Genomic DNA, 72089 nt, shown 5'->3' on the forward strand with positions numbered 1-72089 from the left:
GCACATTCTGTACTAAGTTCTGCATTCAGGGAATTTTAAAGCAGATGAATTCTTCCATTTGCAATGTAACTATTAAGATATTTATGAAGATTGTGGAATCTTGTTTTTATAGTGAAGATAAACATACACAAAAATGCAATTGATTAGCCCAAAGTAGAAAACATAACACCTGCTTTAACAGCAAACATGTGTACCTGTTTTCCAATTAATGCTTCAAGGAAATCAGGCTCCTAACTTCCTCAGGTTCTCATGTTTACTTGTAATGCTCTTGGTTTCATCGAGTTTTAATAGAGAGAGGATCCATGTGACAAGTTTGTAGAGGAAGGGGACTTGAACAGTAGTATGACCTAGTTGAATCATCTGGCTCTTATATATTCCTGGATTCTTCCTTTTCTTCAAAGTTATTCTTTTCAACTTTATTCAACTGTGTTGTGTTCAAGAATTCTCACTGATGAAAAGTGCCTGATCAGGGGAAGAAAGAAGAGTGACTGTGATCTTAAAAAGTCAAGTCAGATCGAAGTAATTTGAGATTTGGGGGTATGAGAACTAAGCTCTGTAGAATCATGGAATATGACCCAGGTGACTCAAAGCTTTTAAGCTGGTGGGATCCTTAGCACAAAATTTTGAAGAAGACATTAGTGTGTACATATGCCTACAAAGGAGGATTAATGTGAAAAATATAACACAAAGCAGAGTCATAATTGATTATCATTATAATTATTTATTATCCACATTAACTAGTCACCACCAAGAAAATATTAGCAACATGAGAACACCTGGTTGTGATATTTTGTAATATTTTGAAAAATGAAGAAAAAGAGCTACTCCTTTGTAAAATACCTTTACATGCCTATCTCTTTGAGCTGAGTGATAATCACAGACATCCCTGCTGTGGGTTTCTGCTTGGGCACACAAACACACAAGTAGGTTGTAGCATTTTTAATAACCAGTTTCAAACAGGATCTGTGGAAACAGGTTTCATTTTGTAGTTTGCACTGATCATCCAAGAGCTTGCAAATGGTGGGTGTGTAGCAACACGGCTTAGAGTGAGACAGGTAAAGACAGGAGAAAGTTACAAAGTCCTTTACCAGGCCATGGTGATTTTTCCCTCAAGGTGTAACCAGGAGCCTTATCTTATCAGTATAATTTTGATATTGAATTACTGTCGTGATGTGGTGCTGGATGGTAAAGTGGGCCCACTGCCCCCTACAAATTACCTATACTATCCTTGCTTTGGTCTCTTAAACCTCTCTTGTGCTGAAAATTCATGCAACTTAGGAGAGAAACATAAGGAAAACCCTTGAAGTTGTAAAATTCTGGTGGAGGCAGACTTCCACCATGCCTAAGGAAAGAGCTTTTTACTTGACCTCATGGTTAAATACAAATTCTGGTACTGTCTTCTTAAGTACCAATTCTGGTCTTATTCCTAAAAGTCTGAAATCATAGGTACTCTGGCGAAATCAATACACACTTTTTAGTTGAAAATTGGTATAAATACCCATGTTTAATGTTTCATATTCCACTCATTTCACATTTTCCCTTTGAGTAAAAATGAATCCCTCTCCATTTCTTCCTGTTAATGAATTTATTTTAGTATTAAGAATAAGAAAGGTAATGAAGCTCTTCTATTTCCTGCAGAATAATTAAAGATTCATTGGGGAGAGGGAAGCATTGTGGAGCCCATTGACTAGGAGATTCACAAAGAAAATTAAAAAACAGAGTTGAAACCTCAAGTCCAATTAATATTTATATATTTTATGACAAAAAAGAACAATTCCCACTGGGGAAAGCCCTATTTTAGACTATTCATTAGTTTTGCAGAGCTTTTAAGTCCCTGCAGGTACCTAAGACCTTTGGGCCTGAAGTTTCCTCCTCTGAGATGAGAAAATTCACTTCAAATTACACAGTTTAGGTAAGTGGACTGCAGGAGATACATCCTTCTCAGCTATTTCACCAAGGCAAGCCCCAAATGGCATTCTGACATGGGGGCTGTGTGGTTGTACTCTCTGTGCGGGTAGTTTAAGCCCCGTCCTCAGGGATGTGTGCAGGCACCCTCTGCCCCTCACACCCCCCGGCTTTGGTGGCTGCTCAGTGATGCTGATCAGCACCTGGGTAAAGCTCCTGGGCCTCTCCTTGGGTTGCTCTGATGGCAGGACTAACAATGGTGAAGCCCGGAGCAGCTGTGGTGGACTGGGTCCCAGACAGAGGCCTCCTCCCCTCAGCTTTAGGACTGGTCTCTATTTGTACCCTGGTTTCTGCAGATATCGTTCAGCCAAACGTCACACACAGCTCAACAGAGAAAGCAGGAATGCCAGTTCTGCTATATTCTCCTCAGAGACTTGCAGAAACACAGAGGGAAGAAAAGGGGTGGTTAGAATATCACTTAAGTAAACTTCATTTTCCCTCCTTTTGCTTCCACTCATCTATACTGAACCACAAAAAGGATCTTTGAATTGAATTACAAAAACCTCTTTAATGTCCTTTCATTCATCTGGGTCCCAGGATACCAAAACCCTCCTCAGAGGTGAGCTGTGATCTTTGAAGTCTAACTGTTTTTAAATGCAAGTTTATAATGCTACATGCAACTGAAAGGCTGCATTGCAGATTATCTTATTAATTTCACAGTAAATTTGCCTAACTTGTGAGTAGAAAGAATTTTATTCCCTATTTGTTAGTGGTGAAAATCAAGGATCTGAAATCCAAATGGATGTCTTTTCTACCTTAATAATAAAAGTGAGTCCTTTGCAGTCAGTACTTGCATAGACAATTATCTCTCATTCTTGTGACATAATATGTGAAACAGAGGATGACAGTCCATACTTCTGGAAGGATTTTAGCTTTTCTTGAGAATGTATTTCTTGTATTTGTAATGCAGAAGGATGAAAAACAGGTTGGAAGTGTGTTGGCAGAGCTGCTAGTTTTACATAACCAATTTCACTGAATAAGATTTTTAGATTGCTGAGGATGCATAGATGTATGTACAGGTCAGAAAGACAAACAAATTTACAACAGGCATTTAAGTTTTAAAAATTTTCCTCTTTCTAAGATATTAAGGACTTAGCAGACCCAAGATTTTAGCTTGAAATATGTTTTCAGCTCATTCACTCACATCTATGTAGAGTTTTAGAACTCTGAGTCAACTCAAAAGTTCCTTTTGTCAACACGGTGAACAGATGCATGTATAACCAAATTCTGCTGCATCACCTGGGATGATATATCTGAAATCTAGGTCTTGGCATTAAAAGAAAGTAATTCTTGTTTATACAGGCTCAAAAAATGTCTTTATAGCATGACTCACAATCTGCAACTTGATAATGACAAAATATCTCATAATTTATCCACCCTGAAACATTTGCGATTTTTTATTGCATGTTTTCTCATGGATTAAAGAGCTTCTGTGATTAATAGCTGAGCCTTGGTCCATATCGTTTGAGGTCTATTTGCTAAACTGCCAAAATCCAAGCCTAATTTGCAGATTAAAAGTAATCTTGGACTTCTGCTGCCTCAAATGAACATTGATTATGTTGGCGATGTCACGCCGGTGTACAGTGGGTACTGGTAACAAGTCAACACTCACCGGCTGTTGCCATGCAACAGGATCTTAGATAATGGAAATATTTCCTGCTCGCCAGGGGATGCCATTGTGTGGGAACTACCCATGAGGGCTGGCTTTTGATGCCAGTCATTCCAACTGTTTTTCATTCTGGTATTTGAGATGCCACTCATAGGCTGGGCCCTGCTCATTTCTATTTCTGGCTTTTCCATTGACTCAAGGACAAGGAAGTTGGTTAGTTTTTTCTGTTCTTTGTTATCTTAGAGTCATAGAATGGCTTGGGTTGATTATCACTAACATTTTAGCAGATTTGGTATTTAAAACAAGTGAGCAACATTTTACTAAATATATAATTGTCTGGAAATAATAATTCTTGCATACAAAAATAATTCAGAGCATTTTTTTTTTGTTTGTTTGTCCCACCTTTTTCTAAAAAAAGAAGCCAATTTTGTCTAAACTTGTTTTAAAATAAAAAACATTTATCTTCCAAAACAGAATTATTATCAGAGAAATGAGTCTTTCAGGAAGACTATTCCTTTGGGCTTCAATGCCCATTTACTTATATGAACTGTAAATGCTGCAGAAAAAGAAACAGAGAAGCATAAACTTCCATGAAGGTTTAATGCTATTCTTTTCAAGATCACTGGTCAGGAGTTTTGTCTCCTTGTGTCTGTGTGAGTGTAATAGAATTGGAAAGCTCTCAGTTGCATCAAAATAGAAAAGAAGAAATACTACAAATGTGAAGTTTCAGAGGGTAAAAGAGCTATTTTCTTTCACGTATCTTAAATATTTATTTTGAGAGGTAACTTGTGAATGATTTGCTGGTGTGTTCTAAGTGACAGGGGCCTGATTACCACATTCAATATTACAATACTACAACTAGAATAAACTACATATTTTGGTGCTAAAATAATTATTATTTCAGAAATTATAACAGCATCTTCTGTCATCTTCAGCCTGAAGCAGGAACTGTTCCCCCAAGCATAGCTGAGAAATAGCACTATAGATTTAAAAGCTGGTGCCTAGTGGGAAGCCAATTGCCTTGTCATGCCAATGAGAATTAGATTCTTGGTCATCAAAAATCTAGTTGGTTTCTTGTGTCACTTATGTCATCTCTAATACTTTACTGAATTTCTTAATCACTGAAGCAATCTGTTGGAAAGAAATCTATCTGAAGGACTCATATCCACAAGCTAACCTGCAAAAGGACTGAGAAAATTAATTTAAATGCCATTAAGCACTCATGTGATCCTTAGACATTGGCTTTTTATAGTGAGCAATTTGGTGCTTCTGGAGCTGCCAGAAATTTTGCTGAAGGAGGAATAGGACCGCATGATGGAGATGAATCTTTGTATATTCTCAAAGATTAAGTGACAGATGCCCTGGGATTGACAGAGATGGGCTGGGTGGGCTGCCAGGGTCTGAGGCTAAAGTGGGAGAGCCCCAGTCCTGCCAGACCACAGAAGCTGTCTGGCTGGGCATTCATGCTCCTCCCCATGGCACTGTCACCGCAGGGTGGGGTGCTGGCACAGGGATGTTTTCCGTCTGGGCATGAACATATACAGCTCATGCTGAAAATAGAACAGAGCAGAAATTTTTATCAGTGTTTAAGAGAGGACAAAATACTTGTAAAATTGAAGATTTCTCCAGGGAAATGCTATTCAAGGCTACTAATTCAATTTTCATTTTTCCTGAAACGGAATTTCTGCTATCCACTTTAGAAAGCTCTTTGCATTTTTTTTTTTTTTTTTTTTATCATCATTCATGGTTTAATGATTTATCCTCTTCTCTCTTCCATAGTGCAAACCTGTCTAAACTGTGTAGTTATATAGTGAATGAAGAAAAGTAGAGGAAAATTGGAGCTACTGGTACAAACAAATGATGTTGAAATAGCTTGAACAGTTCAATAAACTGAAAATCAAGAATGACAAATTACATAATTGGATTAAAGATAGTTGATGTTCCTATATTTTGAAAACCAAGTTTTGCAGAATTCTCTTTTGTCACGTTTTTTTGGTTTTTAATGGTACAAAGGCAATTTTAAAACACTCACATGGATTAATTGTTTTAAGAAAGAATTGTTTAAGAGTTCAGAAGTTCCACCATGATTAATAAACCTGCTTTGTGCTACACTGATGTAAGAGCTATTCCTTTGAGTATTTCACAGCCAAACACTCAAGTGTCTTCAATTACAGACAATAGCCCCAGGCTCTCTGGCTCCTCCCAGCAGAGGACCTTCACCCTGGAGTTTCAGTGCAGAGATGAGGTCGTGGTTTAAATCAGTCTAATTTGGGAACAGTGTCCTTCTGAATAACACTGGGAACAGAACTGTTTCTGTGGCATTTTGGCACAATTCACTTTTCAGCAGGAGTGCTGGGTGTTGGTGCTGACAGTGGCCTAGGATGCCATGCCTGGGTGAAGAGACAGTCCCTTTCTCAGTGTACATCCCATGCCTGGCACGGAGCAGTGGGCCCACCCTTGTGCTGCTTTGTGGCTGCTGCTGCACACCTGCCCTCTGCCTAACAGCAGCATGGCAGATCTTGGAAGTGCTCATTGCTCCCAGCCTCATGTTTGGGGTGAGGTCTTTGCTCCGGGGTGCTCCATGTTTTGTGTTACTCTCCACAAGGCATGGGTGCTGGCAGCCCATGGTGAGAGCGCTGCGCCACAGCTATTTAACAAAACGCTTCTGTGCATGCCATGAGCATGGTAGCCTTTAAACCCCATGGAGGAGGAGCAGAACTTCTCTGTGCCATTTTAGATAATTGCAGCAATTCAGCAGTTCAAAGTGACTCAACAAATATTCCTGCTGTTCTGTGAAAACCTTAAAAGTACATTTTCACATCCACATGTCTGAGTGGGAAGAAAATGATTTACTTCTGATTCAGTATAATTTACTTGTCACTATGCCTATCTTGCTCATGGAAATAAAACTGGGGTTCAGAATGGAATGCAAGTAGGGGGTTGCTGCAAATGAAACCATTCATTCATCAACAAAAAGTGGAATACGAGATTATTTTGCTAGAATCTTGCAGCACATAAAAATGGATAGTGAAAGAATAAATAGTTCTCTATATGTGCCTTTATCAATGGTGGGTTTTCATTTATCATTGCTTTTTTCCCCCCCTTACAAATAAAACCTATCAAAGAAGAAAAGAAGATTGAATGAGAGAGAATTAGTTTCCATCTGAAAAATGTTTTATCAGTTACAGACTATTCATAGTTATTAGAACACACAATGCAGCAATGAAAGGAAAATTAGCTTGCCTTTCTATCAAGAAAACAAATTTTGCATGAAACAATGGACTTGTGTTTCAGCAAACATTCAGAACTTCACTCTAGCAGTCAAAGGTAACCAGAGAAAATGACAGCTAGTAGCAGATGTAGAAGAGAGGCAACTGGCTAGGAGGAGTTCTGTCTCTGCTCTCTGGGTGTGAGAGATTTGTGTTGGGTTAGTCCGCCACAGGCTTCTCAGCATGCAGTGGTTCAGAGTAACACTTCCCAGAAGGCGTTGTTTGGCGTTTGCAGTGTGGCAGAGACATTTCTGAATTGTGTGACACTGGTCTGAGTCAGCCTTCCCTTGTGCATGTTGATGCACAGATAGGAATTTTGCACATTAACTTCTGTCTACACTGAGTCTGACCATGAACCAGAGATTCAGTTTCTGTCATTACCATTTGAAGTGCTTTTTTTCCAGTTCATGTAGTAAGAGAGACCTGTGTTAAGCCCACCAAAATGGTACCCTGTAGCTCATTGCATGTAGGAACAGTACCCAAGTGGTGTGCAGAAAGGCACTCCTAGCACTAACTTACTCACAGCATCCTTCTGAAGAAACTGTTCCCAGCAGTAGGTTTTGGATTCATGCTGGTACACACTGGTGTGAAAGACTGGGGACCAGAAACTGAGAAAGAAAAGAGCTAATTTGTCTGTCTTGCTGGAAGTCCCCTCTGTCGGTTCACACAGAGAATACTCATGTTTTGGGTTCCATCATTGGCCTTTGATTTTTTTCACCTTGTATGACATTTGAGCAAAGTCTTCTGTTTCCTGTGGTGACCCTAGCTCAAAAACACCAGGTCTCAGTTCTAAATTAAAAGGCTGCAGTCAGGTCTGTGAGCAGCTTCCACTTGTCTGATGGTCAGACTCCAAGACCTGATGCCATAACCTATTGGGAAAAGTGATATCTGTATGGGATCAGAACACGTGCACTGAAACAGTGCTGTATGCCAGGAAATAGTACTATCACCAGGAGTTCCCTGTAGAATAGTTTGTGAGCAATCACTTTAAACTCACTCTCTTTTGGAGACCACAAGGAAATACCCTAACCTGGAAGCAGGCTTTTGTAATGCAGCAGTTCAACAGACCCTCCTAAGCAGGAGCAGGTAATGGGTACAACAGGATCTCAACTGAGACTCACAGCAGAGTCTTTCAGGAAATTGCTAAAGACTTTCCTGCTTATACCAAATGAGAACCTCTTGACTGTGAAGTGGTATAGGCAATGCAGAGACAGCAAGGATATGTGAGCTTGGTTGGAAAGTGGGTAAGTGTGGACACTGTGTGCCCTCTGATGCAAGAGAGACAGGGCCTACAGGCAGTTCAGGTGTGTAGCAGCAATGCATTAAAAAAAGGACAATTTGATGAGAGTTTAGGACAAGGTTTTTAATCTTCTCCCCAACTTCTGTTACTGTAAGGAAAATAAAACATATAGACTTATTTTGTTTTTTCTTAAAAACACCTGAAAGAATGGTGGGTACTTAACCAAAAATAAACAGTACCAGTGTTGTCTCCGATGTATACTTGCAACAAGAGGAGACATTTGGTTCTCTAGATTGGAGTTGCCAACTTCAGCTTCAGGTACTACAGCAGAAAAGAAACCTGTGGGTAATTAATTTATGTGAATGAAATGGTTTTTCTGCTAATGATATTTAGCCAAACTTGCTGAAGAAATAACCCAGTGTGTTACCTCTACCCACTTTTGCAGGGATGCTGTTATAGATGTATTTGTTTCAGTCACTGCTTCAGCTCAATTATTTGCATGAAATGAGCTCTCATTTTTCTCAGTACATTGGAGCTGAACATCTCCATAGCAGTTTCCACTCTGTTTTATATTACCATTGTGCAATGTCCTCTTTATTTGTTTATAGTTGTGTATAATACAATGGCTTTCAGTGAGACTATAAGAGGGAATCTAGAAAACATCATTTATACTTGCTTTTTTCTTCAAAAATATAGTGGCAGAAGTAGAAAAGGAATGCTGACAGCTCAATATCACCTATTATAAAATTGCTTGTATTTTTCCAAAAGCGTATTAATTTCCCACAATTTATGCAGATCATGTGAACTCTACATGACCCTCCATCAGCCTGCAAATGCAGTATACCGTGGAAAAATACTAACTCTGGCTCATTAGCACGGGTTGCTAGATGCCCATTCAGTTTTCAGTATGACATTTCGTTAATGATGCCAGAAACATTTTATATTTTAAATTGTGTGGTTTTCCTAGTACATTTAAAAAGAAATCCTTTATTTTCTGTCAAAGTGCAGCAACTGAAACTGGAAATAATGGTTAGCAACTCTGAAAAATAACTTGTCAAAATGCCCTTGATGTAATTCTTAGGAGTCTTAAACTTATGAATAAATAGATATTTTCAAGAAAATAGAGCTCATGCATATAAATGTGAAGTACAACTGGTTTTCTTTTAGATATTCATTGGTTATTTATTCAGACTTGAAAAAGGTGTCTGTCCCTCAGTTTTCTAGCCCTAGGCTTAGACTGGCACTTGAGAGACACATAGTAGAAACCACAAGTACAAGACAAGGACACATTAGTGCCTTAAAGAATACAGTGTTGTCAGCAAATATTTAGTAATTTCAGCTGTTGGACCAGTTACATAAATCAGACAATATTCCCTTCAGAAAGATTCACTATTGAAAACACACATCCTACATTCTAACAGAAAAATATATCTGAAACCCTGGACATGAAAGTGTAAGAGAAATATAAAATAACTACAAAAGCATATGATCTGCTAGCTTGCCTGAATAATTCCACTATTAGTGCAATGGCAGCTTGTACAGTTTCAGAAATATGGCAGTCCTCTGGTAAGAGCCTCTCTTAGTGCCTCCTATCAATTACTTACCAAATCTGCAGTCTTCTGAAACATCAGTTCCTTAAAATGATGGTGATTTCTGGGCTGATTTCTTACTCTGCAAAAAGATAATGACGGCTCAGGTGCTGATGTTGACCGTGTTACATTGACTTTGAGGGACAAAAAACCCACACAGAGGATTAACTATTTTACAGAATGTTCAGATAAGTAGTTTTGCACAGTAACGGAAAGGCATGTGGGTAAAGGAGAGGTATCATGTATAATGGCCTTTGTATTTAAATGGAGATGTAAATGTGCCTGATAATACACAAAATGATCAAATGTCTTTCTAAGTTTACGGTGGAGTGGTTATGACACATTTTAAAAAGTTTTGTTAAATTAAAAAATCAACTATTTGTAAGAGAAACCTGCTCAGAACATTTCCAGAGAAAAGCAGTGCTCTAGAAAGCACTAGTAAGTGCAAGCTTAAATGCTTTTTTTAAGTGAGCACATTCTGGTGTAGTTTTGGGTGGAGAGGAAAGGAAAGAAGGGCTGTGCTCTCTTATCCCCATGCTACAAGAGTAGAACTACAATGATGAAGTGTGATAGAGCTTCTGGCTTGACCTTCTACATAAATATGATCAGTCAGTGGAAGGTCTTGTGTTTGCAACAGCAGTTTAATAAATATAATCTCATGAAAATGCTCAGAGATAAATCTGAGGTGAATGAATCTCAGCTGCTGACCAGGAACAGGCTTCTCCAGTTGACCCCTAAGATTAAACAAAGACAATTCTCTTACAAAAGAGCTCTTACTGGTCACAGAGCACAAACCACCAGTTAGATTCACAACTTGATATTTGATGACACAAAATTTCACCATGAAGGAACCAGTTAGCATGGGAAGACACTAATGCTTGGTCATGAAAGAAGTGATCTCCCTCTGTTGAATGTTACATGTTTTTAATGTTGAGCTATACTTGGTTTTTTTGATGGACACACTTTTAAGCCAGATCCTACACAAGATTTTGTCAAAAGCTTTTGTCAAAAGCTTTTTCATTTGCATTTCATTAAGAAAATTACTTATTTAAAAAAATACAATGAATCATTACCTACCACAGTTGTTAGTAAGAACTGGAATAGTTAAAATATACAAATCCTGATGTTGCAAAAATTCCTTTCCCCTATTCTTTGTTTTTATTAGTGCAGCATTTTTTAAACCACTCTGAATTTATTGTATAATCATACATTGTGGCAATAAAGCTTTGGTTTGCCCCGTATGTTTGTCTCATTTTAAATTTTAATTGTGTTAGTTTCTAAAATGTTAAGGAAGCATTTAAATAGAGGTGGGGCCCAGATGGATTAATGAGACCTACAGCTGAAATCTTAGCATACTAACATTAAGAGCATCATGACATCTTGGCATTTGGTGAGGAAATTAAAAAAAACCCAACCTCTCACTTGCTGATATGAAATGAAAATGTTATATCTCCTCTTGTGCATCCAACTGCACCAGCAAGTGAAAAGGTGTTAATAAGGAAGAGTATTGAGCAGGGTGATTCTTCTAGCTGAGAAAAACAGGATGTATTTATGCATCATTTCCAAATGGAGTTCTAGACAAAGAGTAGGTAGCAAAAGGACCATATGTTCTAAAAAAAAAAGAACCGTGAGATCTCGCATGGCATAATGACAACTGTGGAAAGGCATATTTATTAGGAAAAAAAGAAAAAGAGTAAATATTCACAGAGAAGAGTGGATTGGTACTGTTCTAAAGCATATAACTCTCCCCAGGCTATTTGTCTTGGTTACTCTCTGCAGCCATATCCCCTTGAAACGCAGTGTCTTTTGTCTCATTTGACTTTCAGACTGTGTTGAACCAAAGTTCATGCAAGAGTCCCTGTTTGGTCACTGAAAACATAGGCAAACCTGATGGAAAAGAGATGGTTTTGGTTTGCAGTACTTCTTCTGAGTAAGTAATTTGAGTGATTCATTCCTAAGCATTATCATTTTTATTCTCAGTGCTGGAGGGGAGGATTGGCATGACAGTGTGCTGTGAATGCAGAGTGATGAATGTAACTTCAGACTGTGTCATTATGTGCATTCCCATCAGAGAGAGAATAAAAACAACTTTCTTGCCTGAATTGTGGAAATAAACCCTCAGGATTTTTACTGATGCAAATGGATACAAAATATAATATTGACCAGCTCTATCAACCTGTGTGAAATGACTTTGCTATCGTATTTCCATCCTTTCTGAAGACTTAGTACTTCTTTGAAAATCTTGGCAAGCAGTGAAATTAAAAATTATAGCAGGCAATGGGCAACACAGAGGGTTGTCTGACTGACTGTAAAGTATTGCTAGGCTAATCTGTACAGGTTTGAATTGCAGTTACTTCTGTTCTCCTGTCTTTGAACATTAATTTAGATGTATGCCTTCTGTTTCTTTTCTTCTCCCTATTTATCACCAACATTAAACTTCCAGGAGGGCAAAGTTTGATGCCTAGCTTAAGGCAGTAAAACAAATACAAAACAAACTGTGCAGTCCCCAGGATTTCAGTGCTTATTTGCTGACAAAACAACAGAACCTAAGTCTAGCTAGTTAGCCAGATAATTCAATTCACAAGAGGATGCAAATCTATTTATACAAAATTATATTTATGACAACAACCTATTTTGGAGACAGAGAAACTTATGGAAGCACGTGTCTTCAGTGCAGCAAAGTCCTAGTCTTTAACTATCCCTCCTGAATCCAAAACAAACAAAATATTACATCTCCCCTCCAAAATAGATTTTACAAAATAGACAGCCTGTTTGTTTACCTGAAGTGCAGGCCAAAAGTCTTTTAATGTACATTAGTGAGAAGGTGGAAGTAATTCTTAATGGGATCCTGACCTAATTAAGAAAATACGAAAATCTTCCCTTGGGTACGTAGATTGTATGTAGGTTAAACATTCATTCTCAATCCCTCATGTCTCTCTCTCCACTGAGAAGAATATGAAATTATACATGGATTTGCATTTTGAAACTGAGCTCACAGAAGAGACAACTCCTTTGACCCTTTACAGGTGAGGAATCCTTACTGAGCTGCTGACTACTCACGATACATCACGCACTATGAAACACATCTGTCTCTTTCATAGGAATACTGCTTCTGCCAGCTGTTAACCTGGCTTTTGATTAGTCAGTGGAACAGAAAAGACTGAAAACGCAGCAAGAGATGAAATTGGCACCTGTGGGACAACAGAATAATAATTTCTGTTCTAATTATACATAATGACTAGGTTGAAGTTCACCCTTTCCTTGCAAGTCTTATTTCTGAAAATATTCCCAATAATGTTTCCTTCCTGCTGTTTTTTCTTCATTTCTTGTGAAACATAAAAATCTTTGTGAAGATATGCTTCATGTTCAGCCTTACCTGTGGGAGCAAAGGAAGGATGCATAGTTCATACCGTTTGCCTTAAATCTTTCAACAAACTGGAACTTCATCCAAATAATCAGATGTTTTCTTCAGTAATTTCTAAATATTCATTGATTATGGATATGATCCTGAAGCTTTGAAGAGTAGAAAGGCTTCCTTCCTGTGTCCAGAGAGTTTTTATTCTGGTTTCCCACAGGGCAGGCACTGATGTTTAAGGCCAGATCAATAATGGGAACATCCTTGAGTCTGATCAGGTAACACTGGATACTACTACCAGTCAGCTCTTACAGCTTCTCAGCAAAACATGTTTATAGAGATGTTTCAATAAAATAAGGTGCTATTGGTAAAAATATTGCAACAAACTTTGGATAACTTGACATTTTTCAGTTGCTCTTTTTCTTGATGCATTATGTTGTATGGTTAGTTTTCAATTTGAATTGTGGACTGAGGAACACATATTTCAGTGGTATTACCAGCTCTTTAATGGAAGTTCTGTGAGGGTATGTTATGTTGACAGCCTGGGGATCAAAAGTCAGTTGTGTTTAGTCTACTCCATGTACTAAATGCTCTTCTTGTAATGCCAGTACATTTTCTAATCTGTGACATCTCTTCTAGCATCAGTACCCACCAAAATACCAAAAGAAAGAGGAAAAAAAACTAGTAAAAACTTCCAGATAGCAAATATATGATGACAGAATTTAATTTTAAGCCAACTTCATATACCATTTCAATGCTTAACTGCACCCTCTAAGGTATGGTCAGGCTGTTCTGAAGTGTTAACAGAAGATAATATTGTAGGTGAGTTATTAATAATGATGCATTTGTATCAATAAGAATTGTTTATAATGGAGAACTAGGCTCCATGTATAACTAGGTTTTCATGTCTAATTTTTAATGGAGTGTCTTTCTTTTGAAATTTCAATGCTTTTTAAGTAATGAAAAAAAAAAAGAATGAAATAATATGGCTGGATATGCCTCAGTGGTGACTCACCAGAGCTTCTGTTCAGTTACATCATGTCCTTCTCTCCTGGGCACAGGATTCCCCTTTGGGACTCCAGCTTCCAAAGCTGAAAGGTTTCTACGTATTTCTACATATTACTCACAGGAAAGCTTATGAGTTGTCATAGGACATGAAGTATGAGATAGAATATGAAGCTTCTGTAATGTAACTCATATGAAGCACCCGAGAATTTTTACAAATAAAAATATTTGTATTTTAGCTGGAGTGTTTCAGGTTTTGAGTCATCATCTAAAAGTTTAGGATTTCAAGACAAATAAAAGAATACTGATCACTCAAATGCAATCACTTCTTTTTATAACACAGCAGCTTTCTGTGCTGCAGGCTGGTAGCTCTGCACAAAAGGAGACTTACTATGACTGACATATCACTTTTTTTTACTACTCTGCTCTTCAGCATTTAATAGGACACAAGGTTGATCTGATTATGTGCCCAAACAGCGCGTACAAGCGTTACTTTCTGTTGTGACTCCCTGTAAAAATTTGAGTGTTACAGAGGATACAAAGTTTCTGTATGGAAGTATGGAGGCTTTCTCTATGGACTAACTTATTTAGCACCTTTTGTTTACTTCTTAATGAGAATGCTTAAAGCAAGAAACATCAGGAAAAATATGTTAATGATTGAGGCCACTTATTCAATATAGGGTCTCTGGATAACTGCTGGTGTTAAAGATGGGATTCATCTGACCCATTTTAGAAGTTTACTTTGATGGGATGAGTTGTGCCCTCCATTTCTTTTTTTACACTGAGCAGAAAAGTACAACTATTTCAGATGTAAGCCTCTGTATTTATCAGTGGAAACCCACTGTTACTGTGGAAGACTAAAGATTTTATTTGACAGGGAATGGAAGAGAATAACCACTCAGGGTCTTTCTCTCACCCTCCTCCTCTCTGGAGAAATAATAATCTGAGGACCAATGTGGGCTGTAGAGACAAAATCTTACAAAAGAAACCAAGGTAAATCACACTGGTCAGATTGTGAAAACAGCTACCACTAATGAGCAGTCACATTAACTATTACATACAACAATGGGAATGTTTCTCTCAGCAATGCTTACAATCTGCCCCTGAGATTTAAAGGCAATGTTGGAGGAAAAAAATTTAAACAAAAACATGGATTGGGAAGGGTGGAAGTAAAAGGAGAGACAAAAAATGGGAGAAGTAATAGAGGAGAAAATCTGAGCAAATGGTAAGTTTCAATGTTGAATTTCATGCTTAAGATCCTGAAAAGGTTATGAAGCTCATCTGAGAGAGGAGATTGATTGAAATTTCATGATTATAACATCATGCAAAATATGATAATTATGTAATTTTTTCCTTTGGAAAAATTTTATTGATCTAAATAAGACTTTTATAAAGACTTTTCTGCATTGTAGCAGAGACTTTCTGATCAAACTGTGTATGTATGGAGACTATTTACTGCTTAACACTTACCTAGAGTACTGAAGAAGTGCCCAGTCTTCTTAATTTGTATTAGGATTTAAACCTCTGCCACCTTCACATGTGCCTTGAAAAGATGATTTGGTTATTCTGGCACAAGATAATCACATGGATAATCACATGGTTTGACTAAGGCAGAAGTATGCAAGAGTTATCGCCAGGAGACTCCTTGGACTAACTCAGCCCTCTGATTATTACCCAGTGCTGGTTCTCCAGGTCAGCAGTGAAAAACTAGGTAAGAGAAGTCCTAGGGCAACCAAAAAGAACTTCAGAGCATTGGGGCAGCCAGTTGAAGGGACAGGAGCACAGATGGTGTTTTTCTTAACTCCTTTGGTAGCAGGAAAGAATGCCAAAAGGAAAAGGAAAGTCCATCTGATAAGCATGTGGCCTAAAGACTGGTGCCATCGGTGGAATACTGGGTTTTTTAATCATGCAATGGTTCATACAGCACCAGGTATGCTGGACAGAGATGGAGTTCACCTGTTTAAAAAAGTGAAAAGAATTCTCGACTGTGAGCTGTCAGGGCTGACTGACAGGGTTTTAAACTAGGTTTGAAGGGGAAAAAGCTAACACCAGCCTTGACAGAGATAAACCTACGGGTGGCATACTGGTGTTGGGAGTGAAATTGACACCCAGGGAAGTGCAGCTACACCCTGCTGACTCTGAGCTGTGCTGGCCATGCTGGAACACACTTGCAGTCTTATGGATATGACCCAAGGACTCCTGAGGTGATATAAGCCAACAGGGAAACACCAGAGAATTATTTAAAAGGAATTAAGGCGCATTCTTCTAGGAAGGTGACCGGTTGACAGCCCATCTGAGGTGCCTGCACACCAATGCATGCAGCATGGGCAACAAATGATCCGCCATTTCTAGCCACCATGTTGCTAGAAAGCTATGACCTTGTTGCCCTTGCTGAAACCTGGTGGGATGAGTCCCATGATTTGAATGTGACTATCAATGAGTACAGGCAGTTCAGAAGTGACAGAAGAGGAAGGACAAGCAGAGGGGTTGCCCTCTACATCAAGAGTGATTGAGTGTGAAAAGTTGTGTCTGAAGAACAGCCCTGGGCAGATTGAAAGCCTGTGGTAAGAACCAGAGACCGAGGTAACAAAGGGAACTTTGTGCTTAGCATCCACTTTGGGCTGCCTGAACAAGAGGAGCCTGTTGATGAAGCCTTCCTGCTCCAGTGACAGGAAGCATTGTGTTCACAGGCCCTTGTCCTGCTGGGTTACTTCAGCTACCCCAACATGTGCTGGAAAATAAGCACAGTGAGCTGTAGACAATCCAGGGGACTCTGGAATGCATGGAGAACAGCTTATTGACCCAGGTAATAGACAGCTCTACTGGAGGGGTGGCATTACTGGACCTGATGGTCATCAGTGCAAGTCAGCTAATTGGGGACATCAAGATTGAAGGCAGCCAGGACTGCAGTGATCATGAACTGGTGGAGTCGGCAGTCCTGAGGGGTATGGGACAGATGAGGTGTAAAGTCAGCCCCCTGAACTTTAGGAAAGCAGACTTCCAGCTTTTCGGGGGAGTCTCCTGGGAAACTGCCTTCAGAGAGTGGAACAGCGCTGGAAAACTTTGAAGGAAATCTTCCATAAAGTGCAAGAGCTGACAAATCCCAGGAGCAAATCGGTCAAGGAAGGCAAGAGACCAGCATGACTGAGTAGGAACCTGCTGGAGAAACTAAAAGGAAAGAAGCAAAAGCACAGGCAGTTGAAGGACAGGCAGATGTCCAGGGAAAAGTATAGACGTGAAGTACAGTTGTGTAGGGATGGGGTCAGAAGGACCAAGGCAAAGGTGGAGCTGAACTTGGCAAAGAACACAAAGAATGTTACAAAGGGCTGGTATGTTAACCAGAAAAGGAAGTTCAAGAAGGAGTAATGGCCCCTGTTAAACAAGGCTGGTAACAAGAATGAGGAGAAGGCTGAGGTACTCAACAATATTTTTGCCTTGGGCTTCAGTGATAGCCTTTCCTCCCACACTTATCAAGTGGATGGACAGTAGGATGGGGACTAGGGGAGCAAAGTCCCTCCCACTGTAAGTAAAGATCAGGTTCATTACCACCTGAGGAGCCTGAATGTACAGAAGTCAATGGGATCTGGTGAGGTGCATCCCAGAGTCCTGAGGGTGATGCAGGTTCCAAGCCACTCTCCATGATATTTGAAAAGTCATGGCAGTCCAGTGAATTCCCAGGTGACTGAAAAAAGAGAAACATTGCGCCCAAGTTTCAAAAGCATAGAAAGGAGAACCTCAGGTACAGTCAACCTGTCAACCTCAGCTCTGTGCCTGGGAAGATCGTGGAACAAATCCTCCTAGAAGTTGTGCACATGGAAGATAGAGAGGTGATTTGGGACAGCCAGCACAGCTTCACCAAGGGCAAGTCCTGCCTGACCAACTCAATGGTCTTCTGTACTGGAGTGACACCATCAGTGGATAAGAGAAGGGCTGTGGGTGCCCTGGACTTCTGTAAAGCCTTTGACATAGTCTTCCACAACATTCTTCTCTATAAATCAGGAAAAGAGGGATTTGATGGGTGGACTGTTAGATGGATAAGAAATTGATTGGATGGTCACATCCAGAGGTCAAGGGCTCAGTGTCGCAATGGACACCAGTGACAAGTGGTGCCCTCAGGGGTCTGTACTGAGACCAGTGTTATTTAATGTCTTCATCAGTGACACAGACAAAGGGATTGAGTGCACCCTCAGCAAATTTGCAGATGACCCCAAGCTGAGTGGTGCTGTTGACACACCTGAAGGATGGGATGTCATCCAGAGGGACATGGAAAAGCTGGAGAAGTGGGCACATGGACTTTTATGAGGTTTAACAAGAGCAAGTGCTGGTGCTGCACGTGGGTCAGGGCAATCCCTGGTATAAATCTAGGCTGGGGAATGAACAGATCAAGCGTGGCCCTGCTGAGAAAGACTTGGGAGTTCTGGTGGATGAAAAACCTACCACAACCCAACCATGGGCATTCACAGCCCAGAAAGCCAAAAATGTCCTGGGCTGCATCCAGAGCAGTGTGTCCAGCAGGGCCAAGGAGGGGATTCTGCCCCTCTGCTCTGCTCTGGTGAGACCCCACCTGCAGTGCTGCATCCAGCTCTGGGGTCCCCAGCACTAGAAGGACATGGACCTATTCCAGTGAATCCAGAGGAAGCTACCAAAATGATTAGAGGGATGGAACATCCTTCCTGTGAGGAAAGGCTGAGAAATTTGGGGTTGTTCAGCCTGGAAAATAAAAGTCTTCAGAGAGACTTAACTGAGGCCTTTCAGGACCTGAAGGGAGCCTACAAGAAAGATGGAGAGGGATGTTTTATAAGATCATGTAGTGACTGAACAAGGGGGAATGGCTTCAAATTCAAAGAGCGGAGGTCAACAAGGCCAGTTTCTCTTTAATATTGTTTCCCTTCATCCTTCCATGGCACTTGAAGAGTCGAAACCATGCAATACACTAAACTGGGTGCAACACTCCTGGAAGGAATACAGAGGTCTCCAGAGTTTGCAACTTGCCATCAGTAATTGCTGTACTCCATCTTCTCTCCATTTCTGGGAAAATACTTTTTAACAATTCATTATAAATTCATCCTATAAGCACTTTAATTGAATGGCTGTTGTGGACCATGGAGTATGAATCTGGTGTGTGCATGTGTAAACCAAAAAATTATTCAACTAAAGGAAGAAGTCTAGTGAGAGTTTGGATGACATGTTTTAAAATTGAATGATACAATTCAGCCTCTTTCTTAAAGAAAGAAAAATGAAAAGATGTTCTTCCATTTTAAATATTTCATACTCATCTGGATTTATTTTCCCTTCATCAATGCGATTCTTCCAACACCTTTGATCTTATGTGGTTTTTTCCCCTCCAAGATTACCTGCTCTCTATACTCTCCTCAAGTAGTCTGAGCAATGAAATTTTAAAAAATGTTATTTTCTTATGTTTAGTCAGTACCTGATATTTGGAAACTGTGTGCAGTAGATCAGGAATGTGTCTGCCTTGGAAACCTGAATGCAGGTCCTAGTGTATGTACATATTAACAGTCAGGATTCTGGCCTGCAGGACATCTCTATTTCAACAACTGCTCTTATCCAAATTCAACTGAATTTCAAAACAGATGCAAGAGTAGCTGCATAAGTGTAATAGGTTAGCCTTCTGTCGTTGTTAACAGAAACTTTTTTCTTTTTTTTTTTCCCTGAACATGTGTGTTCTGTTGGAACTAAAATGAATTTGATAATCATTGAATCAGCTTGAATGACCACAGCCAGATGGAAGACTGATCAGGCTGGTAAGGCTCCTCACCTGTACTCTGTGTGACTGATACAAATTCAACCCGGTTGCATTTTCTTCTTTGTTTCATTTCACATAATTCTATCTGAAAAGAACAAAGCAGGATATTTCCTGTAAGGTTGCCTTTTCTGTGAAATATGTTGGATGCAAATGAAGCTGTACAAGGTATTATGTATATCCATCACACAGCTTCAGTCAATGTATCTTCAGGAAAAGCTAAAAAGAGCAGCATGGAGGATTCACAGGGTATGACAATGTACGAGTAAGATAAAGGTTTCCCTAAAGCAACAGGGTTAACTAGATCCTGCGAGGATTAGTTTTCCAAGAGTTCATCCGTTTGGAATCTCTCATAGTTCTTACTGAAAATTAAATTAACATTATTCATGAAAATTACCTAATTCATTGGCTTTTTTGCTTACTTTAGTACCTACAACCATATGCACAGCAATGAATAAATCTTCTACATTTAATTACTCTTGCAAAAAGTCAAAAGAGGTTTCAGAGACAGCATTTGTTTTCTGCAAAAATAAAAAAAATCACAAAAGAGCTTTAGCTCCACAATTAATTCAAGTTCTTTATGACTGTTTCTTTCCAGACTAAACCAAACCATTGTGTTAAACAATGCAGAAACACTTTTCTGACTATATCATAGATTCTTATTTCACCAAGACTTAATTTATTCTTTTTCTGTTTTTCTTTTTTTTTTTAACCAATTACAATTTTGTTTAATTTTACTTAGGAAATGTCCCTTTGCCTTTGCTTTGTCTCTTAATATGTTGCCATGCAAAGAGGTCCAATCTTCATTAGAAATGGATTCTGAGCAAACTAGAAATAAATGAGTAATGGAAAACTAGGTAGGAGCAGGATGTAACTACAGGCCATGAATTTCCATGAGTGAATGCAAGGATGAAAGGATTTGGTTCTTCTAATCCATAACATGAGTTCCCTGCTACTCCTCCTTTAGCCATTTATTTTTCTCAGGGATTTGGCGGAGCTACAGACCTTGACTTCACAGTTCTGCATAACTCAGCTGCCCATAATCAAAACAGTGGGAGTAGAGACCCTTGTAATCAGCATGAAAATTAAGGAGGTGAGAAAAAAACAGGAATGAGGAGGATAGAGACCAACACAATTCAAGGTACATTTTCTCTGCACTCACTTCTCTGTGCAAAAGACAATTACTAGCAAAAGGACATGATTCTTCAGACATTTTAAGACATGTAAGATCTCAAGAATACTAGATTTTTTTTCATCCAGTTTATTTAATGGACTGTTTTAAATTGCAAGAAAAAAACTAGATGTGCATTTCTAATTTTTTTTGATAGTTCAAACCAAATTTCAGTTTTATTTGTCATGGTAAGGAGGAGAAAGGAATGGGAGCTGAAGCAGCTAAATTCTCTGACTATAATGACTAGCAAGCAAAGGAGAAAGAGAAGGGACACTAGAGTACATTGCCTGCAGGGGAGTTCAGCAAGCAGAAGAAATACTTTCTTAAGGGGCCAGAAACAAACACAGAAAAGTAACATAGCTTGAAGTCAGCCTCCAGCATTTGGACAGGTGCTCAAAAAAGTAAAGGTGAGTTCAAACAAAAAATTTGAATTAGAAATTCACTGTGAAGTGTAAATATTGGTGTCCAGAATTTCACCTATGCTAAATAAAACATGACAAATTTCAGAAAACTTCAAACACAGCACAACCTTTCATTAAGGCTGTTGAAACTTATGTTAGCATTTGGAAGAAAAATGAAATAATATGCTTGCTATTAATTAACTTGGTGATTCCCAGTAATAGGATTTGTTTGATTTGTTTGGGAGTATCAGCAACATTGTATGATTATAACTACATAAATTATGCAACAACTATAAAATAGTGTCCTTGATTTTATAGCTCAATCCTCAGTGACTACTTTTATCAGCATCCCATGGTGACTTAATGATTTTTCATCAGCCTGTCTTTTATGATGCAGAGAACAGCTGCCTTTCTAGATTAATTTTCAACTTTTATAAAATTAAATATTTGATTTAGAATTTATTTGTACAACACCCCTCAATACTGTGAAAGTTCAGGGACAAACTACAAACTCTGCTTTTGAGAAATAATCAAAATTGTATTTCACCTTCTACGTACACTACTGGCCCAAATATAAATTTATTAATGATGAACATAGGTAGAATCTGATTTTTACTGTACTAACTGGTCCCCTTCTCAACTTTACTCAACTGTGACTGAATAATTTTGCATGTATGTCCAGCAGATAACACCACTCTTTGGAGAGGTTGTGTGCTTGCTAGGCAGAGGAAACTGGACTAATGATTGATATTTCCTTTTAAACTACATTTCCATGACCCTGAGGGTATAAAAGATCTTTAAAATGTTACCTGTACCTGTATAGAAACACCATCACAAATGCTCCTGGCATATGGGCACCATAGGGTGAGAAGGAGCTCTGCAGGGTGACAGAACAGCTTCTGGAAGGCTTTTCTGACACACAGAAGCTCCCTCACAGTGTTTCAGTGCCACAGCTCACTCTCCTCTTAGGGCATGAGGAAATATTGAACAAAGGAGGAGAAAATGTGAAATAACAGAATTAATGTATAGTTATGCTCCTGTCTCTGTGGAGGAGAAGATGATAAACCTCTACTTTACCCCATTTCTATTTGCTTTTCCAGGCCATGTCCTCTGTTCCCACACAACAACAGCAGCTGCCCCTTGATTCCCTCAATGACAGATCAAGATTACGTGATAGGTAGACCTTCCATGGAAAAGATTTTAATTTTAATCCCATGGAATGTAACTTGATTCAATAACCAGAAGAGATTCTTTGGGAACTTACGATATTACATCGTTTTCGGAATTTAGGGTAGGACATGCTGCCAGTCACTGAATGTATCAGCTGGCTTACAGAATTTTGTAATTATTCCAAGACTTAATTTTTTTTATTGAATAACTTATGTAAAAATTCATAAGCAATTTTTTTTAAGTAATTATTTCTGAAACCCTAAACCTTTCTTGGAAATCAGGATTCTGTTTTCTGTTCACTGGATGGATTAGAAGAAAACATAAGCTAAAACCTCAATTCAAAGTAATTCTAAAATCAACATTCTCTTGAAAATAGTCTCTTAAACTCCTCACTTAAACCACTAGCTTATGCAAATGTTTCTGCCAGTAAACTGAAACAGTAGTATATTTATAGAAAGCAGATATTACTGAATTATTTTTTTTATTTGGGGTGAATACCCATAAGTATTTCGAATCAGGCACCTTTTGCCAATTATATTGCAACTTTTCTTACAGAAAAAAATAAGATAGTATGACTGGGTGTGAAAATTATGTGAAGAATTTCTCACATTGCAACGATTCAAGGAATTAATAATGTACTTGAGAGTTTATCGTATGAATTTACATTTTGTCAATTAATGTTGAAATAATTTGAAATGACTGGCCCAACTACTATGCAGGAATGTGCTCTTCCGTTGCTTGATATGGCACTTGGCAGAGTTTGAACACATACTGTGGCACATATTTTTCATTACTTAAGAATCTGAGAAGGGCCTCAAAATAATGAAGAAGGAGTATATTTATTCCTATGTTTCCAAGTGTTTGACAGCTTTCTGAAGCCTTATGTTCAGTAAGCAATCTGTAAAGCCCTATTCATATGTCATTAACACTGTTTAGAGTTTCCTTTAAAATACAGATCAGATTTTATAGATGGGAGACTCCATTGTATGATCTGATTTCCTGTCCAAGATTTTTTTGAGGAAATTATTGCTTCTTGATCACAAAGCATGTTTTAGAAAAATCTGCTGCAATTAGTGACTAATGTATGTGATCAGATTAATTGCTGATGCTTTATGAAGCTGCAGTTCTGTACTATTTAACAGGTAATTTTATCCCAGCAAAACTAAAATTCAGGAGGAAGAGAAACAGTGCAAAGAAATACATTTTCTTTGTTATTAATCCAGTCTCAATTTTTAATATATTAATGCAAAAATTAAGGTAGAAATTAAACTGGTTCCTCTACTTTTTCACTTTCAGTAACCTCAAAAAGGTTTGAAGAACTTTTAGTCAAATTTAGGGTATATAACAAACCTGACTCTTCTCAGAGCAGAAAGAATATACTTTTCTACAGCCATGTTAAGCTCTCATAATGGCTCTATTAGTTAGAGAAAACACCACATTTGAAATCTTACAAGCAGAGTTTCCAAGTAAAACCACTACTTTTTCTGTTCTTAAACCAGGATAGTCCTTGAAGCTCATGCTGCAGATCAAAGACTGTTGAAAACATTACCCTTCTTCATAGCTTTTAAAATCTGAAAGTAGACTCCCTTTCTGAGTAGCTCTTCATAGTATGTCTATGAAAATAATACACTACTACTGGAAATCCATTTAATTAAATTAATAAAGATAGTATGTGAAACCTGTAAGCAAAGTGACACATGACACTGCTGGGAAATATGTTTTGAGTAATTGGATAATGAAGAAGTTCCCTTCTGACTGTTTTAGGTATCATTTATATTACTGTTAATAATATTGGACAGGCTTACTTAGACCTCTAGGCAATGTGATCCAATGTGTCTGCTCATTACTTGCTTTTTCTTTAAGAGCTACAGCTTGCAGTGCAGGCAGTAACATATATTTTGAGAGCTGATGTTCCTTAAGTGCCAAAACTAGAGTCTAAGTTACATAAAAAAATGAAAGCTAAAAATTTGTCATCAAAAAGGAAATTTGATGCTCTGCAAATCATAAAGAGAAGCACAGAACTGAAATCCACCAAAAATATTCTAAGGTCAGTCTTCTTGCCCCAACTCCTCCAGTCATCAGTCATCCATTGCTGAGGAGCTTTGTCTTACTCTCAGAAGCCTATACCCAAGAGGCCCTGAACAAATCCAAGCTTCTGAACAAATTCTCTTTTACAGAGCTTTTGCAGAGTTTGTATACCATTTTGGAAGGATACGGTGGGGAAGGAGAGTTGATCCTGACCCAGTTGCCAGGTGGTGTAATTTGGGGTGCAGAACTTACACTTTGAAGTGTAGTAAATTGCAGGAGTCATATATGAGGTAGGCATGGGTTACATCACCAGGCTCTTTTTGTGCTGGTTTTACTTAGCACAAATCAGCTTTCATTCTGCAACCATTTCCTTGAAATGAAGGTATGCACTTCAGCTACCTCTGCCAAGACATCATGGAGTACATTCTCCTTTTCCCCTTGTAGAAAAAACACCACAAAACAAATACAAAAAACAAAATCCCAAACCAACAAAAAGCCAAACCCAAACTTTTTTGTTCCTAGTTAAATTAAATTCTAATTAAAAATATGTTTTGAGCATTTGGTGATGTTCAGGGTACTCTATATCATGAGATATTCAGAATCTTGCAGAACTCCTTAGTTTAAGAAAAAAACCCATCTTTGTATTTGACAAAAAGAGAAAGAAGATACAAGATGTGAAATGTCACACTGCCTAAAATAAATCAGAAATCGCAAAAAAAGGGCAAACCTAATAAAGATGGAAAGATTAACATACATTTTTTTCCTAAATGAAAAAAGTTACAATTTTTCTCCGTATTTGAAATCTTACTTAGAAATTCAGCAATACTGTCTTATTCCAAAATTGCAGAGGAGATCTGTAGGATACAGAGGGATCACATACAGCAAATTAAAAAGCTGGGACTGAGGGGCTTTGAAATTCTTTTAAAACAAAATTGTACTCAGGATTACAGGTAACAGTTGTGTGTAGCATCTTGTGATGTTTGCTAATGAAACCAAAGGTGTGGAGTTCTGTTTGAGCTACCAGCACATTAAAAAAGGCAGACAAAATGTAACTATGCAGTTATAAATGCTTTACTGGGCAGAGACAGCAGCAGCACAAGCAGTAGAGAAGGAAATAAAAAATTACTGAGTGAAGACACTATACATTAAGCCAGACACAAATCAAATGAGATTTACATTTTTTTCTGGTTGGGTTGTAAACCTGATTAATCTATTCATGCTAGGATTTGAGATGTCTTAATTCATACTTAGTATAAGGACAAGAAGTACTGCAATTATAGAATATTGGAAAACAGAATATTTTCAGAAAATAAAAATTCTGCGTTGGCAATGGCAAAGCCTAAGTTGAAGAAGTTGAAAAAGAACTGTTTTAGAAGCTAGGGGACAAATAGCTGCTACCTACTTGCACCTGAACTTTGGTAGCATTTGCTCATGTCCTTCATTTCTTTGAAGCTAAACACAGATTCCACTTCTAGCACAGCTAGTTTAAAAAACTTGTTTTTTCTGAAATGTTCCTCTTAAAAGAAAATATAATCATTGCTCTAAACATAAAGCAATCAGCAAAAAACATTAACCTAATATTTGCATTATTATGGCTATGGCTTCCCAAAACTTTCAATACATAAATTGCAGAACATCTGATTCTTGTGCTAATGGGCCCCTGTGGAGTCAAGGGCCAGCAGGGCCAACAATGGTAATCAAAAAGAGCTGTACAGTAGTCTAATTGTCTTTATCCCTTGGCAAATCAGTTTTCATTTGGGTTCATATTGTAGGAATCCTTAGAATGAGGAGAAGACAAAAAGGAAACTGAGGAGAGAAAAGACCTCCAAAACACAGAGAAATTGAGAAAAGAGATCTTCAAGGTAGAGGAAAATAATAATGAATTTTAAGAAAAAGCACAGTAAATCACTAAGAAAGACCAGTTAGAAGATGATATCAGGAAGAAATGGAATTTTGTTTCATGTGTTTCCTTCTCTTTCTACTAAATGGGCAATAAATAAGTGATTTATTTTAAAAATAAGTGCAGGAAAGTGTGGAGATAGGCTTAGTCAGAGATCTCTGGGAAAAAACAGGGTAAAAGAGTGAAAGAAAGATGGCAACATGCAAAAAAATTACTTCTCTAGTGGCTAAATAGTTTGCTTGTATGCGCAATTGCTTGCTGACATTCCAGGAGTGCTGGAGCCAAAAGGAATCTTTTCTGTGCACAGAATGCGTTCTGCATTGATATTCTGTGTATTGAACAGAAAGCTTTTGGAAGAAAAACATGTGAGAAGAAAGAATTAGACTAAAATTAATAACAAGGGGACATTGAAAATTCAGATGCTTTCAGGACCATGCTGATTAGACAGATGTAAATAGACAGAACACTTAGACTTCCCAAAATGACCTGTGAGGAGCTGAGCATACAGGACCAATTAAAAAAAAACCTGTTGACAAATAGACTGAATGAACACAATTATAATGTTGTAGTGGAACAAAACAAACACAGCATTAGCAAATATTAGCATTACCACAATACATAGCCAATTCTGTAATGTAAACTAATGGTACTACTGTTTATTCTAGACAGCTAAGCACTGTTCTTCATGTCAATATGTAGTATAGAAATTATCCCAAACTAAATATCATTTTCTAAGTGAAAACTTTACTCACAAACCTGGAGTAACAGAAAGTAAAGTAAACAGAAACTAAAAATTGAACATCAGAAATCTTGCATTAGTTTCACGCTGTCCAATCTCTTGTAGCACCTTTATCTGAGAATCTAAGGATCACAGAGAGGGGGAGGCCAGAAAGGACCTTCGGAGGTCACCTTGGACAGCCCCTTGCTTAAGGAAGATGGCCTAGAGCAGCTTGCCCAGGACCATGTCCAGATGGCTTTTGAAGGTCTCCAAGGACAGAGACTCCACAATCTCCCTGGACAACCTGTGCCACTTCTTGGTAACCCTCAAAGTAAAAAGTGCTTCCTGATCCTCAGAGGAAAACTCCTGTGCTTCAGCACATGCCCTTTGTCTCTGCTCCCATCATTGGATACCACTTGAATGAGCCTGGCTCTGCCTTCTCTACACTGGTCCCATTCTTGGTTTAGTTTTTGTTCCCAGATTTACGTAATAATTTTCTAAAATTTATATGAGTTGTTCTGTTTGTCTTTGTATCTCGTTCACTTTGATTTTCTAGTTTGTTTGCCCTGAAATTAGTCTTTGAAGAGCCCGTTTTTGCTACATGCTTCTTGAATCATAATACACTCTGCATGCCTATGATACTCCTAAGTTAATATTTTCAACAGATTGTCAAAAAGTTTCTATTGGGATTGTATGAGCTTGTAAATATTCAGTGAATGAATTTAGCTCTTGCTTAATTGTGACCACCTATTAGTGCTGGATCCTGAGCACACTGTATTTTAATCAAACAGAGAAACATCAAGCAAACTAAAGTTCTCTTCAAGGAAATTCCACAGTTTTCTTTCTGTTGCATGGTGATCAGAAGTGAATCACTGTGACTGTGGAGGAGGAGGGGGAGGAAAACAGAGAGAAGTTGAAAGAAAACAGACTAATTCTGATTAGACTTGCAGTTGAAATAACAGAAAATTATCATGCCAAGATCTTTGTTGTTTTTAGAAATAAACATTGCAGCACTGGAGTCTGTAATTAACATTTCTGTGGATTGCTTCAATGCAGTGCATTTAGCTGTGAATAAACGTGCTGTATTCACAGAGACAGATGCTAGCATTTGGTATAGGCACTGTTCCTCTGATCTTCAGCATGATCCTTCCAAAACCATTCAAGTTACTGATCTCAGTTTATTAAAACAAGGAAATGGACATGGTGACTAAGAGGCTGTTTCATTTTTATTCAAATCTGTACCTATTGCAATAGCTTCCTGCTCACAGATTTTTTTTCAAGTAAAAAAAGGGCTCATCCTCTTCCCCGTAAACTGCCATTTAGTACTTCAGTCTTTCCTAATGAATCATTCCTTCTAGACATTTTCCTATCAAATTCTTTCTACCAGTCTGTCAAATAATCAAGTATCTGGACTTCTCAAGAGAAAATGCTTATTTTCAGAATTACATGTCAACATTTATAAAACCAGAGTGTAGACAGTGAGAGCAGAAATGGTATACCTTCAAAAACTTGTATTGGGTTGGGATAAGATGGAGTTCATTTCCCCCATAGCAGTCCCCCGGTGCTGTGCTTTGTGTTGGTGGCCAGAAGGGTGTTGGTGACACACCCATGTTTTGGCAGGTGCTGAGCAGCACTGGCACAGCATCAGCACTGCCTCTCCAGAATTTCCCCCCCCCCCCCCCCCCCCACCAGGAGGCAAGATCTTGCCAGGGGACACAGCTAGGACAGCTGATCCAAACTGACCAAAGGAATATAACATACTGTGTCTGGCCAGAAAGAAAAGATAAAAGGAAGGGAGAGAGAATTCCAAGCAGGGTCAACATACCACAGTACTGTCCTTCCTATTTTAAAGCAGTAGATAGTAGGTAACTGTTTTTTGAATAAGATATTGGCAAACTTCAACTCCTCTGAAATAACTCTGAAACACAGTCCCTTTGAAAGCCCATGAGTGGTAGCACAGAGATTGCCAAAGTCTGGTTATCTAGACAGACTGAAAACAGAGAAACACATCATTCAAATTCTGAATTATCCAAAGGAAACAAGACTAGAGACACTAATGTGAGGATAATAACTATTGATCAATTCGTAAGTAATTGATGATGTAGAGAGAAAGCACTTCTGGTCCCTTCTTCAACTAGACTCTGTGTCAAGCCATAAGATTTGAAAAGCCATCCAGTGCTAATTTCAATGGTGGATTGACAGGCATTATTTTATTTATTGATTGCGCCCATATTTTAAAATAGGCGTTAAGCCTTAATGTGTCTATTACCACTAGATGCCAATAAGTGTTTTCCTTCTAAAGAGTTTCTTCTTCTGATGGTAAATACTTGTAGATTTTGAAGAGTTCCCCTCAACATATTCTTCCATTTGCTTTAGAAAGATCTATTTAATCTTTTCCTTGAATGTATATCTCAACACTTGTTTGTAGCTCTTTATTATTCAAGGAGTAAACAAGGAAACAGTTATTTATGAAGGACTTAAAATTCTTGTTAGATAAAGGAGACAAAATCCAGACAAGGAATCCCTATCTTCCAAGTGGTTCAGAAGGAAGAACTGATAGCTAGAGGTTAAAAATAATAATTAAAGAGAAAAATCCAACCTTGGGTAAGCAAAAACAGAGTATTGTAGTGGTTGCCAGATCTTTTCACCTCCATGTGAGCTATATGCTAGAAAGAAAAAGCCCGGGCACAGCATTTTGGACAAACACCAGCCAAGAAAGATGATTCTATTGACAAGAATATGGGCAAGAAAAAGGGTCATAAGCCAGTCTGAAGGTTAAATCAGATGTGTGCTTTTGTTGTAGGCATTAGACAAACTCCAGATGGGTAAAATTTGCACTGGTGCTTGGACCAGAAATGCAGAAAGAATTAAACACTCAACTCCTTGAAAAGTGAGGTCCTCATTATCCATGATCTTACAGTGCCTGGCAGCAACAGTTTAATGAGGCCTCACCAGGCATTTCCTTCTCTCTAATGTTTTTTTCCCGGGGAGCAAAAGTTCAAGAGTTGATTGCTACATAAAGGATTCACTTTGCTCAGTAGAACCTACTGTCCATCTGGTCTTGATCCCAAGGGAGAAAACAGGTGGTATTTGTGACCCTTTAGCACAGTTACACAAGTTTTGAGCTAAACACCCACTGCATGCACCCTTTCCTTGTCTTTACACCCGCCCTGAGCCAGAATTCAGGAAAACTGAACAGGTCATGGTTGTCAGCTGTAGTGGAGAACTGAGGAGGCTCTAAAGAGTATTTTCCTGGCTTATTTGTTTTCACATGGGGAAAATAAAAATTACCAGTGCTAGTGATGGCTCAAAACAAGACAGGCACAGTCTAACTGGTGTTGCAAATCAAAACAGCCAATTCTGAGCATCTATCAGGTACTTGTGCTGATCTATTAGTTGCCTATAAGTTCCCTGCATGCACAGTAAAGCTAAAATTTACATTGCCAAAATGCATCTGTATTGCTGCCAAGCGGAAATAAGCCAGAGACAGAACTTCAAATCCAGACAAGGGATGTGAGGGAATTTTACCCGTATTTGCCACTGGTTTTCTTTGCGATGCCTGGAAATTCTTCCTTGAACTTTTCAAAAAATCCTAATGAACACATAAAATTAATCAGCTCACAGGGAGATTTTAATGAATATTAAAAGTATTTGTCCATAGGCCTATGTTCTCCAGCTGGAATCAGAGATTTGTTCTTCCAGTGACCCTGAATGCTGTGACCATGGTGTACACTACTGCTTTACAGAGCAACAGATAGAGACTGCAAAAAAAGTCATATCCAGGTTGTTAATGTAGGGTTTCTTTTCCCAAGAGAGACACTCTTTTTCCTGATTGAAAAATGGAAAGAAACTCCTCCTGCAAATAATCAATAGCCCACAGATTAGTGCACCTGTGTGACACGTGGAAGATTCAAACACATTTCCTACAGAGACCAACAAGTTCTTTTATGGCTCTTCTCTCCTGGAACTGTTATGTTATGTGGAAATATGCAAACATTATTTGGCTAGAAAGAAGGTAGCTTTGGGTTTGCCAGGTGGAGGTTGAAGATCCTGCCGTGAGGGATGTTTGTGTTCAATGGTTTGTGTTCAAGGATAATCTGAGAGTGGCTCACTGATGAATAGCCAACAGATGAACAGACATGTGCCACACGGATGTAAACCTGAGCCTTTCACTCCTAAACAAGTTTACTGCCCTTCAAACTGCTTGGAGTGGAACATCTTTATATGCCTAAGAATTTAAGCAGGTGGGATGTTAAACAACAGCTCACGCAGACTGACACTTGATTTATCACAACAGACTACTGGTAGTAGTGTGTTAGTACCTGTCAGACTCCTAGATGTAAACCAAACCCCAGGAAAGAGCAAGTAAATACTTAAATTGCTTTGCCAGTGAAAGAAGCACTGCTTTGTCAGGTTGCACTGAGGATTAGTTATAGAATCCTAGAATATGCTGAGTTCAAAGAGACCCATAAGGATCACCGAGTCCAACATCTGGCCTTGTGCAGGACACTCCAAGAGTCATGCCATGTGCCTGAGAGCATTGTCAAAATGCTTCTTGAACTCTGTCAGGCTTGGTGCTGTGACCACTGCCCTGGGGAGACTGATCCAGGGCTCAACCACCCTCTGGGTGAAGAACCTTTATCTGTTATTTAACATAAACCTCCAGTTGTCCTACGGAGAATGGATAATGCCCAAACCCTTTAGTATTCTCACTATTTTTCTTGCATAACCAGAAAAGACACCCACATTATCTGAATCTCTACAGAAAAGAAGGCACTAGGAAGATGAGTTGACATGACTGAAATACATGTAATAATGGTCCTGGAACTGAATGAAAGTTCTATATAAGCTGAAATTCATCCAGTGCTTTTCTCAAAATAAAAATCAGGTTTGAAACTGGCAGAAAAAATCAGACTGTATTTCTTTCAAATTTGGATGTTGTCAACAATGCATAAAATCAAACTTCACCTCAGGAATGGTATAAGCAAAAAGAGGAATTTAGAAATATAGAAAAAAAGGAAACATATGGAAGTTAAATGTAGGGTACAGGAAGTATCTCCTCATGTCTCTTTCTATTGTTGCTGTAACAAACTGGAATATGAGGAAATGCATGTACTAAGTAACAATCACAACAATCTTTAATTCATAGCAATTCAACATCAGCCTGCTCAAACTTTTCAGTGGAGGATAAAATATTTAGATATTTGCCACCCTAATAATTACATGTGATTAATATTTATCTCCATCCTGCCAAGAGAATGAATATCTTCTCAGAGTGCATACAGAAATGGGGACCAGACCACTGAATGGGTATCTCACATACCTCAGTTTCAGTTCCTCCATAACCCTGAAGAGCCCTAACTTAGCATCTAGAAGTCTACAAAGCAATTCAAAGCACTCTTTGCGTATGAACAATGCAGTGCCAAAAGCTGCTGGATTTACAGAGCACGTATATTTGCAGCTTCCTGAAGGCTGGTATTGTACCGTGTGGGATTTCTGGACCCAGTTTGTGTATTCCTCAGGTTTTAAGATGGCAAATTTTCAGGATTTTGTGCAGTCATATGTCATTAAAAATGCTGAATACCTTACCTTATTTAATCACCGGTACTGAAAAGTAAAATTGAATGGTGTGAAAGGCGTAGTTGCATTAGGATGGAAATTTTAGACCTTTTATTTGAATTTCCTCTTAAATCTTGATCTAGCAACCTCCATTCTGTTAGAGGCAAAAAACCACACAGTTTTAGAATCATAGAATGATTTGGTTCGGAGGAGATCTTAAAGATCCTCTAGTTCCAAATCATCTGCTGTGGGCAGGGACACCGTCCACCAGAACAGGTTGCTCAAAGTCCCATCCTTGAACACTTCCAGGGATGAGCATCTTCAACTTCTCTGCAGAAAATATTGACTCCAATCCAGGGGATCACTTGGGAACACGTATTTTTGCTATACGGTCCCATTGTCCCTAATGTGATCCCAGAACTTAAGTACATGTTCCAGGGCTTCATGGAGCTGGGACACAAATGTTCAGAATCTTGCTGTTTTTACCACACCAAATGAATCCCCTTATGAACAATCTCTATTTAAAAAGAAAGAGGAAACAAATATCAGGTGTAACTTATGTGAGCTTCCTTATATATGTAGGTTGTGTGCCAAATCTCATGAATTTTATCATTGAAACTTTTACAATACTTAGAGACTTTTCAAATACAGAGAAAATTTCAGATAACTGAAACCAAAGTAAGCTAAGCTGTCATTAAGTCAAAGTAATTGTCATCTAACTCTCCTGTTCCATTTTTATATTGCTACAATGTAGTAAGATGTGCTCTTTTTGACAATGCTATCAACTTCAGAAAATATTATAAAGTGTGCCTCCCTAGCAGAAAAAAACAATGAATAAAATGTAAGCACAAAATGTCAGAAACTAGTTTTCTGAGTATTGAGAAACAGGATAATAAATCTTGAGATTCAATAATACATCTATTTAGTGATAGAGATGAATATACGATTGTAATATAGATCTTGTAATATACTAGTAAACACTGTATTACTTACTATTTGATGAAGTTTTCATTTAATATAGAAAAAAAAGCACTTCTCCTTGTCCTTCATGGGACACAGTTTGCATAATTTATGAAAGTGGTTTTTGTATTACTGTACCAAAAAAAGTTTTATTGATTGCATGTCTGACCACCTGCCTGCTTTTAGTTTGAGGGTTAAATGCTTATCATCAACAGTTTCCTAAGTGCTGGAATACACTAAGTTTTGTTCTGTATTTTAATGGTGTTACTTGCTTGATATGTCCACCACATAATGAATGCTTAAATGAATAGCATATTTATTACCTTCCTCAGCAGCAGTAGCCACAGGGTTTGATGGTTTTTGGTTTTCTAGGTGGTACTGACAAAACCCTGCAAACTCCTACTTCTTTCTCTTGCTCCATAACAAGGGCAGACTGGCCAGAATATTTAAATGGAATATAGCTACTTGATTTAGTCTGGATGTTGAGTATTTCCATTTGCTCTTCCCAGGATTATAAGTTAAATAACTTCTTAGTTGTTTAACTAATAATTCTTATTTGCTTCTCAGTTTCTCCCCCTTTTTCCTTCTCTCTATCATTTGGCCACAACAGATAGGCTGTCTTCTCTCTTGATTTCACTGATCCCCACCTTGATACAGTACTGGCTGACTTTACAAAACATCAGTTCTCTCGCGTATGAAGAGGAAGAGAGATATGGAGGTGAGAATTTTATTATTTTACTCTAAAGGGCTTTTTATTTTAATGATAAAATTTGACATGAGATTTTATCTTCTCATTTCCTTCTACTTCTGGTGCACCTGTGGTACCAACCACTCCCAAATTTCTCATTCCCCATTCAGGGTTTCCTTGCTTTTTTTTTTTTCATACTATCCCTGATACACAAAAGAATCTTATTGAAAAAATAAACTACAGAACTCTCACAAAAAACCAATGTCTGTTTTATGCTTCCTCCTTAAATACTCCTTTGCTAAAATACACAGTTAGGATCTTGAAAATGTTCTGATGTCATAAAGGCTGCCTCTCCTCTAACCAGCATCTTCTCAGCATCGCCTCCCTTGCCTGGACCTAGATGCTGTCTCATATACTTCTCAAGTGTGTATCATGAATCTCTATTTCATGAACTGAACAGAGGCTGTAAGCCCTATACTATCAGTGGAAATGGAAGCAGGCTGCAAAAATAAACTTAGGAGCTGCTGCTTTTAAACTGTAAATTTTGTGGATGATTTATCTTCTGTGTGCATTATCATACAGTGTGGTATCTATTTGCCACCTTCCTTTAGTGCCATTTTTTAAATGAGTGACTGTGATCACTAGTGAGGATAATTTTATAACTGCTGTGAATAAGCAAGCATATGCCTAAGCTATCTAGGCAACATATGACAAAATTCTAAGAGATCAAGTGGCATATAATTCTAAAAAAATCACAGTGGATTCTTGCTGGTGCCAGATCTGGGACCTGTGCCAGTGCTGTACCACCAGCATTTCTTGAGCAGAAACAGAACAGCCTGGACAGTTCAATGTCTCCTGACTGGGAGCACGTACACAGCCCCACGTAGTCCTACTTGCACAAGGAAGAGTAGGATGTCCCTTTGATAAATTGTGTCCATCAAAGAGATTGTGAAGCTATATAATGTCCTTTATCTAGCCAACCACTAGCAGAGGAGGTGCAATCAAAGGAAGTGGCTCATGGCTTGGCTGTATCATTACATCCTGATGAGGAAGCTAGGAGCAAACCAGAATGGCTCTTGATCTGCCGTGAGGGAGAGAGCACACGGCGGTCAGTGACTGGTCACCTCGGCTTCCTGGAGGGGGGTGGCTCCTCTCCAGCCTTGCACTAATCACAGCTTGAACAAGCAAAGGAAATCAGGGTCCACTGGGAACAACTCTGGTCTACTTAGGTCTTGTAAATAATCCTACAGAAATATCATTTGTCTCATCTGCTCAAGGAAATGGGGCACATATCTATCTGAATAGTACTGGTATCAGAAAATCCCTGAAATGTTGATTGAACCCATTGCTGGGAGATATTTCTATCAATTTAATTTCCCTTTCATTTTACAGCAGAAGAACTGAAGAGGGAGAGCAAAAATGATTCTGCACCAATGTAAACAAACATAAATATTACTGGATAAAAATAACGTGTTTTGAAATCACTTTTATATCTTTAATTGCTATCAACTTTATGGCCAAAATTCTGTTCTGTTGGTGGCATAATTAACCCAAATTTTGTTATAATGTGGTACTACACCAGACTTTTCCTGTTTATAAAGCTGTGGCTGTTACTTCCAATTTTAACATCACATCTAAGCTGGCTGCTCCAAATGAAATTTCTAAATTGCTAAAAATAACCCTTATGAAATGAATTTAGTAAGCTGACCTTCTGGGAAAGTCACTCTGCCACAAATCATTTTGAATTTATTACATTCATCTCCTTGGCTGACTTTTTATTATGTTTTTATTCAAATGTACTATATATTGTCTACCTATAGGGTCAGTTTCAGTCACAAAATTGCGTGAACCAAATACATAAAACCACAAACAACTTCTCTAATTAAATTTTTTCAACATAAAAATGAATATATTCTTCAGTTACAGGAGGACCATATAAATGAGTCTGACTTCACTAAATCAGTAAACTAATTATACTATATTTGAAAATGAAAAATCCAGATTTGATACTGAAAATTGCTGATACCAAAACCAAATACAAATTCCAGAGAGACTGAAACCTTCTGTTACTCTTACTGGAAACTGTATACAGACATGACACACTCTATAAAGATATATTATTATAAACCTAATTTTTCGTTCTACATCTTCAAAGTAAGTGCACAGTTTAGATCTGCAGTTGCTATGACTTCATGTGAAAAGACAGAAAAGACCTCACAACCATTCTATCTGTGAGAATTTACAGGGGCAAAAGATACATTTTAATAGGTTATGAGACCTGGGCTACACCGAAATGCTATGCCTAAGGATCCCAGCTTTCCTGCATTCTAACTCACTTTATCCTATTTTTGAGACAAGTGCTTTTAAATGCTTCATCAGAATCACGTGATTCTATTTTCCTGTAAGCTTCCTTTACTCACACATCCTCCAGGCTAATTGCATTTTACCTCTGACAAAAAATGCTGCACATCACTTCCTTCCTACCTGGGGGTTTAGTCCAAAACCTTCCAAGGGAGCAGCATTCTCAACTCTCACCCAGAGAGGACACAAAGCAGCGCAGTAAGACTGAAAGGAAAGAGGCTCCTGCTGCCAAGGGTCACAGGGCATTGCCTAGCAGGAAACAGACACTCTGCCTGTGACATCCTGCAGGATTTATTTGGCAGGTGGGGAGGCTGAGAGCCCACACTGCATTGGTGGAAGTGTAGGGACAAGTTTCCTCAAACAAATGTGTTCCACGACAGTCATGGGTACTTATCGTGCCCTAAGTCTACAGTTATATCCACCCTCCCCTAAAGCATCAAGGTATAAAGATGTGTTCTGAAATTAGCTAACTAACAAATTTGGTCTGGAGACCATGTTGCAATTACCCTCTACTTTTCTTCCTTCACATATTTAAAGTGTTTTTTGCAGAAGAAGCAGTGAGTTTAATTTTTTAAGCAGGTTGATTACAGAACATGTATGAATAAAAGTCAATACATGGATGAGTGGGATTGGAACATGAATGTCTTATTTATTTATGAGAACCCTTGTATGCTGTGTAGATTACAGATAGACAATACCGGCTGACAGTGAGATAACTGGGAGACTGAGATTTGTCATCCATATCAAAGCAGGCTTTTGCTATCTAAGTATCTTTTATCTAGTCATGCCATGGGTAAAGGATGCCGTGATCTGGTCTCTTGAGATGGTGAAGCTGTTGCTTGCTTCATAAGTAGCAAAATCACAGAATCATAAAGGCTGGAAAAGATCTTTAAGGTCATCAAATCCAACTATCAGCAAGCACCATCACCATGTTCACCATTAAACCATGTCCTCAAGTGCCATATCCACATGTTTTACGAACACTTCTAGGGACGATGACTTCCCTGAGACGATGACTTCCCTGAGAAGTCTTTTTTCAATGCCTTAAAAACCCTTCTGTGAAAAAAAATTCCCTAATATCTAATTTAAACCTCCCCTTTTGCATCTTAAGGCCACTTCCTTTTTTTCCTCTCACTTGTTACCTGAGAGAAGAGACTGACCTTCACCTGGCCACAACCTCCTTTCAGGCAGTTGTAGAGGGTGATAAGGTCACTTCTGAGCTTCCTTTTCTCCAAGCTAGAGAACCTCAGCTCCTTCAGCCCCTCCTTACAGGACTTGTGCTCCAGGTCCTTTGCTTGCTCTGTTTGTGGCTCTCCAAGCTGTTGCTACTGAATTGCTAGTGTGGCTGTAGGAGATGAAAATCTTTGGAAATGGGAACTTCATGAAGTGCACAGAACACCTTAAAAGACAGAAGGGAAAGTTAAGAAAACATTAAATCATGAGATGCCCCACAAGAATGCTCAGCCCTCACATTGTACTGTCACATGCACACATCCCGAGATAAAACATAGTTGAGGATTCAGAGAAATACTACAGCCCCATTGTAGATTCCCTCCACCAAGATTTAAGGACTGCTTTCATTTCTTACAGGGAGTTTTTGAAGACAACATTTTTTTTGTTCAAACACCTCCTTGAAAGGCTGAGAGGAGGGATGGTAAAGAGCGAATGTTAGAAATATCCAAAAGCAGGCAGCACACTTGGATGCTGGACACACAGCCCATACCATTATTAGAATATCCTGCTGAGGCAAAACACAGCAAAAAATGAAGTCCTGAAAAGTAATAGAAGATGATGTTTTCTGAGCAGCTTCAGTGACTTAAAAGAGGTAAAGTAGCCATTTTTAGTAGTGTACAATTTCACTTCATCCTTAACTAATAGAAATTGGGATAAATCTATTGACTTCAAAACAACTAAATCCATTTGCACTGGCTTAAAATATAGTTTATTGATATTTTTCTCTTTTGTCTGAACATAAGTAATTTTAGATGAAGGAGACTAGTTGATTTTTAGCAAAATTGCCATAAGAAAACAATGTAAACCTGGTTAATGTCTTCATAAAACCACTTTGAAAAGTCCATTTCTCACGGAGTTTAAGATTTTTCAGAGTTTTACCGTCTGATTTCATTGGTGTTGCAATGCAACAACAGCTGTGAATTTAGTTGGTCTCAGTGAGTGTCTCTTTTAATGATTAAGTTTTTTATTTCATTTTTTCAGAAAGCAAGGCTCTACCCTAAAAATTAAAATTGCTGTTTCTTAGGTTTTGTTTTGTTCCAACCTAACAGGAAAGATGAAAAGCAAGAAAATAGTAATACTGGTTGTTAATGGAAAGTAGAAACTGAAAGAGTTCTTTCCATTCTACCACGTGTTATTATTCTGTCTCGAAAATTTAGGATTCTAGTGTTGGAAATGGTACAGACAATAATTAGAATCAATACCGTATTTTACAATACCTCAGTGCCAGTGCAAGTTGCCAATAATTGTCACTGTGCAGATTCTTATATTGTGGCACAGTTCAGGATCTCAGAAGTCATGTTGAAAAATTGGCACATCAACAAATAGAACAGAAATATGAGCTACTCCATAGTGCCCAGACAGAAACACTATATTACTTTGGAAGGAACTTGAGCCATTATACTAAATAAACAATCACTAATGAATTTCCAGAATGAGGATGAGTTTATGATTAAAAAGATTTTTTTAAAAGACACAGAAATTCTTAGCGATCTCTTGCAGACCAGTGCTTTGTTCTGAAGTTCTTCCCTTGAGACTAAGGGGGGGGGGGGGGGATCACTGTAAAGTGACTTTGTGACCCCTGCAAAGCAATGAAAGAATACAGATGTTCAGAACATGTACTCACAAATGAAACTGGCAGCATAAAAATGACCAAGTCAGACATTTTGTGCTCATTTTTGTGCATGCAATCACACTTATAACAGATGGGATTAAAGAAGAATGAGCATAATTTTCCCTAATCTCCCTATATCACAAACATTAAATTTCTCTCCCTTATCCCTGCTCAGAGCACAGGATAACTTGCCCTTCTGTGACACATAGCTTGTACATGTTAAAGTACATGCCAGAAAAGCAGCCTTATTTGAAGATAACACAAAATGAATCATTTGTCACTTCACTTGAAACTTCGCTCCAATGATTAAACTTTCTCACTGTTTAAAACATGAGTTTAATGTTTAAAAATGTGTCTGTCTTCAGTTTATGTGGGTTCACTTCCAGCCACTGGTTTCTCTTATGTTGTTCTCCTGTTTTGTTGGTGGTTGATGCAGGGGGCAGGGACACCTTCCACTAGACCAAGTTGCTCAAAGGCCCATCCAGCCTGGCCTTTCTGGGGGTGGGACAGCCACAACTTCTCTGGGGAATCTGTTGAGGTGCCTCAGCAACCTACAGTAAAGAATTTCTTCCTAATGTCTAATCTAAACCTGCTTTCAGTTTAAAGCCATTTTGCCTTTTCCTATCACTAGACATCCTTAAAAAAGTCCCTCTGCAATGTTCCTGTAGGCTTCCTTTAGGTACTAGAAGGCTGCCATAAGGTGTCCCTGAAGACTTCTGTTCTCCAGATTGAGCAGTCCCAACTCTCTCAGCCTGTCTTCATAGGAGATAATCATCTTTCTGACGGCCTTCTTCTGGATTCACTCCAACAGGTCCATGTCATTCCTGTGCTGGGACCCCAGAGCTGGATGCAGCACTGCAGGTGGGGTCTCACCAGAGCAGAGCAGAGGGGCAGAATCCCCTCCCTGGCCCTGCTGGACACACTGCTCTGGATGCAGCCCAGGACACATTTGGCTCTCTGGGCTGTGAGTGCACAGTGCTGGGTTGTGTTGAGATTTTCCCCCAGCAGAACCCCCAAGTCCTTCCTGGCAGAGCTGTTCCCAATCCCTTCATTCCCCAGCCTGGATTGATACCATGGTTTGCCCTGACCCAGGTGCACCAACTTGCATTTGGTCTTGTTAAACCTCATAAATGTCCATGGTCCCTTCTTGAGCTGGTCCAGGTCCCTCTGGATGGCATCATGTCTTTTTAGGAGGGTCAACGACACCACTCAGCCCAGTGTCACTGGCAAACTTGCCAAGGGTGCCCTCAATCTCTTTGTCTATGCCATTGATGAAGACATTAAATAACTCTGGTACCAGTGTATAGTTCTGAGAGACATCAATTGTCACCAATATCTATCAGAACACTGAGCTGTCCCCCACTGCCCTCTGGATATGACTGTCCAATCACTTTCTTATCCATTGAACAAGCCACTCAATTTTAACAAAATGTAAATTTTGATGAGATTTTGTAGGAGTCTTGTTGAAAGCTCCTACAGATATCATGAGAACTAGACACCAAGTATGAGATAGACACTAAGAGAAAAGCACCCAGAATAAGCTGAACTGCCAGTAGATACCAACGATATTCACAGGCCAAAGCTATCGGAAGCCAGAAAGTCACAACAGAACTTGTTGAACTGTATGTCTGGTACTCCTCTGGGAGAAAGGAGAAGAATGGGGAAATGCTGAAAGGAGGAGACAAGTATCATGTAACAGCAGCAGTTATAAAGACGAAATGATTTTGAAACTTGAAGTAAAGTCTAAAATATTTTCATTTTTTATTATTCTGACCAAAAAGAAGACAAATTCCATATTTTCAGTGGTTCATGTTTATATTTGCATGACTATTACATTAATGGTCCTAGAACTTATGGCTCAGTTCAAGAGGAAAAAACCAAAGCACTGTCTGCTATGGAGATCCTCCTGAGCAGGTAGGAGTCAATTTTGTATTCTACATTGAAGCTAATCATAGCCCACATACTGTTTAATCAACAGTCACGGCAAGCTTGAGGGGAATTAAAGAGCAATGCAATCATTGTGCTTCATAGTATGAATAGCATTTGATGACGCATTGCAGAAACAGCCAGAAATAACATGGGAAAGGATGTTTCACAGAACAGATTGTACCATGAGCTCCAGCTACCAAGCTTCAGAGATTGCAGTTCAACCCTTATCCATCTGCCTATGTTCCCTACACAGATCATGTGGGTTTGCCCTTTCTATTTCTGTGTGAAAGATACCAAAGCAACTAAACACAAGAAGTAGGTGGAAGTCTCTTGACACCTGAAACTCGCAGCAGCAGCAGGAGTATATGCTGAGGCAGACCTATGTTGGGAGCCAGTGGTGCTTACCAGGTTGCTGGTGCCATCTCTTAAGGGGAGGAAAAGTTCAGGACTTCCTCTGTCTGCCCTACCACATCAGAACAGTAGACTCACATAGGTTTTCTTTTCAAAAATTAAATGCATTTTAGTATACTTTCTATCCTTTTCTTAAAGGATGTATGAGGTGGTTGTGATTGGCTTTTGGTTTCCACTTTTAAAATTTGCTTTAAATAGCATAACACATAATGTTGATATTTCTTGAAGATATATTTTTTTCCCACATTTGCTGTTCCCATCTTATATGAAATGCCTAGATGGTGGCTCAGTAGAAATCAGTCTGGAAAGTCACCACCAAATGGAATACTTATCTTTTGATATTAAAAGAATAAGGTAAGATTCCACTGAAAAAGTGATTTGCCATAGCTGCAGGTAAACTCATAAGATAAATTAGTGTTTGTGGCAAAGCATATTCAACAATTTAAGTTACTTCGCATCCCAACACCCTAGTAATTAAAACTATTTTGTATTTTATGTGTTTGGAAATGGTTATTTTGGAAGCTGTTAACATCTGAAGGTGTAGTACTGAGCATAAACCTTTAATTTTACAGTTAGCAGTTAGCAGTTTTGTATTGTTTACACAAATTTATTTCAGTATTTGCAGCAATGATCAATTTTATAGAGAGTTATACACGTGATAACCCTGGACAATACCACACCTACTTTGATTTAGTCATTTGATCTCATCAAACTGAAAATCAGCTCTGCAGAGGAGGACTTGGTGGTCTTGGTAGATATGAAGGTGAACATGAGCCTTTTGGACAAATACAGCCAACAGCACTGTGGGCTGCTTTAGGAAGGGCATTGCAAGTTGAGGGATGTGATCCTTTCCCTGTGCTCAGCATTGGCAAGGCACACCTGGAATGCTGTGTCCAGGTCTGTGCTCACCAATACAAAAGACACATGGGTCTGCTGGGATGAGTCCAGTGGAGGGCCAGGAAAGAGATTAAGAGCTTGAAGCTTGGAGCATCTGCCATACAGGGACAGAGAGATCTGGGACTGTTTAGACTGGAGAAGAGAAGGCTCAGCAGAGACCTTAGTGTATATAGAGTTCTAGTAGGATGGGAGAGACAGACTAAAGGAGAAGGAAATCTGTTCTCAGGGAGTGGTGATGGGAGGCAATGGGCACAAAGTCAAATACATGAAAATGGATATAGACTAAAGATGATGGGACCAAACACTGGAACAGGTGGCCCATGGGTCTTTAGTCTTCTTCTCTGGAAATGCTCAAAAGCTGGTTGGAAGTGGTCATGAGCAATGTGATGTACCTGGTCCTCCTTTGAGCAGTGGGGTGGGACTGTACAATCTTCAGACTTGGATCCGATCTTGCCTGTTTTGTGATGCTGTGATTCATACATTTTCCTGCATTCTGCACATCGGAATAGAGCCTCTTTAACAAGCTCTCCTGTTTGGGTGTTGGGGCCGAGAGTGGGTAATATATTTTAAATAGATGTTTTATCTATATGAATTGAACTTCGTCTTGATTTAAAAGGAGACAACTGTATGGATTCAAACAACGGGTACAACTTTCCTTTGAAAAGTTACTGTAGCATGATCTACACTTGAAGGGTCTGATGCCCAAAGCATGCCTCGCCTCAGTGCTGCCCTGCTGACCTGATCAGTTAAATTAAAGCAGAGACTCAGGGGATCATGAGCCTGTAAAGCAATGTCATGACATCTCAAGACAGCTTGTAAGATATGATTCAAAAATCAGTATAGCCTGATATTGATAAAGACCTGGACTCCTTACTGAACTAGCACACCTTCATGGGGCCCTGAGTGGCAATGCAACCTTGACTATATTTTCTACCTGTTTATATATCACAGAGTTTTTTTATAGGCATTTTGGGCATCTTGTGGAAACAGTTGTGCCATAACTCCTGCTATTTCTGTCCTCTGAAGTTCCTTGAGCAATCAAGCCTAGTGGGCCTGTTTCTGTTTATTGTCTTTGGCCTAATTATTGTCAGTCACCTTTTATTTACATTTCAATTGACCTCAAGAGGGGAGGACTCCTTTATACTGCTGACAGTGTATCCTTCATCTGCTTTTATGACTTCTTCAAACAACCATTGAATGGACATTCAAATATAAATATACCTTTTTTCTCCAGTATATTTAAGGAGATAAGACAATTACTTCTGTTTTACAGATGCATTTTTTTTATTGCATTAAGAAATTGAAAGAGTAATTAGAAGGACTAGATTATGAGGCATATGCAGTTTAATATCACAACAGTAGACAAAAGTGCTTAGAGATGTTTGCTTGGATAAGTGGTTTGATATGGAATATTCTGCATTTGTACTGTGATGATCATACTGATTTTTCTCTCTTTGTCCCTCATCCTGTATAGTAAACTAACATAATAACATAATTTAATATCAGATGTGAACATATCTACAGACACAAACTCATCACTGGAAAGAGCATTAAAGTGTGAGATTGGATATTGCTGCCAGAATCATGATCCCCCTCGATAGGCAGGTTTTGTGGCCATGCATTTTCTTTTAAAATCAGGAAAATACCAAAAGTAGTGTTGTTACATTTTTTACCATAGTGGAGGGATAGTCTCATTTAGTACAGAGTCAAGATTAATTCCTCTCAGTTGGAAGTACTGAAATAAAGCACAGATGAATGGTATCATACCTACATTTCCTCACAGATTTGAAATGACAGTCTGGTATGCTTCCTAAAGCAAAATGCAGCTACTTAAAATTCTTGTAAGTCATCTCACAATTACCATGATGCACAAAAGGACACAGCCCCAGGTTAACATTCAGGAAACTCTTGTCACATGCAGCTGAAGACTCTTGAGAACTTCATTAAGAGAGGCATAAATTAGAAAGTTGGGAAGAAATATTTACTAAGAGACACATTGAGCTAGAAATTCTTCCAAAGATGATGAAAGAAATCCAACAGAACAAAATAAGCAAGGCACCTCTGATACTGACACTGTCTCCCTTCCTTGGTCATGAAAGTAACTGCAGTACATGGAGCTTTTTGCAGTAACCATTAAAGAAAAGAAAAAGTAAATGAAACTTTGAGACCTTTTTCTATTAAAACACTTTAGTTATTCATTCAATATTAACTCACTGAATAAAAATGCATTAAATTCTGATTTTCATTCCCAGGCTCCCTAATTATCCTGTCTGCCATGATTAGCCATGGCTAGTTACTCCTGTGTTGCACCAGAGCAGATCAAAGAGGTAAAGAATTCTAGCACATCACATGGGATGTAATCCATCCAGAACACTCTGTCCTCATGGAATCTGTGCATCTGTGCAGTTGCAGGCAGGGAACAGAAAGCTCATGGAAATAAGTGGTAAATTAAAGCTCTCTTTGTAGCAGCTGGCACACATTCCTAGATCAGGTTTGCATAGCCCCAGAGCTGCTGGGTCTCAGTGTTTAAAATGAGGTTCCTCTGAAAAATTAAGTTGAAAAAGGCCAGCCAAATAGTATCCTCCATCAGCCCATGTATGGGGGCTCCCCACAGCAGAGATCTGATCAAAGACTGCTTCTCTGGTATGTAAAGGTTCACTGAGCAAGGCCTAAGGAGAGTTTAACTCTGCACAGCTAATTTAGACATGCAGCGTGGCATAGCTTTATTAGCACCCTACAGAGGCTAGCCAATCTGGCCCCAAGGAGCCCTTACCTCTATCAAGCTTATAGGTACCTCTAATATTACATGCTGAAGGCTTTCCATTAAATGATGTTCAATTCTGCCAAAACACCAAGTGACTCTGGGAAAGAGAAGTAAATGTAGCTAAACTCAATTCTAAGGAGTTTAAATTTAAATTTTTATGTTCCAGGTATTTGGACATTTCACTCACTCTTTAAGTTCATCTAATATATTTCTTATAAGATTTAATAAAATAAGTCAAGTTATGAGCCTCTTATGAGAAGTTCTGAGAACTTGAATAAAATATTTGGTCAGTACCTTAACAGTTTCACAGTGAAAATTAATAAGGGAGCTTGCAAATATCTAACCCAGGTGTCATTCAGATGCTGGGATGGATTTTGGTACATTTCCTAACACCTAACTAACTCTGTTTCCAGAAACTTTGTGAGACATTAACCAGGCACGAAGAAATAAGAATTTAGAAGAAAAAAATAAAATTGAATCTGCAAGTAGCATAGAGAAACATTGGTAGCAAACACACAGAAGAGTGTAGTTGGAGAGAGTCAGAAATAAAAATACCAGGAGCTGAAATTGACTATGATAATACAAAGAATGTCCCTCACTGTGTATCAGACACTGCCAGGACAACAAAGCTCTCAGCAAAATGGTATTTCATACTAAGAAATGAACTTAGGAATCTATTGATCTGCCAGTAAAAAATGATCTCCCATACCCATTTAACTCTGATCTATTTACATAGCATTTTGTACATTCATAAAATGCTGCTCTATCTGGCACACTGTTTAGTTTGTGCAAGTGACTAGCAATCTAAGCAATTGGATTGGTTCCAGTGTAGGCATGATTTGCTCAATAACTGGTAGCTGAGGTGTAATCAAGATTGTCTTTGAATTTTCAAGAGAGATCAGAATTAAAGGGTTGGTTTTCCGATATAATATATATGTATCTAATATAAATTAATGAGAGGTAACAAGCATTAATCACATCCTGTCTGCAGGTCTTATACACATTAATGAAATAAGTTGCTAATTCTAGGATAAAAATAGATGATATAACCCATATTTTGATACAAAAGACCAAAATAAAACAAGACAGTCCCTGGACGTGGGAAGGAAAGGTAATACTTTCCACAAGAGAGATGCAGGATAACAAAGACTAAAACCAAGGGACACCTTAAGCACTTCTGCCCAAGATACATGAAGCACATGCCAGATGGATTGAGAACCTATCCCATGTGATGAAAGACTTCCAATCAAAAAAGCTACAAATAGTCCTAGAAGAACAAAGAGAGGACAGAATAACATTACCTTGTATTTTGCTTTTCCTTCACAAAAAATCTGGACAATATCAGCATTCTGGAGACATGCTCTTTTTCCCCTCTTCCCCTTTAGACATCCAGTTGGAGATATTGTTTCTACCTGTCCAACAGAGAAATTTTTTATGTGATTTGGATTGATTTTTATGCTAATGACATTTAACACATCTGTCAGACATAAATTGTACATTGCCTCGACTGACTGATTCTTAGCTGTCTTAGGAACAGGGTAGGATTTTAATCACTTCAGCTCAGAGAGAAATCAAGAAAATAAGATATATAACAAGGTAACAAAAGCCTTGAAGCAGTTGAAGACTTGATACAATTTATGTAATTATTTATTTTGCAAAGGAGTTAGGAGTCCTAGGATACATCTGTATATTGTTGCTTTAAGCCAAAGTTGTTATTTCTGTTTGAAGCAAGACAGGCTGCCATAAATATTACTAATTTGAAGTTTGCTGAGACACCAATTATTAACAGGTTAAGGCAGTTTGCAGCTTGGCCAAACAAACTACCAGAGATGCATACAATCAATACATCTGCATGCTACCAATCCCCAGGCTTTTCTGCTTCTTGCACAGTTCCTGGACATGGGTTTGGAACAGTTACAATAAATAATTGGTGACTGCCAGATCCCCAGTACTGCAGCCAGCATTGCTGCTGATGTATTGCTGGCTGATCTTCCCAGATTTACCCTTTGGAGAGCAGAGATCTCTGTTGGGCAGAGAAAACATTCACATTCCCAGTTTAAGCTCCAAACTTCCCTCCATTGATTTTATTAAGAGCCAAGATTTGAGATACAACTGTCCATGTGTTTCGTGGTGAATAAAAACCATAGGAGAAACTGAAATCAGAGCCAAAGGGTTATGGTTGTCAGCCACCACTAATTATGAAGCACCTTCAACATGTGATTACTATCTGCAATAACTTGCCATGCAAGAAAAACATTTTCTTGAACTGCCTGTGAATGTAGCAGTGCGAGTAAGGGCATTGCAAGTCATTAAGTTCTTTGCTCACAGGCTACAGGGGAACCTGGGAGATATTTTTATTCTCAGATGAATCTAAAATGGGGTGTGTCTTTCTAAAGCAAATTCTTCCTCCCAAAGGTAAATCAAGGTAAGCTGAGACCTAATTGCATGTGTTAGGTGATGCTTTTTAAACCACAAAAAACTTTGGAATTAAGTGATGATTTCAAGGTAGCTCAGGTATGGAAACATCCATGAAGAGCTGAAAAAGAGTTGAAACTACTCTCTTGCACAGTACATTCTCTGTGTGCCATAAAGCCCATCCCTTTATGCAGTTCTGGAGGGATCACAGTGTGACAGTCTGGGAGTAGGGTCGTGGGCACCTGCTTGGCAGGTCCCATTTAGACTAGGGGTTAGAAACATGGAAATTTTAACTAAATTACTTCCTCAAAGGAACCAGCTCGAGAAATGTGAATGTGCACGGACAGATTTATTTATTTTTTAGCCCAAAGCAGTGTTTGACAAATCAAGTCATTTGCAAAAACTTAGAGTCAACATATTAACAACCCATTAAAGGAAGCAAATCATCAAGTGCATATTCTCCCCCTACAATGTTGTGAGTAGTTTGGCTGGAAGAATCATGAACAACTGGTGCAAGGGATAATACTGGGGTCTTTAGCAGCAGCACTTTATTATTCTGTATAAAAGCTGTACAGCAACCGACAACAAAACACAGCACATTTATAAGCAAGTTTCCATATACAAAATTAAGTTTAGTTTACCAGAAAGTGACAGTCTCATGGATTTTGAATTTCTGTAGCTGCAATTTCTTTTCTTAAATGAATTATGCTCATGAATAACACAAAAACATTCCATATTTTTTATGGTACTTCTTTATTATTTCTCTTTAATGTTCAATAGAAGACCTATTTGTCTTCTAATAATTTTCTTACGTAGAATGGGACTAAACCAAGAATTTTAGCATCTGGGTTGAACTGCCATTTTCACTATCTTGGAAATAAGTGTGAAGATGCTTGGTTCATACAAGATCTTGGTATTGCTCCCAAGCAATTTATTGAAACTTTAGACATGTGACTAATTTTTTCAGGCTGTTTGGAGAATTGAGACTTTATTTGTAAAATTCTCAGTAGCTGCTGAGAAGGAAAATTTCAAGAGGTAATGCCTTTTCTAGTTTGACTTTTCCAGCCCCAGGAACAGCATTTTGGCGTAGATGTACAACTTGTACCAGTGCAGTTCACTGCCTTTTCTCTACAGCAGTTCTGCATCAAGAGTTGTTTTTTGCAGTCTGCTAGCTATGAAACAAATGCATGCTCTATTTATAGATAAACTTCCTGTGACCCATGGAAAGATATTCTTTAATTTTCCCTTATGTTTTAGCTTGTTTAAAATCCCAAGAAAGCTATTTCACTTTTCAGCTGCTAATGTCTTTTTTTAAACCTGTATAGATATACATTAGCTGGCTATTTTTTTTAAAGTGATCATTGACATACCTGCTTAAAATTAAACCAGTAAGTTTAGAATACCTACCATCCTGAAAGGATCCCATACATTTTTCAAAAACTTCATAGCTTTTCTTCATTTTTGTACGCAGTTCCTTTCAACTCATAAAACAGCATAGTATATTTAGCTTGTGAAGAGATACTAAAACCAAAAGGAATAAGACAGAAAGAAGAAAGTAATATTTTTAATGAAACTCTCTTCTGGGTTTTCAGATTATATTTTTAAAATTAATCATGACACTCTGTTTTCCCAGGTAATACAGCCAACATGCCTGGTTTAAATTTTGTGTCCATCTATCATTATGCCCCTACTCTTAGGTTTTTTGTTTTCCCTCAATGAGAAGCAGAAGAAATTAAATTTCAGATATTTCAAGCATATATTTTCCACCTTGTAGCAATTGGCAGTATAAAGCTCCTGGCCAAAAATCTTCAGCAACCAAGCAATAATTACAACATGCAACACAAGGTTTACTACAGCCAAAGATAACAAAGAGCAAAAAACTCTGTTTCTGTCTTTACCCAGACTGCGTTGGTTGCATTCATTTGCACACAGTTGTCTACACCTTAGCTACTTTTGCAGTGAACAGGGAGAGGCGGAAATTTCAATAGTGTCAATATTTCCCATTTCACCAAAAAGTAAACTAAAATAAACCAGTTCAGAAATAATACTTAGGACATCTTGGTCCCATCCGGGTGAGTGTCAGAAATTTGCACATTTGTATGCATTTTCAACAGTTAGCATCCTTAATTGCTATCAGCAGTAGGTCAAAGCACGAATCTTCTCAGAGGCTCTCTCTGGCAGAGGCACTGACAGAAAAACCTTTGAGATACTTGTTTTGGCAAATTTTCTAGAACCAGCACACTTGAGTTTCCTGCTTGCCTTTAGAATCCCTAGAACTAGTAATACTGTATGCCTTATGCTCATAAGAAATATAAATCCAGGATTCAGTATCTTGAACTACTTTGCTAGTGGTTTGCTTTCTGAATGCTTAAGTCAAGGCAAACATTTCATGGGGCAAACTCAGCTGGAGTTTGGGGCATTAGAGAGACAATATGTTAGGACATATATGTATACACAAACCTCAGAACATTAAAACAGTGGAAACATACCCAGAAAATTTGGGAATAGCCTGGAATTCTGAAAAATAAATTAGTCTTTTTAGCTGAATTTATCCATAATACCTAGCTGATGTCAACAGCTACAACCAGTTTTCTAGAAGGAAAAGAAAAATTCACTGTCTTTCTTAGTGACATATCATGTGAATTCTAGAACAGCAGTATCCACAGAAATCAGTAGCAGCAGTCAATACCTTCAAGTATCGTCAGAGAGAAGACAGAATTGAAAATTGCCATCAATTACTTTTATTCTCAGATACTTCTATTAAAAATCTCCATCACTTTTCCAAATTCAGAAAAATGTTTTCTACTTCTACAGATTTCCCAGTCCTACAAAATACTAAATTTATGGGAACTTTGCTGTAAGGTAATTTTTGGGGTTTTTTTGTTTTCACCATGATTTTTACTTCAAAAGATGTAAAAACATGTGTAAAACACTTTCCTCTTTACCCCCTATAAATGTTTACTTCATATATAATACCAATAAATATTTATCAAAATAAGTTTGCATACTGTGAAGGTCAAATAAGCCTAAAAAATGAGGTTTTGCATAAGCCATGTAGCACATGGTTCATTGCACTAACATGAGCAGACAACTTTCCCTCCCTCCCATTCCTTCAAGTATCCAGACTCTTTAGATCTTCAGGTACTAACACGGACCCATATTAGTGCTGGCATGTGACCTACTTTTTAGACCTTGTTATTGAGCTCTGCCTCCATGCAGAATAGCACCTTTATTAATTTGTGGTCTACGGACATTTGGATTCTGGTGGCAGTTTCACAAGTTCCCATTGCATTCTCTCCCCTTCATTCCCACTGCCTCTGCTCTTCATAGAACCCTCCACACACAGAGTACTGCAGACACCTTTCCTTCCACTGTGCTAGGCTGATACACTGCTTCAGTGAGCATGGTCTTGTCCTTACTTGTCTCTACTTGTCTTGCAATGAAGGGTAGTTCAACTGCATCCTACTGAGTTGATTAAGCCCAAATTTAATGCTCAAAATTAAAATGATGATTCTTCTACCTTTAGTGGGGTTTACTGACATATTTACTTGATGTTTCTCTCTTGCCTCATCTAAAATTCATTTATTTATACTGCTCCAAAAACTGAAGAGCTGATCAAGGAGTCCTTGGTTATGAGAATAAGGATATTTAGGGTTTTTTTTTTCCCCCTAATCACATGAATTTTGTATACTACTTCGTTCTGTGAAATTGTTGATATCAGAACTTGACAGATATTTTGCTTCCTTGGAAATAAAACTGGAAAACTGAAACCCTTCATAGGAGTGAAGGAACTCCAATAATTTTATTTGGAATACTTTGAAAGAGTACTACTTTCAAAAAAGTTCTTTGGCTTTAGCTGAATTCAACCTTTCCCAGAGCCAAGAGTTTTGCAGAATTATTGTATAGTTTGTGTCAGAAAACTTGAATTTTAGTAAATATTTTATGGAAAAGATATTCTCATTAACATAGTGTTAAGTACTTTGAATGTCTTTTTCCCACAATTGGACTTTGTTGGTGTATTTCCTGCACTTTGCCTTGGTTTTGTGTGCTCTGTCTGTGTGAGATTACATGGGGTTTTCCTTAACTAGAAAAATCTTATCTTTTGTTGACGGGAGTGACCTTTACTATTTTTAGAGCATAATGCAAGACCCATCTTTTCTCATGAGCCTTTCCTCAGTAACGAACAATGACATCATATCCCAGGGTTGCTTTTAATAAAATAGTCAGACCCTTAGTAACTAGATATGAAAGACTAAATCAAGACAGGGAAATCGAGACCTTTTACAAGATACCTCTGCACCAGAAAATCTTGCTTATAATCATAGTAACTTTGATTTGCCTAGCCAAGGAAATGATAACAAAACAGCTACAGCATCTTAGGTTTCAGCAATCAAATATACACCAGGTTCTCAGACAGGATTAAACAGCTACTGGGACTTCTTTAGGCTTCACACACCAAGGCCATGTCTAGATGGCTGCAATTACACAAACATCACATCCTTCTGAGTTGGAAGAGCCCCACAAAGATTATCAAGTCCAACTCTTAAGTGAAGAGTCCATACAGAGATCAAACCCATGACCTAGGCATTATTAGCACCAAGCTCTTACCAGCTGAGCTGGTCCCAGGGTCATTGCACACCTTGATTACAGTGCAGTCAAAGGACCATTCTCATGCACAGAAAAAGCCAGCACCCAAAGGGGTAGGGTTGCACACACGGCACTGCTGTACCTCTCATCCTTCCAGAGGCTGCTGAATACACACCACACTTCTGTTCAGAGACTCTGATCCTAACTTTCAAGATGAGTAATTTTTAACCAGAACATAAACTAGAAGCATGGAACATCTTTATGGAACCCATAAGCGACCCTCAGGCATTTCAGCCACTGATGCTGATTTTTACTTCTAATCTTTGCCAACGTTGTCATGAAATCATCATTCTCTTAAAATTCCAACTAAAGTGTCAATCTTTAAACTGCTAAGTACACTGTGACTTCAATTTTTTAATTGAAGGATGTAGAAGGCTCTCAGACACTACAGTCAGTGCCCAGACCACAAAACCCCTGAAATCAGATAAATACAGTAGCTAGTCGTGCACTCTTGTGTGGGAGAAAAAACACCTAATTGGTGCAAGTTAACATTTAAGAGTATTCAGATGGAAATATGTTGGTAGGAGGATTTAGTCACAGAGAAGGAGAGATTGCTATTGTTTTGCTACACAAAGTGGAGCCTTCTTGCTTTGGAGAGGGTTAAAAAGCAAAGGGAGGAAGCAGACACTCCTTCCTCATGGGTACTCTCTGCGAAACTTGACTTACCTCAGTTTATCAGAATAAGAACTAAATCTGGGGCAGACAGAGAAATCCAGAGGGGGAAATATTCTACTGCCTTGGGACAATAGGCATTTCTGAACATTATATACACTTACTATAACAACAATGCCTTATTAACATCCTTTCCTTATTAAGAGAACTGCCTTTTTCAGCACACATCTGTTTCCCACATGAAGCAAGTGACTTACCTTGTTAACTTAAAATATTAAAAAGAAAACCCACATAGCAAAAGCCTTTTCTCAGTAAGCAAATGGGCTTATAAACTATGAGTTCTGAATAATGTTTAGTATGCAATGGATTCTCCCACTCATGAGCTACAAATACACTGCATATCATCAAGAGCTTTTAATAATTTTGTCATCTAGATATTTCAGAAATGTTTTTAGATTTCTGCAATATGTTCAGTGGTGAAAGTGGCATGTATCCAATGTTAACAATAGACTCTAAGCTATGAATCACCAGAGGAAAACAAAAAAAATTGTGAGAATAATGTTTAGTCATATTTGTCAGAATATATCAGGCCAAGCAAATGCAACCCTCAGGGTTCTCAAACTAAATCTATCAATGCAGCACTCCTGAATTCAGTGAGAATTTTGCCATTTTTTACCCTGCTTTAAAATTCAAAGTACCTTGAGGCTGCATCATTTTTGCAAACAAAAAAAATATATTTATGAAATCTTCAACAGCACTTGGTGAAAAGTTTTATTCTCAGCATAGAGAAACTTTTGATTTTGGGGGGTGAAGGGGGCAGGAAAGGCAGGGTTATGGTGTAGCATGTTACATAAAATACTAAGGACTCTGGGTCAGTCTTTAAAGTCTGTGAGTTGTGTCCTGTTGCTTGAATAGTAGATGTCAGAGCCCTTATAAAAAGCTTTTAATTACTAGGGATAGCCAGCAGGAAAATCTGACCAAAAAAAATCTCACATCTGGGTGTCTGTAAGGTGGTACCTCTGCCAGGTCATGATCTTCAGTTCAGAACCTTCCTCTGTCCCCTCAAAGCACTGAGCAAGGTTCATTCTTCTCATTATTACTGGCTATTCTGCTTTAGAAGTCATTCTGCTTCCTCTTGTTGAAGCTGTTCTGCTGCACAGCAAAAGGATTCAAGATTCATTTGACAAAAAACAGAAAACAAGTGTCAGCTTGGTTCAATAGCCAAGTAATGATCACACTTACCGGAGGGGAAGAGTCCTTATTCGTGAGAATGTTTTAGGCATTTTATCTACTCACCTTTGAACAAGCTACAGGAGCATGCAGAGCAGCCCATACCCTGATACCCAGGGCAGCAGGAGGGATGTGGGTTGGAACTCTCTCCAGCAGAGGATCAAACTGAACTTGGAAGCACCACAGTGGCCTCAAAATTTCACCAAATATTTGTAATTTCCCACCTCCTCCAGATTCCATAGCCAGAACACCATGTTAATAATACCACTACACAGGCAAGGATTTCCAGCCAGTTAGGTCCCTCATGTTATTTCTGGTGTCACTTCTTTAGTAATATCAAACCCTCACCACTTGTAAGAAAATACAAGTCAGTTATGGATAGAGATTGCAGGAGCTGAGCACAAAGCACCAACATGTCACTGCACAAACTACCCAAAATTATAGCTCCCCTTAAGTAAATTTCCTTTTTTTCAAATAAACATAGTCTAAGTACAGTTTTGATAACTGTGTTGAGACTCCTCTCTTCCTGCAGAACATGTACCTCCTCACAGTCTAGTCTTAGTACTTTCTCCTTCATTCCTCATGGAACAGCTGCTGTTGGAGAGGACAGTCTTAAGAAGATAGCAGGAGTGAAAGTCCTGACATCACTGATTGACCTAATTGATGTTCTAAACACGTATTCAAAGGAATATAAGGAGAATACTGCTCATTGAGACTTCGGGATGGATATTTGTGAGATCTAAGGGCCTAAGGCTGCAATTTCTTGCAGTCTAATTTCCTATTTGGAACCTAGAGAAGTCAAACCTACTGGTGTCATTAGTCTGTCTTTAAGCTCTAACAACTATTTAAGCAAGGTGTTAAATGGCTAAAAATCACTTCAGAGAAAAAAAGATTACCACTAAATTTTGTTACTAGTTTCAAGCTATAGTTCATGATTCCAGCTTGAAAAGTAGACACAGAGCTTTCAAATGGTTCTGTTTAAAAATAGTATTATAGGCTTAAAAACCCTAAGTAGAGCTAAAAAAGACAAAGAGGATGAACTAACTGAATTTAAGTGGGAGGAAGATTTTTTTAATTTATCAAAAATCTAGAAAAAAACACAACCTACTTTACCTTATAGCCAAACAAGTTTGATTGCAAATGATTTGTTGTAGGTTTTCCCCTACTTCCCCTCTTTCCTTCCTTTACAGGTGCACAATCCTAGCAAGTTTATTGCAGAGTAGAGAGGCAACGTTTTCTGTTTCTTTGGCAGGACATCAGTGGTTAGCAGTTGGTGTGCCAGGAACCTCCCTGAACAAATTCTCTGTGAAACAGCAGCACCTTTTTGCATTGAAACAAACTGACAAAAGCAATTACACCACAGATGGGAAATCCTCCTGCTGTTAGCATGCATAGCTGCAAGTGATTCGTTTTAATAACCAAACAGCAAGATGGCTAAAAGATAAATTTTCTAATCTGCTTCCTGACTTTTAAATGTTGAGTGTTTTATCCCATATATAACAGTATTCCAAAGTTTCTCAATTAAGTGATCAAGTAGCACTAGCCCTTATTTAAAAGTTGATAATATATTTCATAGAAAACCATTAACTCCTTTCTCCCATTACTGAGTGGTTAGGTTTATCTGCTCATATACAGGAAGTCCTGTTCTCAGTCACACTGGATTTATGTCTGCCAGTTCCTCTTCATACAAATGAGGCTTTCCTTGGAACAGCAAGGCATTTATGTCAGTAAATGGCTGAAGTGTGAGCCTCTCTGCACCTGGAAATACTGTGGTGAATAGCTGTAAGAACTACTCTGGGCAAGAAAATTCCATTACATGGATACTTCAGAAGTTGATTTTCAAACCAACTTCATTGAAAATTGTTTCTTTCCCCTTCACTCCTTTTTACAGTCTTAGACTGGTACTCCTGTTTCACAGCATTAACAAAGCCTTCCTGCTGTGCAAATGCTGAACAGCCCAGACCCACCAAATCTGGATGGCAGCCCAAATTCCCCAGAAGCCTTGCCAGGCAGCCAGCCCAATGATGGAACACAAAACTAACTGCTTCTCTGCCTGGCATGTTGAAATTCCAGTGGTTCTCATCAGGAGATTCAGCAGATCCATTCAAGAGAGCTGCAAATGTCAATGCTGAAACTGCTGACTCCAGGGTCAGTAATTGCCTGGGGAGGCTCCAGATCCATTGCTTCCTGGCAGTCCAGATCCCATATAACCTCCTTGATGGGCTCAGGTATAAATACCCTAGCAGAAACCCAGAAAGGATTCCTGAAGAACCCAGAGAAACAGCATCTCTGCAGATATTTTCAGTTTCGCAGATTCAGCAAGTGTGAATAGAACCAATTTTTCTTTTTCTGACTGGCTTTAAATTATTACTGTAAAAGAGTAACATCAAATCTTTTGCATCATGTCTGTGTTTTAGCATTATTAATCTTGTCTCTGTTGCAGGAAACAGAATTGGTAGTATCCAAAGAAATATACTGGACCAGCTCACATAACCTATTTTTATTTTGTTGTGCCACAGTTCATATTTCAGAAGAGTCCCAGCTCAAAATTACTTTTAAGCCCAGTAAGTCAGTAAGCCAAGTCCAGCAGCCACGGTGGTAACACCTCTGGGGCAGTGTATGTCAAAGGAGAAAAAACCATGTTGCACAACTACAGCTGTGAGAGAAGAGTGAAAGAAACAACTATGCAGAAATCAAAGACAATGAAGGAGGAGGGGGAGGAGGTGCTCCATGCTTGAGGGCTGAGGCTCCCCTGCAGCCTGTGGGGAAGATCATGGTGAGACAGCTGTGCTCCTGAGCCCATAAAGGTCCATGGTGGAGCAGAAACCCACCTACAGCCCATGGAGAGACCCACGCCAGAGCAGGTGGATCCCTGAAGGAGGCTGTGACTCTCTGGAAAGCCTGTGCTGGAACAGGGTCCTGGCAGGAACTGTCTCCAGAGGGAGAGGAGCTCATGCAGGAGCAGGTTTGCTGGCAGGACTTGTAACACCATGGGGGACCCATGCTGGAGCAGTTCATGATGAGAAGGACTCACTTTGGAGAAGCTTGTGGAGGACTGTCTACTGTGGGAGGGACCCCACATGTGAGCAGTGGAAGAGGGAGAGGAGTCCTCCCACGCAGGAGAAAACAACAGCAGTGACAATGTGGGACGACCTGATTGTGCAATAAACTGACTGCAGACTCCATTCCCTGTCCCCCTGTACCACTGGGAGAGAATCTGGGAGAGAAATTGAGCCCTGGAAGAACGGCGGGGTGGGGGAAAAGGGGCTTTAAAATTTGATTTTATTTCTCATTATTCTGCTCTGATTTGATTGGTAATAGCTGAAATTAATTTCCCCAAACTGAGTCTGTTTTGCCCATGCTGGTTGGTAATTGGTGAATGTTGTGCTTATCTGTAACCTAAAAGACTTTAGTTATATTTTCTCGCCTGTCCATTTGAGGAGGAGGAGGACTGATGGAGCAGCTTGATGGGCACCTTCAGTTCCTTTCATATGCTTTTCTTTTTGAGTACCTGAAAGAGGTTTCAACCTCACTTTCTAGTCATTGAAGTCTTCTGGTTTTGCATAGGAAAAAATACAGGATATATAATAAAAGTAAAAGGAAATGTAATAAAAGGGGCTTTTCCTGACCCCATCAATGAGTTTAGAGGGGTTTAGCTTGCTGACTTTGCATGTGTCATGGTTTAACCCCAGCCAGCAACTCAGCCCCACACAGCAGCTTGCTCCCTTCCCCTTTGGTGCAATGGGGAAGAGAATTGAAAGGGTAAAAGAAAACTTGTAGGTTGAGATGAGTTTAAAAATTGAAATATAACATAATAATAACAATAATATTAATGGTAATGATAAAAAATAATTGCAACAAAAGCAAAGTAACAAAAAAGGAAAAGCAATGAATGGAAATGAAAACAACTTCTCACCACCAATGGCCGGATGCCCACTAGTTCCTGAGCAGTGGTCCTCCTGGCAAGATTTCTCCCCAGTTAATATGCTGATCATGACATCCTGTGGTATGGAATATGCCTTTGGCCAGTTGCGGTTAGCTGTCCTGCTCGTGTCCCATCCCAGCTTCTCGTGGCCTCCAGCCTCCTCACTGTTAGGGCATCAAGATAGGCTGAAAAGTCCTTGTCTTAGGGTAAGTGGTGCTCAGCAACAATGACATCAGTGTATTACCAAAATTATTATCTTAAATCTGAAATATAGCTACTAAGAAGAAAATTAACTCTATCCCAGCTGAAACCAGGGCACCATGAAAGAAAGTCAGATGTGGAGCACATCCTTCCACAGCAACCCCTCACTTTCCAGGTTCTATTTTGTTCCACAGTAAAAAGAAGTGCTGTCCCCTTTAGTTATGTGAAAATGGAGATGTACAGATTTTGATCAGATTTTCAGTAGATGTATGAGAGCCAGGATTCAGTGGGAAAGGTGGCATTTTTCACCGCAAAAAAAAAATTGGTGAAAGTAAGGAGAAAAGAGCCACCAGGATCTTTAATCTAGAGAAGCTATGTCAGTACCACACAGAAGTTAAATCCACACTAAGAGTCTGAAGTTGTTATGGCATTTGTTTGGTGTGAGGGCAGTTGGGTGCTGGGCAGATTGCATGATTGAGTACAGCAAGGAGAGGAATCCTTACATTCAAGACTGATTGTGATCTCAGAGGATAAAATCTGCCTTATTGAAGAAAAAGAAAGCGAAACTTCCTACCTAACTAGTGGGTCTCCTTAATATATTTTACCTTCAATAAAAAGTGTATTTTCATGAAGCCATTCTGTCAAGTATTCTCTCTAGTTTAAATTGTCATGCCTGTTGTCACATCAAGAAGACAATTACAGTCAATCCCTCTGTTGTAAGGCTAGCTCTTTCAGTACAAAAGCCTTCCTACTGGAGGCAGAGCTGCAATTACAATTAGCTTATTTGTTACAAGAGACAGAGATGCAGGAAACTGACATCTTAAAAACTCAATCTTACAACAGACTCCATTTTAAGGTACTTGGCTTTGAGCAGGTTTTATACATTAAGTACTCCTGTAAAACCCCTTACTTTGCTTCCTTATTCTTCAGCAAAACATAAAGGAAGCTGGCTAGAGCCCACAGTTTGCAGTACTGGCTTTACCCCTGTGTATGTAAAATGAGGCTTCTAGTGCAATTTTTTCTATGCTCCTTTGAATTAAGCCTTCCATGTAAAAAAAAAAAAAAACAAACCAACCCACATGCAAAATTAAATTAGAGTATTATATAGCACACAGAGTATTATGGATCATGAAGTATTTTATGAGAAGTAGTACAGAATTAATTACAGCATTCCCCCCCCCCCCCCGAAAAAAAGATGGTACCAAAGGATTTTTTTTATTATAAAACCCCCAAAATAATGTGAACCATATCTACTTCCCTCAAAGAGAAATAGAATATCCAGTATTATTGCTGGGAAAAGCAGGAAAAAAACCCCCAAACCATACACTAAGTAACAAACCCCTCATCTAAACATCTTGATTTCAGCAATTCTGTTACACTTTAAGGTGAGGACCAAGCCTCTGACCTGCAGGTATTCCTGTCCTGGGGTGATGTTTCGAAGCCGCTTTATTCCTTCAGCGTCCGCTCACTGCCCAAGGACGCTGTTTCTTTAGGATGGCCCCTAAAGGGGCGGCGCCGGAGCCGCGGGCCTGAGGGGCGGCTGAGCGGTTCGGCCCGAGGGCTCCGGGGGCTCGGCGGGGCTCGGGAGGGAGCGCGCCGGGAGCGCTGTGCTGCTTTTCTGGGATTCCTTTGTGTTCCAGACAGCTGGGAAAAGGTTCTGCTGGCTTTTTTCTTGTTCTTTTTTCCCTTCCCTCCCCTTGCCTCGCTGCCTCCCTTCCCTCCTCGCCAGTCCGATGGGCCCGTGGGATGGCCCCGGCTGGTCTGAGTCCGCGTGTCTGTTCCCTCTCTGGGAACTTGTTGTATTTTGAGGGTTGTTTGGTTTTTTCTGGTGGTTTTTTTTTTTTTTTTTTTTTTTTTTTTTTTTTTTTTTACCTGTTCTACCCTATTTTGTTTGTGTGTTAATAAACAGTTTGGTTTTCTTTCCACTCTCACTTGCTGTGACCCACTTGTCTTATTGGTGGAGGAAAAGGGGAGGCCCTTTTCCCTTTGGAAGAGACCCTCACTCCGGAGTGTTTCCTCCTGAAGTTTTGTCTCCAAAACTGAGACAATCCCCCACTGAAGTCACTGAGATGCACTGCTGGGAATGAGACCAGGGACAGCTGGGGCACAGGAGTCCCCCCCCCCACACACACTCCCTGTAGCTGGAACTGGCAGTTCCCTCTCTGCCTAAGCTGGCAAACTACAGGAAGGACAGCCAGTCACCTGTCAGATTAATTTACTTTCTATCTGCTTAACTGTGACAGTCTCTGGAGTCATTCGTCCTACAACCATTAAGTAGCTAGCAGCAGGGGGAGAGTCCGGGACGTGTGTGTGACACAAATACAATATAAATGGGCTGTCCTGGACTGTCCACAAGTGCAGAGAGCGAAAAGTTAAACAAGAAAAACAAGGTTCTCCCTCAGAGGTGTTCCTAAATGAGTGCTAAATTAATGTGGTTATGAATGCTTCTGCTGTTGAAAATGAAGTGGCCCTTGGGATAAGACACAAAGAGAATATGCTGGTGACTAAGAGGTACTTTAAAAAGCCCAAGAGAGTTTGTGAAGGGAACATATTCAGTCAGTATCCTAGTCAAACTCTCTTTTGGGAATATTTATTGTATACAGCTTCATCTGGAAGAGGCTAGTATTCTTTCATCCTTTCCCTTTCCAGCAGAGGTAGTGGCCATGTGGTTGATTTATTATACCTCACTGCATGCTGCTGTTACTGACAAGTAAGACGGCCATGACTAAAGACTTTAAAGCACACACTTTCTCTACCACCCTCCTCTGCTTAGTATTCTTCTCTCCTTTTCTAGTGATTTTTACCAGCCTTACTCTCCCTTTACTGGCATGTTATTTACCTCTTCTTCAGTCTGCTGGGTCCTGCCATTGCCTTACATAATCTGTCCAGTGATCTACCTATGGTTTATCATGTTTCATATTTCATTTCTTTCTGCCTTTTGTTGCATATGCACATTATAGGCAGATATATTTCCCTCTGCTTCTCTTCTGCCCAAAAAAGTAAAAAATATGAAGAAAACCCAACCCACTTTACAAGTTTATATAAGTACGTCAGAAAAACAGGGTGTAAACTTAGTCTAACACTAATATTTATTAATTTGGCTCAGAAGTGTACTAAGGCAGACATGCACTTTCTCTTACTCTCCAGTATAGGTAAAGAAGAGTGAGCTTGCATCAATACTGTTGCATTTGTATTTTCCTGTAAGGTAGTTTGTACATATGAAACCTGGACTGCTCACAGAAATCTCCCCTGAAGCAGAGACTCCATCAGCACTGGAATAGTTGCCTTTCTTGGCTTGCATGTACCCTAGAATAAATTCAAGTCTTTCAACTACCCTTACGTATACGACTTGTCCTGAATTTGTGATCACTGCATTTCCAGATCCTTTTGTGATGTATCTCTGACTACCCGAGACTTTACCTTTTGCAGTCATTTATTGGCTGCTTCTTTCTATGGATAGCATGTTGTTATTGTCTTGGAAAATTTTGTATTGTAAGATTTAGGAACTACTTTTCATTTTTTTCAATACCAAATTGAAATCCTGATCCCATTCTCCAGAGTTTTTACAAGCTTCACCTTTGTTTTTACTATCTCAGATTTCATGGCTGAGAATAAAATATTTTTCACAATGTCTAAATGCGTGTTTTATTGGTTGAAAGGTCTGTAAATTGTGTTCAGTTGCAATTATAAGTTTTGCATTTAATTTGCCTTCTTTTATTCTCAAAGTAATATTAGCAAGGAAAAATATGGATTATTTTATACATGTTGTGAGGTTAAAGAGCTAAACAGGTCCGACAGGAAAAGCTGTTTTCCATTTTCTGACATAAACTGCTAATTATACTTAATTATATTTCATAACTTGTGCATTATGCTTTTTTATATGTCTGATTCTTTCATGTCTCTCGAGTTCCTCGATTTAATAATCCAGATAGCCAAGTGTCCTCACATCTAATGCCTTTTCTAAAAAACATCTCCTCAGCATCTTGCAAGATTAATTCCCTAATGCACATTAAAAACCAACAAAAAATTCCCAGTCCTAAGACCATGGTAATATGGTATATGTGACCAATAAGCACTATTACCTGGGGAAAGCTGACTTACACGATACAGAGAGACATAAACCTCACTGTTGCTGGAGAAAGCCAGCTAATCTCCTTAGGGCTGCTCACATCTTCTGCACACTCTTTCCATGTGTATTCAGACTGCCTACACTGCAGACAGGTGAAGACTGCTGTAATTTATTCTGACATGACAGAAATAACCTCATAAAGTTATAATTAATTTCACTTCATCTCATAGTAGAACTTTAATCTTCAAAGAACAAGGACATTGGCTGAGACCCATCCAACCTAAAATTAGGGATTATGTGGGCAACTATTCTAACCAAAACCCTTTTTGGGCTTGGAACCCATCTTTTACTGCCTGTAAATAGCATAGGACTGATACAATCATAAGACCTGTATTTCTGCTAGGTACCTCATGTTATATAGGTTAAATCTGAGCCTACATTTTCAACATTTCTCTGTTTGTCAAGTAAATGTAGCGGTGAATCAGCCCTTGCTCCTGTGATTAACAATTTATGATAGCATGTTTATTACTGAGTAACTCAGAGGAGGTAACTTCTAATTTTCATAGGAGCATTCAGAGAGTAGGCACTAAAACTCTGCATGATTCCTCATTACTCAGAAATATTCTAGATGAACTTATATGGCTTGTCTAATCACCACTGCAACTGCTTCCATGCAGCAGAGAGATGTAAAGTATGATGGCAACAGAATAGTTTTGAATCCTCTACCATGAAAATCCCCAAATGACTTTCGTTAATAATCAAAATAATAATCAAAACCCTTTGACAGAATTCTTCTAGCCTCTGGGCATTTGAAACACTGATTTCTGATAAAATATCAGCAAGATATCTAACATCAAGGCACTGATTCTATGGCAAAACTAGTGTTTAGTCTTTTCCTCAGAGGATGCAACACCTATGACAGAAGGGAAAAAAAGTCGGAAAAAACAGGGAGAGAGACAGGATATCAGTGTCTTGTGTGGAAAGAAGGTAGATTTATTATTCTAAGGACTTCTTTCCTCTTCTTAATTATTGAACCTGCTTCAACAGAAAATCTGACTGGTTCTGTGATTGCAGCTATGATTTGCATATGTACATAGAACTTCACTAATTTCTATCCTCTAACTAGGGTGTGCTGCGTTTTACTCTGTTTCCTCCTCTGCTAAAAGGGCGCATGATGAACTCCTGGGTAATACTGACACCTGAGTTAGAGAGTTAAATTCAAATTCAATACAGTTGCTTAAAGATCCATATAAGTATTTGCCAAGAGTTGAGAATAGGACTGCATTCATGCTCAAATGCACGCACGCGGGGAGGGAGGGTTCCCTACTAGAGGTTGGACAGGATGCTATCTTTCTTCAAAGGAGAGGGAAAAAAGAATAGTTGCTGAGAACTGGAAAACCTAGAAAAATGTTTGACAGTAGAACTTCTTAGCTAAAATGAAGGTCTTACACAACAGACCTTCTCAGTAAATGGGGAGGTTTTAGAGATTTCTGGCCATGTTAAACTCCTCCCCCACTTCTTCGGGCAGAAACCCAAAAACAACAGGGAGGTACACTGGTTGTAAGTAAATATCAAAATAGACTGAAATCCATGACCTTTCTGAACTCTGTAAGTGCCTCTTTAGCTTGTAAACTGGAGTCCAGAGTTACAAGCATTACCAGCAGTTGATACTTAGCCCTTGATCAGTTTGCAGGTAATTTGAACCAAATCCCTGTTGTTGCCGTCTCTAGTGAATGCTGTATGGTATTTTAAATGTCTGTGTTTATGCTGTTTATTGAAAGCTCTTCAAGCTTAATGCTTGAGACTTTTTTGGGTTTTGTATTTTGTGCTCTTTCACACATATGCTGATTTTGCTTGCATTCACAGAGGATGATTTGAAGTGCTGCTTCCTTCTGCCTTTTGTTTGGCTTAGAAGGATGCAAAATTATAGTGACTATGGAAATATTTTGTTTAAAGAGTAGAAGAAGATGAAAATACAGTAATTTACAATGTATTCAGGTTTCATTACACTTCTTGTGGATGCTGCACTGCAGACCACACATCCATGGGAGATCTCATTAACCCAGCATCTGCTTGTCTCATGGTCTCTGCAGATGCATTACTGGAGCACTACAGCTAGCTGTAATCTCATGAAGCATAGCAAATCCACACAATGCTTTTATACGTTGCTAACCATAAAGAAATAGACCTTCATTAAAAACGGCTATTGTTGTACCTCTCTTTCCTCTTAACTGCAGCCTGAAATTAGTAAAATTTCGAACACTTGCCAAGTACAGTGCTTGTGGCAAATTCTTCAGCTAAAGAATTATATTTTACAAAAGTTTCCAATGTTTGAACATCACCCTGAACTCGCTAAATAAACAAAGGAATATGACAGTTTCTAGTCAGTTTAAATAATGCATTTTGACAAATTCACCTTTTAAAATGTTTTACATTTTATGTATTAAAAGCAAGGTTGTAGCTTCAAAATACAGTTAAAGTAGAATATTTTCTAATTTTAAATGATTGTTGACATTGTAGTCTCTCATGAAACAAAAGTGTCCCACTTTGAAATACGTTTCCATTAAATAAATATGCTTTTAATTTTTTATTTGAAAGCTGCTGAAAAAGTATTTCTCTTTTGTAATTTAGGGTCATAGAAAAGGTATGGTAGCTGCAGTGACAAGTTACAGGGTTTTCCTGACTCCATTGTCATGGACTGATGGGATGAGGACAGAAGAAACTCCCTCCTGTTTCTTGGAACAATGTGCAGCCTAAGTTGTGTGCTAAATATATAATGTACGTATAAAACAACAAACGATTATAACAGTAATTCAAGGGTATAATTCACAGGAAAAATCTGGTTCCCTTTATGGATATATATATATATATATATATATATGGCCAATTCCCTCTGAACATATTTGACAAAAGTCTATATTACAAAGTTCAGATCTGCACAGATATACTCCACACGAAAACACCCTATTGCCAAGTTTTCTTTCTCATTCTTTTTGTCTAGGTGTGGATAGAGATGCAGAATTCTCTGAGGCTCCATCCAAACTGCTGTCATCCACTGTCAGTCAACCACCAAGTGTTGGAACCCAAGTTTCATGACAAACCCTGTCACATCTTGTGGGTACAAACATAAATAAGAGAATGCAAACTACAGCTTCCACATTCAGTGAAGATTTATCATTTTGGGCCTGAATGAGGACCTTGCCTGCTGAGAATGGTTAAGTGGTGCCTGCCAGCTCTGTGATTCCATGGCACTAGGAAGCTTCTCAGTTCCTTAACAGAATTACAGGGAAAAGGGCAAAGGAAGAATTTACTCTTTTATGCATTTTTTGGCCCAGATTCACATATTTTGGTCTCAAAGTGGGCACACACTTCAATATAATGTAAAATAGAGAGTAAGACCATATTTAAATTAGCTTCAGTCCAAAATCACATGCTGCTCTGCACACAGAAGTGTGGCTTGCTCAGGCTTTGAGTCATTAGGATTTTGGATGTTTAATAAAGCAAAGGCTGAAGTGAAAATCTTCCAGTGGCAGCCACAACACATGCTTATTCCCACAGAATTCTTTGAAGTGCAGGATGAAGTACGGTGTCTGTGACAGCTTTCCCACTTTTATTTTGACAGCTTTTATAGTTTCCCTCCACTATCCACCATCTTATTTTCTGAAAAATAAAGGTCTGGAAGCTTGGACATCTACCTCTGTCACTAAGGAATGGCATCAAAAGGCTTTTAGAAGAAGGAGACAGAGTTTTCCTTGCACCCCATTGCATGTCTCCTTTTCATCAAGCTAAGGGGCATGAAAACAAATTTAAGAAGTTGATGATAATTTTTATTATTATTGTTTATTATTGCTATTGTTATTATTATTATTATTATTATCTGAAAACTTTATCTATTATCTACCAGCAAGTAGCTGCATTAGTAATACTCATTTAGCAATAATGAAATTCTTTGCAACTTACTTTTTGGCTTTACTTACTAAGAATTACTCCTACTAAACAGCAAAATTTTTCCATTACATATGTTTAATTTTAAAATGCTCACAGGGATTAACAGCTCAGCAATTGATGACAATAAAGTGCTATAACAGACAGGGTTAAATCGCTGGAAAATATTAATCAAATATGTTGTTTGATGCAAAGAGCTATATTTCAGAAAATGTATTCTTCATCTAGAAAATTTTTCCCAGTTCATATGTTATCAGGCTTTAAAGTGATCCCTATGGTTTTCTAGGACTACTTGATTTGAACTCACATCTAGTTGTACAATGTCATAAATTACATGAACAATTGCCAAGGTCACTTCAGATAGCCTTATTGCTTTTTTTATTCAAGGAGATAGCCTTTCAATAGTGAGAAATATGGTATCCAGGAATTCCAGCTTGCCCTCATGTAATCTCCTTCACAGAGCGCAACAAAGAACAATTGTGTGAAGCACAATGACCTCAGATGCTTGAAGTCTCTCAAACTATTTATGAATGTGGAGTGGAGAGACTAAGCATGCATTCAGAATGAGGAAACCTTGACCAGGACGAGGCATTTCAGTTGTGAATTATTTTTGTATGAGGAAGCTTCAGCAGAATGCAGTAAGTACACGTACAGTGATAGTCAATCCAAAGACAAGCATACGCATTTTTGGATTATTCTGAGAGAGCATAATACTTCTTCAGAAGTTTGTGAGAGCAAACATGACAGGCTGTGCAAATATCCTTGAGCAAATTTGAGTTACTGTGACATGTTCTCGTACACCTACATCAGTGGAGATCTAAACTCTTACAGAGATTTTTCCTACCATTACTGTGATTAAACCAGTTTACTTTGGTTTGTGAACCAGCAGAACAGTTTATCCAAAGAAAAATAAGAACATATTTCTTGTTGGTAAGCAACCTGCCTATGTAAGTGGCTTACTGTCAAGCAAGAAATTTCATCCAAATTATCCACAGCAAGTGAGCTGTGATGTGTCCATTCCCCACACAATAGCTCCTAATGTATCTATGATTGTGTGTGCACATGTGTGTCAATATAGCAAAATTGACAGTATTTAAAGGAGAATTTGTGGGCTGGACCAGAAGATCTATCTGTGTTACACACATTTGCCAACTGCTATAAAATAAAAAAGTAAGCAAAGAAATAGCATGACTTGCAGTTGTAACTCTATTTCTATGATTTACAGCATCTGCAGTCAAATACATTATCCTCTCTGTTGTACCCTATAAAAAGCAACCTCTCACATAGCCTCCACCCTAAAAATTACTTCACTTCTCTAAGTTTTAAACAAAAAAGAAGCATTGTTTTATTCAGACTACCAGGAAACAGGAATCACCAGGAAATTTTGCACTGGAAAGAGATAGACACATTGAAGGCCAAAAAATGTAGTGAGACTGTTATACCCAGGAGAAAATGTCAGAGATACTAGAAAGTGAAATAATACATGCTTGGGAATGTCAGTCCAGAGAAAGACAAATCTGGATGTATCCTTATTCTCTACATTAACCAGGAGTTTTCAAGAAGAATATACAGAGATGGAAAGGTAGATTACCTATGTGAGGACTGTGTATAAGTAAAACAAGGCAAATACTAAATTCTGAAGTTACATCTCATGTAGTATTTTTTAAATTATATTAAACAGCTCTGTTGTGATTTATTATGTCAAAGACATCTAAGAGAGTGCAAAAGCCCTTGAAATTATGCTTGGTTATTACAGAAAATACTTGAAAATAGAATTGGAGGTACTTTATAATACATTTCAAGCTTTTGAGGTAATTCTGGTTCTTGTATTGTTTGGAAGTCAGTAACAAGTGTGCAGTCACCATATTCTGTTGTTACTGCTATTGCACATGAAGTCCTCTCTGAGGCACCATAGCTAAGCTAAGAAAGAGAAAGGATTATTCAGGACCTAGCAAATGAAAGCATAGGAACTGAATGTCAGCAAACTTCACTTGTGACTCTAGCAAAGCACCTAGTAACCACAACTGCTACATTTCCAATAATGCCTAGCTGAGAGTCAGCCTTACCTTCACTTAGAAACAGTGCCTGTAAAGCCTTACAATCGCCCTATGTGCATCTCCATTATGGCCCCACAGAGATATGGTTACTGGATATGAAACTAGATAATAACTTTCAAATACAAATCTTAGTTCTCAGCAGACAACTGTTCTTTCAAATTGTATTTTATTTTCAATGTATTTCTCTATTCTGTTTAACCATACAGTATCCCAAAGTAAGGAGTGTGTGTTGGTATATAGTGACTCCACTACATACCAGCTATGACAGGTATATAGTAATTATGCCTTACAAGACAAATACATTTTCTTTTGTGACTTTACTGAGGTGTCAAAGACACATACTGTGCAAGGATTTAAATGTTGCAAGTCTGGTCATATCCCTCATATCTGAGAAATGAGAAACTACTTTTAAGGTTATTTTAAGTATCACAATTGCAAGATGAACTGTTCAAGAAAGGTTACTGACACCTTTATCTTTATTCATATGTATCAATTGGTGAAACAAAAAAACCCCAAAACCAAAGCTACTATGCGAAGTACAGTGAAATGCTGCTCCTGTGTAGTTCAATGTCTATGTAATGCTGAGCTGCCAAAGACAGAGTTACATGAGCATGCTGAAACAACCTGTAATCCAGATGAGCTTAGTTTAAGCTGTTTACTCACCAGTTTAACGCATGTACCAGGGGAGCAAGTCCTCACCTTCTCTTTTAAATTAGGCATGTCATGACTAAAAATGTTAAAAACATAAACAGTCATTTTCTTCTTTTCTCCTCCAAAACTGTATGACATTTTTCACACAGCTCTTTCTGATATTTCAGTCAATGCAATCAGTAAAACTTTTGAACCTTACAAGATATTTATTCAAGCAAGATTAGTGTTCTATGTATTTCATGCTGTACTGTGTTCTGCATCCTCGGAAGCCTGTGTTTTGTGAACTCCCAAAGGAATAGGCAGATAATCAGGTTAGGACATGAGGAGATGGGAAACAAGGTTAAAGAATAATCTTCTCACTGCACACTACTTCTGCCTTTTGAAGTATTATGGTCTCCATGACCACAGGATTTTGGTGCATTGCACTTTTAAATGTTTCTGCTCGTTGTCGTACAAAATCACTATTGTCCCCACTTTGCTTTCCATGAATGGATACATAGAGATATGCAAATGTAACTAAATACCTTAATTTTGTTGGAAATGAGTAATCATAAACACCTCTGAGAACTTAGCAGTCCTTCATACAGCACAGTTATTAACCCATATCTGTCAGTAAATTAGTACTTTAGGCAATGGGCTATGTTATTTTATCGTGTAAAATGCTGATAATTAACTAAAATATCTTGGAAGACTTTGTCCAGCCTGAGAGTAAGAAGCATGGCTCAGTTTGCCATGATTAAATTTTCTTTCCTTAAAAGAGCAGCTGTGTCTCTACTACTGGGGGGGAACCATCTGTAGTCCTTGCTAACCCTTGAACTGTGCCTGGCTGTTTGTGAGGATGAAAGCTTGTGTGGGTCAAAACTGGGCCTTGGTGCATGTAAACAGCTAAACAATGGTTATTCCGTGGCTGTATTAAATATGCTATTCTAGATGTTGCCAATTACAGCAGCTACAAGCCTTCAAAGACATCAGTATTTGAGAAAAGAAGTAAGGCTGGGAAACTTCCCCACATGGGGGTAGGTTTATCCGCTTTGGGCTCTGTGTGTAGCACCACACCCAGACTATTTTCTGTTAAACTCTGTACAATGGCTATCATGTCGCTGTGTGCAGTGAACGTGAATAGCGAAGCACCTTTCCTCTTTTCCCGCCTGCCCCTCAACACACGTACACACACTCAAACTCGGCTCTCAGGAAAAACAAAACAATTCTGTGAAACAAGCCAATTCAAAGTAATACAATGAATTTGCCAAAATAACCTGTACGAATGACGAGGAGGAAATTATTTCACTTTTTGCTTTATCCAGGGGGTGCTCTTGCATAACCTGTTCACAGTACACAACAGCTCCATTCCAGTCTCTTGCAAGGCATAACTGAAAGCAATGCTGAGATCACAGTTTTAGGTAAAGGTTGTTTCAAACCCTGTGTTTTCCACAAGTCAAGAAAAAACTTTCTCCCTTTGTGCTGAATTGTTTTAAAGTACTTATTAAGGACACAGAGAAGGGTGAGCTGCAAGTCTGAAGCTGATAACCATGCATTCAGAACTAAGGGCTGATAAAGAGCTGGTTATGAAAGTGTATTACAGCTTAGTGGATTTGATCCTATGAACCCTTGCTTGACTTTTCTGAATACTGTCACTGTGTTCTGATTGCATTTGATTCAAACATTGCTTGCATGAATTGACTCAGCTGACCAGCTGGATCCAGCACCTCTATTAAAAATTTAATTTATTAGATGGAATTTATCATAGGGTTCGTATTCTCTCCAAATGTCTCCATTACACTCCAGGAAATGCAGTATCCATTCAGCATCTGCACTGAGAAATGAGAGTTATGAACCTTGCCAACAAAATGGTTTTAAGAATTTTGAATAGCCACCAAAAAAAAAAAAAAAAAGAATGCAAAGACACATGCATGTAGAAATTTAGGAAAGCTCATATTTTAAACAAGCTATTTAATCTCCCAGAGGTGTGTTTGAACACAGTGATGTCCCCTCCACTCTGAGTCCCATCTGGCAGACAGCAGCATGCTGGCCCAGCTGGATGACCAGGGGGGTACAGTGCAGCAGGCTGACATGGAGCTCTGAGACTGCTGCACCAGAGCTGTCTCCACTACCCATATGTCCAGCCACTAAACCATAATCCCATTTTCTTTCTTAACCTCCCTAATCGTTACAAAATCCTGCAGGAAAGTCAGTTCAGTTAAATCTGAAAGATGTAGGCCTTTCCACTGAGATTTTGGGAATGAAGGAACTAAGTAGGAGGGATCCTAATGTCACCAATCTCATGCAACTGCAAAGAGATGAGAATAAAATGAGCCATCACCTTAAGTGACCCCTTTTTGTTCCAGGGACAGTTCTAGGAAAGCAAATAGCCTTTAATAATTTTAAAAACTACAGGTGGTTCTTTTTTGTGAATCTGAATTATAAGTCACTTACTAACCTCTTCAATTCAGTTTCATAGAATGTAGACCAAATCAGTTTCAAAAAATGTTTATTCCTTTACATGATACAAGTTCCTGGTGTCCTTAACTGAAAATTTTTACTACCTTTTGGGAATGAGCAGCAAAAAACTGCCTTAGCTTTTTTTGTATGTTCCTTCACTGATTTTTGAGATGATAAATTGTTTGTAATATACCTATAAATACACTCATTTAAGTGAAGATTACTCATAACAAGATCCAAATCTGAGTGCAGTATCCAGCTGTCTCTGAGAATATCATAATGATTCTCCATTGGGGGCAA

The 72089-nt window shown here is 38.7% G+C and overlaps 1 long non-coding RNA gene across 1 annotated transcript; it reads right to left on the reverse strand.

Annotated features, from left to right (window-relative positions):
• Window positions 1–8123: 8123 nt before the first annotated feature.
• On the reverse strand, window positions 8124–60432 carry LOC138103771 (uncharacterized). The gene is made up of 7 exons (XR_011147845.1): window positions 60034–60432; window positions 58419–58591; window positions 49417–49534; window positions 46900–47006; window positions 37913–38151; window positions 9688–9754; window positions 8124–8422 (listed from the first exon to the last, which is right to left on the reverse strand). It is a non-coding gene; the product is annotated as an uncharacterized lncRNA (long non-coding RNA).
• Between the last annotated feature and the right edge of the window lie 11657 nt (window positions 60433–72089).

The sequence above is a fragment of the Aphelocoma coerulescens genome (genome assembly GCF_041296385.1).
Source record: "Aphelocoma coerulescens isolate FSJ_1873_10779 chromosome Z unlocalized genomic scaffold, UR_Acoe_1.0 ChrZ, whole genome shotgun sequence".
Taxonomy (NCBI): Eukaryota; Metazoa; Chordata; class Aves; order Passeriformes; family Corvidae; genus Aphelocoma; species Aphelocoma coerulescens.